The sequence below is a fragment of the Asparagus officinalis genome, chromosome 5 (genome assembly GCF_001876935.1).
Source record: "Asparagus officinalis chromosome 5, Aspof.V1, whole genome shotgun sequence".
Lineage (NCBI taxonomy): Eukaryota > Viridiplantae > Streptophyta > Magnoliopsida > Asparagales > Asparagaceae > Asparagus > Asparagus officinalis.
The window spans coordinates 45,306,393-45,378,102 of record NC_033798.1 but is presented as its reverse complement, the minus strand read 5'-3'; the positions used below and the strand labels follow the sequence as shown (position 1 = coordinate 45,378,102).

At 37.1% G+C, this 71,710-nt stretch overlaps 2 protein-coding genes and 3 long non-coding RNA genes across 8 annotated transcripts; 3 read left to right on the top strand and 2 right to left on the bottom strand.

The window, feature by feature from the left end:
* LOC109843776 (protein PLASTID MOVEMENT IMPAIRED 2) lies at positions 32,631 to 34,747 on the top strand. Of its 2 annotated transcripts, none has more exons than XM_020412735.1 (2): positions 32,631 to 32,970; positions 33,029 to 34,747. In XM_020412735.1, exons 1-2 carry the CDS (start codon positions 32,887 to 32,889, stop codon positions 34,640 to 34,642), a joined length of 1,698 nt encoding a protein of 565 aa, XP_020268324.1. In that variant the 5' UTR covers positions 32,631 to 32,886; the 3' UTR covers positions 34,643 to 34,747. The 2 variants fall into 2 exon arrangements, with proteins under 2 accessions (XP_020268324.1, XP_020268325.1); XM_020412736.1 differs by having other exon boundaries at positions 32,633 to 32,970; positions 33,056 to 34,747.
* Positions 47,642 to 56,685, top strand: LOC109843328. 2 transcript variants are annotated; one of them, XR_002247633.1, is made up of 4 exons: positions 47,642 to 47,822; positions 55,827 to 55,956; positions 56,363 to 56,521; positions 56,605 to 56,685. It is a non-coding gene; the product is annotated as an uncharacterized LOC109843328 (long non-coding RNA). The 2 variants fall into 2 exon arrangements; XR_002247632.1 differs by having other exon boundaries at positions 47,647 to 47,822; positions 56,404 to 56,521.
* LOC109843330 lies at positions 56,756 to 57,675 on the bottom strand. The gene is made up of 2 exons (XR_002247636.1): positions 57,598 to 57,675; positions 56,756 to 57,174 (listed from the first exon to the last, which is right to left on the bottom strand). It is a non-coding gene; the product is annotated as an uncharacterized LOC109843330 (long non-coding RNA).
* LOC109843329 lies at positions 58,421 to 59,283 on the top strand. Of its 2 annotated transcripts, none has more exons than XR_002247634.1 (3): positions 58,421 to 58,554; positions 59,002 to 59,119; positions 59,203 to 59,283. It is a non-coding gene; the product is annotated as an uncharacterized LOC109843329 (long non-coding RNA). The 2 variants fall into 2 exon arrangements; XR_002247635.1 differs by having other exon boundaries at positions 58,961 to 59,119.
* LOC109843327 (reticulon-like protein B9) lies at positions 59,354 to 61,892 on the bottom strand. Its single transcript, XM_020412261.1, has 5 exons — positions 61,560 to 61,892; positions 60,928 to 61,108; positions 60,354 to 60,495; positions 60,196 to 60,265; positions 59,354 to 59,772 (listed from the first exon to the last, which is right to left on the bottom strand). The coding sequence occupies exons 1-5, from the start codon at positions 61,657 to 61,659 to the stop codon at positions 59,600 to 59,602; spliced, it is 666 nt and encodes a 221-aa protein (XP_020267850.1). The 5' UTR covers positions 61,660 to 61,892; the 3' UTR covers positions 59,354 to 59,599.

The window sequence follows — 71,710 nt, the reverse complement described above, 5'->3', positions numbered from 1 at the left end:
ACCCTCGCGTTCGTAGGGGTCCAACCAATACCGACCCCCGCGTTTCCAAGCAGGCAACAAGCCAAAACGCGAGCGACCCTCGCGTTTAATGATGTTCAGCTAACATCCAACCTCGCGTCTCAATTCTAAGAGGCGAAGTTGGGTGTTAAACGCCAGATTGGGCGTTTGACTCGTTCAAACATGAGTCGAACAGTTTCAGAACCGTTTATCCCACGTTCTGAGGGATTTTCGCCCACGTAGGAGCGGATATAGGGGTCAGTTACAACCTCCTATCCCCCTATAAAAGCTCAACAAACCCAACAGAGCAAGAGGTTGGATTTTTGGCATCTGAACCACACAGGTTGGATTAAAAAGATCTAAACCGTACAGGTTGGAGATTTTTCAGTTCTAAAACAGATAAGGGCTGGCGGCTGGCTCTTTGAAAAGAGAAGAGTTAGCAAAGATCGGATTTGGAAGATCTCAACCACTCAGGTTTGGCGATTCAACAGCAGCAGCGAAATCCTTAGAGATAGGATTTTTGAATCAAGCTCAGAAGATCAAATCTGAGAGGATTCTTCAACAACAGAATAACGGCTTGATCATTAACCGAATTTTCGGTTCTAACAACTCTATTCACAGAGTTCTAACTCGTTCAGAGTTCTTAAACTCATTCAGTGTTAAACATCAAACTTTCCACAGAAGTTCATCGTTCCCACGAGATAAGAGACGGTCGGATCGTCAACGGAGAGCAAATTCGACACGAGCAATCGAAGGAGGCATTCCATCGCTACCGAGAAGAACCCAGTTTTAAATAAAGGAGAGAATCAAATTCGTTCTCTTCTCTTTTGTAATCAAGTTGTAATCGGAATCAAAGAAATACAAGTCAATTTTCTTTATTCTTTTCATTGCAATTTTTTCCACAAACAGTAAACTTTAGCGTTGGCATAATTTGCTCTCAGTTTGCACTAAACCTTAAAGTTGGCTATGTGCAGAAGAACTGTTTCGTTGGCCTGTGGCATAAATGTTTGTTTCTTGTGCCATTTTCCAGATTCTTAACTTGGCCCTTTAAATCCTTATTGACTTAGTTAAAGCTTCATATCCTTATTGACTAGCAAATCATAAATTGGTCACACATGAAGCTTTGAATGAACAAGAGTTCGTAAGCTGTAGAGCAGAAGTGTAGGAATCTTTCTTCATTGTGATAGAGAGATGTTGGTTTATAGGCAGAAGTGTAGGAATCTTTCTTCATTGTGATAGATAGTTATGTTGGTTTACTTTTAAGTTATGACTATATTAGAGCTCACATCTTCGTTTATGTTTTACTTTTTACAATGTTAGATTAATTTATAGCAAATTCTGTCTGCGGACCTTTATATCATGTTGTAGTGTATTCTCAAATAATGATATGTTGCCTTTCTTGCTGGGTAGATTTTTTAGCAGATATTGTATATACAAACTTACCAAAAGAATGTTAAGACTTCATTTTATAGGTTTTTGATGTTTATATTCTACTTATTTGAATTTTTTTTGAATTAATTTCGGGGGATGAAGGATGCGAGATTGATGTTTTGATAGGCTCACTAAAGTCAAAAACCAAGGACTTCGGCATATTTTTCTCTCTCTCTTTGGTTAAGATTCTCTATATATGAAATTGATTGTAATATATTTTGTTGGTTAAGGTTTTTTATATGAAATTGGTTGTAATAGACTTTGGGATTGGGATCCTCTACTAATGGATCCTCTACTAATATCTACTAATAAAGAGATCTTAGCCTTTGATTTATCAATCAAAGGCCAAGATCTCATCTTTATCCTCCCCCTAGTTTTGCTCATGAGGAGATCTTGACCTTTGATTGATAAATCAAAGGCCAAAATTCCATTAGAAGATATTAGAAAGCTCATCATTAGTAGAGGATCCCAATCCTAGACTTTGTGACTAGAAATGGATTATACTTTATATTAGGAATATCATGACATTTACTTTAGATTTATTTTGGTTCTTTCATTAACCTTTCTTTCTGCAAATATTATGTGTGAGAAATGTTGTTCTTTAATTAGCGGAATTATGGTTGTGCTTCTGCTTGTTAATATTTACAAACTTGATGTTGATGGCCACTCAAGTTTTTATGTTAGGAAATTGTTAATTTTTTTAAATACATGTTTATTAACCTGTTACTTCCTAAGATATGAATGATACTAATTTTGAATAATTATGCTTGAATTGCATCATTGTCTAGAGCTTATTCGGAATCATCTTTCTTCACCCGAGGTTATGAATAACTTGCAAGTCTAAGACCATGTAAGATTATATGCAAATTTAGAGTCATCGTAAATTTGACTAAATTTTCTTGAGTTAAGATTGTGCAAACATGTTCGGTAACTTGTAAATTGTTTGAAAATATGATAGAATCATAATTTAATTTAATTATTTTTTGTAAATTATTTAAAATCTGAATCTAATTCCAAAAAGTATGAATTAATATTAGTTGTGATAATTTTCTTCCTCTTTTCTCAGAAAGGTAACCAAACAAGAGAAAATAACTTTCTTATGAATTTTCTTATAACTTTCCTTACAATATTCTTTCTAACCAAACAATAAAAAGAATATCATTTTCTTTTCTTTTTCTTTTCCTTTCTTTTTTACTTTCTCTTTCTTTTTCTTTTCTCTCCCTTTCTCTCAAACCAAACATAGCCTAACGGTTTTGCATAAAGAGATTTTGTAGTTCCATGAGCTTTCTATAAAATTGGTATTTCGTTGCTCCATGCTTGTAATAGAAGAGTGCACATGTCTGCTTAGTGCCTCCTCAAAAACTTAGAAGATATTATTATATAAAATTAATTTGAGGTTTGCTTCGGTGCTCCAAAAATAGGTTTTTTTTTTATTTTTAAATTGACAAAAATAACAAATTAGCTAAAATAAGAAAGGGTATTTGTGACGCCCCAGGGTTCACACAAGGCTGCAGTCCAAGGTGAAACCCGGATTATCAAACCTGCCAAGCACCAAACACCATGCTATGACATGTTTCACCATCACAATCACTATCTCTCTAGTGGAAACAATAAATAAATGAAGGTACAGACAGGCAAAATAGAAATAGAATGACACTGAAAGTACACAGAAGAAGCATATGTGATAATCACATTTTATTACAATTTTATACCCTCATTATCTATTTTACATGAATAAATATACCATTAATAATTGTTGTTAGATTAGTTTGCACATAATTGAATGAAAATATAAATAAATATTATTAAATGTAAAAACCCCTTAAAAATCTCTCTTCTCTATTTTGTAGCATTTTTGAAGCCACAAAATCAAAGCCAATAGAACCGGACTGCTGGACTTGGTTGTAGAGGCTTGGAATTTCAAAATCAAACGTGGACTTGGATGCAAATAGTTGGAATGAAGTGGGCTTTTATGCAAAGTTTACAAAACCAGACTGCTGCAACTCTTCATTCCGAAATACAAATGCATGGGCCAGGAGAAATAAAGAAATGGGCCGGACTTCATGAAGACTTGGGCTTTTAATTTTCTTTTCTGGAAATTTGAATCAAATGCATTGAAGTGGGCTTTTGGACTCAAAGATGTGTGCAGCAACATTAGACTTTGATTTGTTTTATTTATGAAAATCACAAGTTGCTCCAAAAACCGGACATGGGCTTGTTCCTGCAGAATGCAAACGAAAATCAAATGGACATGATATTCACTTGAAAATCAAATGAAGAGGGGTGGATATGTGGACCGGACTGCATGATGGAGGCCACTGCAGATTTTCTTCAATCAAATGGGAAAGTGGGCCGGCTGCACTTTTAAATGGATTTTTACGTGAATTGGGCCGGTTAACTTAAACTTTGGTTTTTAATTTGATTTGCTCCATGGGCCGACTTTGTTTGATTTTCACAATCCAACTGGACCGAAAATTGATTGGATTTTCTTTTGAAAATCAAAGAAATCATATGGGCTAAAGAAGAACCAAAAAGCAAATTCAAAGGTGGAGATTGTTGCTTGGGGCTCAAGACAAATCCAATGGCTCATATTCATTGAAGATTACTATAAATAGGGGTAGAGAGTGAGGGGTTAGAGGTGTGAAAATTTTGTAAACTCCTTTTGGAGAGGAGGGCTACTCTTAATTGAGAAGGCCTTCCAAAAATTGTAACTTTAGTTGCAATTAATAAAAATAATTTTTTCCTCTTTAAATTTGTTCTTTCTCCTCTTTGTTGAATGATGAGGATGGAGATGAAGAGCAATTTGAAGGTTTGCATTTCTTTTCTCTTTTATTTCTTTTTAGTAATTTCTTTATTATTGCTTATTAGTTAGATTTAAATTCATGCTTGTAGTGTAGATTTATTTTCTTGTCTTTTTATTTCTTTTTGCACTTTAATTTGTAGAATAGATTTATTTTCTCGCATTTAATTTTTGTAATATATTTTGTAGTGTAGATTTTTATTTTCTTTGTAGTTAGATTTATTTCTTGTTCATAGTTTAGATTTTTCTTTTCTTTTTATTTTTGTAATTAGTTCTTTTTCTTGTTTTTATTTCTTAAAGATGTGAATTTAATTCTTGTAGGAAGTTTAGAATTATATGAAACTAGTCTAATTTCCTTTATATTGTATGAATTATTCTCTTGTACTTAAAATGTTCATGTTTAGGATAATCAACTAGAGAACTAATCGGTAGAAGAAGAATTTGATAATCTATGCTTTTCTTAAATGGTTTGATAGGTTATGCTTATGAATTCTAGGATTATTATCATGTTGTTGTTCTTATCATGAATAGTAATTTTAACTTAGATGATAATTTGATAGGTTACACTTTCCTTAAATGGTTTGATAATCTATGCTTAATAAATCTAAGTTGAAATATGATAAAAAGATAATAGTTTATATTTTGTAATTGAAATTGGTTAGTGGATTATATTCTAGATTTCTTACCTCTTTTGAATCCTCCATCTTGACTTTCTTAAATTTTCTTTTCATTCTTAGTTTTATTTCTTGATTTTGTTAATTCATATTTGATTCTTTCTTCTCTAAAATTCAATTTATTATCTCTTGCACACAAATCAAAACAACCACTCATCAAAATCACACTTATTCTTTATTCCTAATTGTCATGCACAAAACATAAGAATCATTTTTAATAATCTCTTAAAATCACCTTCCTCGTGGGATCGATATTTTTTATACTATAACTTGATAAATTGTGCACTTGTAATTTTGGTACATAATTATGCCACATCAATATGAAATATCAATAATGAGCCCAACTGGGATGAAATAGATATATCTCTGAATCTGAACTGAATTTCAAATACAATGAGTCAAAAAAACAAAGTCTCGCAATAGCTCTCAACTCTATGAAACAAAATACCAATCTAGAGTCTGAAAATAATCAACTACATGTGGAGTTCTGTAATAACTACAAAATATGATAAGTAGCTAAACAAACAACTAAGATGTCCCATCAACCTACAACTCTCTGTGCGTCGGACTCGCTGCCTGAAAGAGGGAAAACAACGAGCGTCAAAGCGCTAGCGAGATCATCACTATCTCTCTCCAGGGGAAGGGATAGGAGTATATAAGAAAATAGAGTCAGTACATACATATATCAAATCATTCATATAGCTCTCTATGAATGAAAAACAAATAGTCAAGGAAACATACTCCAATCTCCAACATAAAGAATAAATATCACATCTCAAGGTACAATCGAGTAGCCTGCTCTTGTATAAGAGGATGCCAACCAAATCAAAACAAAATATAACTGTCGTCCATAACGGGTGTGCTAAAATTTCAAAATAAATACCTTACTCATGAGTAATCTATCATGGAAGTAAAACTTATAACTGATCAAATATCTATGTGTGCATCATCTTGTGTTATAGCGATACTCTTGTAATGCTCTTACTCAATCGCTCTGCGGCAATAGGTTTTATTATCTCCCTATTCCGGATACGTGTAATAACGATACTTTTGTAATACTCTTACTCAATCGTTCTGCGGCAATAGGATTATTATTCTCCTATTCTGGATACGTGTAATGACGATACTTTTGTAATACTCTTACTCAATCGTTTTGCGGCAAATAAGTTTCATCTCCCTATTTCCGGATACGTCTAAAACAACACTATTCATATGTGTTTATCAGTTTAACTCATGTCGAAAGTGTGTCAATCTAACACAATCTAGTAGACATGCACAAATCTCGATGTGCGTGTCCTCATCTGAAGTTCACCATCATCCCAGGTGTTAAACAATCACTAACATAATAGTCTATCATCATAAGGTCGAGAAATCCATTCGACATCCAATTCCAACCCTTATAAACATGCACAGCCAAAAAAATAAACTGGCGATCGACCATGGCGGTCGACCGCGACGGGCTCCAGAGACTACCCAGGTCTCTGTCCTGCACGCGGTCGACCGTGGTGGTCGATCGTGAACCCTGATTCCAGATTCTTAATTTTTTTGTGTATGTCGTGTTCACGTCGTGTTTTTATGATTCAAACATGATTAAATCTTCATGAAACTTATATGCAAACATGTCATAGCAGATATGAACATCTGAAAACAACTCAACAATTATAAACATGATTTTATGCATTAGATTTGTATTCAAAACCCTAAAAACATGCATAAAAGCTCAAAATAACGAATCAAACCTCTTTCTTTAGATTAACCACATTTTAAAATCATCATTAGATCTAAATCACATCTATAAAAACGTTCTTAACCTTTTTAGCATGAAAAGCTTTATACATATAATACAAAAGAGTTGTCTTTTATACAGAATCTATTCGTTTAGGCTCTACAAAACATGTTTAAATCTCTTTAAAAATATTTTAAAAACTAGGAGAGGGATTAGTAGAGATGATACTCACCTGGGGTTGTAGGAAAACATTTTAGAAGCAACGTCGAAAGAGATCTCCACTCTAAAAGCTAAAAATCAACAAAAATCCACTTGAAAACCTCCAATTCTTCTCCAAGAAATCAAACTAGGGTTTTTGTTGGCCTTCTTCTTTTTATGATGATTTACAAACAATTTACATCTAATATTGTTTGTCTAGTGTTTGTGTTTTATATTTATTCTAGGCAAACAACATGTTGGAAGATGGATGGAATCGAGCATTCATGATCATATCAAATAGAGGTTGGCGGAATTGTGGTTGAAGCCTATACAATTCAAGTTAAATATCCAATTACAAGCTTCATCCAAGTTTACTAAGTTGAGCTACAATGAAGATCAAGATCAAGCTTGGGTAACATTAGTTTAGGTTTTATATTATGTGTGTTAGTACTTTAAGCTCAATCATATACACACACACATATTTGGTTTTTATTTATATAGTTATATATATACACAAGTTTTGGTTTATGGACTTAATAATTATTGTATACATATTTTATTAGGTCTATAAAATTATTTCATAGGGTTTCAAAACATTGTTTATGTCAAAACATTAAATTTCATGTATATCACATTTTTATGTTTTGGACACACTTGCAAAATACATAAGTTTTCACAAATAAAAAAACTTAATTTGAGAAATTCTTTTTCTAACATGTTTAATTTCATGTTTATAAATGTTTTCCAAAGTTTTATCAATTTTGGAATTAATTTGTTATGTTTAATTGAATTTACAAAATCTGGTGTTTCAGGAGTTTTTAGAATCTAGAATATCTGTGTTCAAATATTTATTTCTCACAAATAAAAAGTGGTATTTTAGAAATTATTTCTCTAAAATGTTTAACTACACTTCTAAAAACTTCTCTCAAAATTTCATAATTTTTGGAGTTGATTTACTATTTTTAATGTATTTTACAAAGCCAGCTACGCAAAAATTCTAGATCTGCGGATACTGTTCAAACCTGACGAGTCGACCCATAAATGCATGAGTCGACCCATGAATAGTGTATGAGTCGACCCATGAACATATGATTCGACCCATCAGAGGTTTTTTTGCCTGAAACGGCTAGTTTATGAGTCGACTCATGAACAGTACGAGTCGACTTATAACACTGTAACGGCTAGTTTTTGGCTGAGCTGTTTTTTGGTTTTTTGGACTTTTCACTTGGGTTTTCTTGGTTCTTTGGGGCTTCTATATATACCTCATACCCTCTAACTTATGATTCATCCAAGAGAATGTTTTAAAATAAGTTTAAAGAGTTTTAAACAAGGGTTTAAGTTTGGTTTAAGTTTGTTTAAGAAGCTTTTAAGCAAATTGAGAGTTTGTTTTGTGAAATCAATTTCACAAGAGCTTGAGGAGATCAACCATTATCATCTATTGAGAAGTTTTCTAAACTTTTTTCTAGCTTTATATTTATTTGTTTGATTATCATCTTATTAAAGCTAGTTTTATATTTGAGTTTAGATTTGATTAATCTCATTGTTACATACACCCACTTGAGCTTATTGTATTTGCATTCATAATATATTTGGGGTTGTGAGAGATAGTAATATTGAGTTGTGCCTTATATAAAGTTCTCACATTGTTTAGAGAACAATCATTTTGTAAAACCCCAAAAATTTCAAAAATATTATTATAAATGATAATAAATGAGTTTTATTATGATTGGTGATCATTCTGGGATGAATGGATCAGATTGGAATCGATTTGAGATCGATTCGTAGTTTCAGCCTCGGTATCACGACTCTACTGAAACCTGATACTAATTGATCAGATAGGCATGAAATTTATGCCATTGATCTTATAATGCCGAGACTGTGCTGTGGTTAAAGTCTCGTTATGTTTTGATAACGGAGACTGAAATACTATTTTGAGACGGTATCAAGTCCGTTAGCATTTGTCATATTTATATTTTTAATAATTTTTCTGTTGATTAGATGAATATAAGGATTACACCATTGATCGTAGAATGTTGAGACGGTCCTGTGGATAAATTTTCATTGCTTTCTGGAAATGAACTCTGAAATCATATTTTTAAATAATATAATATTATTATATAAATTATTTTCCCTAACCCTGTGCCACCAACCATTTATATATATTTTTTATATATAAAAAGGGGAGGGGAGGAAGCTCTCTGCACACTCACGAAAGAGAAAGAAAGAAGAGAGAGAGAAAGAGAAAGAAAGAAGAGAGAGAGAGAGAGAGAGAGAAAGAGAAAGAGAGGGAGAGAGAGAGAGAGAGAAACAGAGAGGAAGAAAAGAGAGGAAAAGAGGGAAGGGATTTTGTCAATTCGAAAAACAGGAATGGATAGGGATTCCAATTTCAGAGATCAATAAAGGCAAGTTCATCTCTTTCCAAACTCATCCCTAGTAAATTTTGATCTTGATGAATATACATGATATTGATGAAAAGACATGATTATTGATGAAAAGACATGATATTGATAAAAATTGATAAATATACATGAGATTGAAGAAAAGACTTGATATTGATGAAAATTAATGAATAGAATATAAGACCAAATTCCTAAAGACATGATATTGCTAGCTAGAACTATACGTACATGTCTATCGCTGGAAATACTATTACTATTTTTTTATACGTATGGTACTATTCATACATATGGTACTATTCATACGTACGCCACTATTCATAAATACTGTTTACTATTCATATGTACGGTACTATTCATAAATACCGTATTGTTCATACATACGACACTATTCACTAGTGCTATTACTATTCATGCATACTGCGGTACTATTCATACGTACTGTTATTATTTATACATACGACACTATTCATAAGTACTGACACTATTCATAGGTACTATTCATACGTACTGTTATTATTTATACATACGACACTATTCATAAGTACTGACACTATTCATATGTATGAGTACTATTTATACATACTGTTACTATTCATGCATACGGTACTATTCATACGTACTGTTACTATTCATGAGTACGGATACTAGTCGTAAAGTACTGTTGCTATTAGTAAGTACTGATACTATTCACAATTAGTTAATACAGCAGATAGTCGGGGTTGGTAATCCTGATCATTTACTGGACAGTTTGGCCTAGTTTTATTTTCTTGAGTTTATTTGCGCCGTTTGTGAAGCGATCGCGGAGTTTGAGCCGCTTGATGTTATACTTACAGTCATGAATATGACGAAATACGCATTTGAGTATCCCACGGGGATTATGACGAATTGAGATCTATTTACTTGTGAGTTAGTACACCGCAAATGAGACTGCGATGATACCTATTTGTCGATCCGCACGGTGATGCGATGATACATATATGTCGATCCGCACTATGATGCGATGATACATATTTGTCGATCCGCACTATGATGCGATGATACATATTTGTCGATCCGCACTATGATGCGATGATACCTATTTATCGATCCGCACTATGATGCGATGATACCTATTTATCGATCCGCACTATGATGCGATGATACCTATTTGTCGATCCGCACTATGATGCGATGATACATATTTGTCGATCCGCACTATGATGCGATGATACCTATTTGTCGATCCGTACTATGACAGCCCTTCCCCTGGGGGCGGATGGAGGTGAACTTGCTGTAGCGCTCTGACGCTCTTGTTGTTGTTCTTTTTCTTTTATTTTATTTTCTCATTTCAGGCGGCTCAGAGCATCGGAGAGTCGTAGGGTGACGGAGTTCTTGCATAGTCGCCGTCGCGTATTTTTACTAGTATGGACTCCACAGTGATCTTATGTTTCCATTTAGTCATTTGAGTTTGTACTCATATTGTTAAGGCAATATGCCTTAGTACGATTTCTAATCGATTCATGTTGAGACATATCATGTTATTTTAGACTTCAGATGTATATCAGTTGTATTCTAGTTTAGTTTATTTGGGACATGATTTCATTTATGAGATATATCTTTCCGTATCATGTCTATAGTATTTATTTCCCTTATTTGCCTGTTTTGTACCTTCATTTATATTGGTTTCCACTAGAGGATATTACTGTGATTGGTGAAACATGTTGTTGCACAGTGGAGGTGCATGACAGGTTTGCCATCTCTGGGTTCACCTTGGACTGCAGCCAAGTGTGAAAACAAGGGCGTCACAGTTGGTATCAGAGCTCTAGTTCTAGTATCCTTAGGATCATCCTGTGTTGAGTCGTGGAGGTAGAATAGAGTTTCCTAGGATTCATGTATAGAGTCCGATAAGAATTTCCTAGAATGAGTGAGGACGATATATGCGTATATCTCAAAATTTCGGAATTTTTTTTATAACAACTATTTTATGTTAATCTAAAGTATTTGCGTGAATACTATGTGTTATGGGTACTTAAGCGTGATACATTATGTTATGTATATATGTATGTTTGCAACCTTATTTATTGTGTCAATTAAGCTCTCCTCTTGATATTATAAATATCGGGACGAGGACGTGGTCGAGGTAAAACTCGTACCCGGAGAGCTAGGCAAGCAGAGCCCGGGCCGCAGCAGACTCCAGTATCTGATCGACTTCATGGCGCCGTTTACAGCAAGATTTTTGCAACACTCGAGGAGCGAGAGGCGTATCTGTTTCCATCTGGAGTACCACTTTTAGGAGTTCCACCATCGATTGTACCCGTCGTGCCAAGTGAAGAGGTAATACCAATGAGTACACCACCACCACAATCAGCTGTTGATAGAGCCGCAGAGTACGAGGCTTGGCTTAGTAAGATTGAGAAAGATATCAAACAATGAGAGCACCATAGTTTTAGGGCACACCAGATTCATGTGCAGCCTATAAATAAAAGAAATATGTGAAATTTTCTTAACGTCGACTCAGTAACAAAACGGAAGTTAGATGTAATCAGCGCAAAGGACATCATCGGAGGATAGCAACGACTTTAGATTTTCGCCGGAGCAGCAAATATCACTTATTTGAGAGAATTTTATTTACTTCATCGATAAGCAGTTAGAGCTAGTCCAATTGAAGCAGGGAGATATGTGTAGGCATCGAAAATTGCCGATAGGTCCCCACTCACAGCTCGGTGTTAACGATCGACGATCGAACGACGCTACCCAGTTCACAAGAGCTCAAATGACGCCGGTGAGCACCTGAAGCGAACCAAAGAGTACAAGAGTATAAACTGTTCCTCAATACTCCAAAGAGTACAAGAGTATAAACTGTTCCTCAATACTCCAAAGAGTACAAGAGTATAAACTGTTCCTCAATACTCCAAAGAGTACAAGAGTATAAACTGTTCCTCAATACTCCAAAGAGTACAAGAGTATAAACTGTTCCTCAATACTCCAAAGAGTACAAGAGTATAAACTGTTCCTCAATACTCCAAAGAGTACAAGAGTATAAACTGTTCCTCAATACTCCAAAGAGTACAAGAGTATAAACTGTTCCTCAATACTCCAAAGAGTACAAGAGTATAAACTGTTCCTCAATACTCCAAAGAGTACAAGAGTATAAACTGTTCCTCAATACTCCAAAGAGTACAAGAGTATAAACTGTTCCTCAATACTCCAAAGAGTACAAGAGTATAAACTGTTCCTCAATACTCCAAAGAGTACAAGAGTATAAACTGTTCCTCAATACTCCAAAGAGTACAAGAGTATAAACTGTTCCTCAATACTCCAAAGAGTACAAGAGTATAAACTGTTCCTCAATACTCCAAAGAGTACAAGAGTATAAACTGTTCCTCAATACTCCAAAGAGTACAAGAGTATAAACTGTTCCTCAATACTCCAAAGAGTACAAGAGTATAAACTGTTCCTCAATACTCCAAAGAGTACAAGAGTATAAACTGTTCCTCAATACTCCAAAGAGTACAAGAGTATAAACTGTTCCTCAATACTCCAAAGAGTACAAGAGTATAAACTGTTCCTCAATACTCCAAAGAGTACAAGAGTATAAACTGTTCCTCAATACTCCAAAGAGTACAAGAGTATAAACTGTTCCTCAATACTCCAAAGAGTACAAGAGTATAAACTGTTCCTCAATACTCCAAAGAGTACAAGAGTATAAACTGTTCCTCAATACTCCAAAGAGTACAAGAGTATAAACTGTTCCTCAATACTCCAAAGAGTACAAGAGTATAAACTGTTCCTCAATACTCCAAAGAGTACAAGAGTATAAACTGTTCCTCAATACTCCAAAGAGTACAAGAGTATAAACTGTTCCTCAATACTCCAAAGAGTACAAGAGTATAAACTGTTCCTCAATACTCCAAAGAGTACAAGAGTATAAACTGTTCCTCAATACTCCAAAGAGTACAAGAGTATAAACTGTTCCTCAATACTCCAAAGAGTACAAGAGTATAAACTGTTCCTCAATACTCCAAAGAGTACAAGAGTATAAACTGTTCCTCAATACTCCAAAGAGTACAAGAGTATAAACTGTTCCTCAATACTCCAAAGAGTACAAGAGTATAAACTGTTCCTCAATACTCCAAAGAGTACAAGAGTATAAACTGTTCCTCAATACTCCAAAGAGTACAAGAGTATAAACTGTTCCTCAATACTCCAAAGAGTACAAGAGTATAAACTGTTCCTCAATACTCCAAAGAGTACAAGAGTATAAACTGTTCCTCAATACTCCAAAGAGTACAAGAGTATAAACTGTTCCTCAATACTCCAAAGAGTACAAGAGTATAAACTGTTCCTCAATACTCCAAAGAGTACAAGAGTATAAACTGTTCCTCAATACTCCAAAGAGTACAAGAGTATAAACTGTTCCTCAATACTCCAAAGAGTACAAGAGTATAAACTGTTCCTCAATACTCCAAAGAGTACAAGAGTATAAACTGTTCCTCAATACTCCAAAGAGTACAAGAGTATAAACTGTTCCTCAATACTCCAAAGAGTACAAGAGTATAAACTGTTCCTCAATACTCCAAAGAGTACAAGAGTATAAACTGTTCCTCAATACTCCAAAGAGTACAAGAGTATAAACTGTTCCTCAATACTCCAAAGAGTACAAGAGTATAAACTGTTCCTCAATACTCCAAAGAGTACAAGAGTATAAACTGTTCCTCAATACTCCAAAGAGTACAAGAGTATAAACTGTTCCTCAATACTCCAAAGAGTACAAGAGTATAAACTGTTCCTCAATACTCCAAAGAGTACAAGAGTATAAACTGTTCCTCAATACTCCAAAGAGTACAAGAGTATAAACTGTTCCTCAATACTCCAAAGAGTACAAGAGTATAAACTGTTCCTCAATACTCCAAAGAGTACAAGAGTATAAACTGTTCCTCAATACTCCAAAGAGTACAAGAGTATAAACTGTTCCTCAATACTCCAAAGAGTACAAGAGTATAAACTGTTCCTCAATACTCCAAAGAGTACAAGAGTATAAACTGTTCCTCAATACTCCAAAGAGTACAAGAGTATAAACTGTTCCTCAATACTCCAAAGAGTACAAGAGTATAAACTGTTCCTCAATACTCCAAAGAGTACAAGAGTATAAACTGTTCCTCAATACTCCAAAGAGTACAAGAGTATAAACTGTTCCTCAATACTCCAAAGAGTACAAGAGTATAAACTGTTCCTCAATACTCCAAAGAGTACAAGAGTATAAACTGTTCCTCAATACTCCAAAGAGTACAAGAGTATAAACTGTTCCTCAATACTCCAAAGAGTACAAGAGTATAAACTGTTCCTCAATACTCCAAAGAGTACAAGAGTATAAACTGTTCCTCAATACTCCAAAGAGTACAAGAGTATAAACTGTTCCTCAATACTCCAAAGAGTACAAGAGTATAAACTGTTCCTCAATACTCCAAAGAGTACAAGAGTATAAACTGTTCCTCAATACTCCAAAGAGTACAAGAGTATAAACTGTTCCTCAATACTCCAAAGAGTACAAGAGTATAAACTGTTCCTCAATACTCCAAAGAGTACAAGAGTATAAACTGTTCCTCAATACTCCAAAGAGTACAAGAGTATAAACTGTTCCTCAATACTCCAAAGAGTACAAGAGTATAAACTGTTCCTCAATACTCCAAAGAGTACAAGAGTATAAACTGTTCCTCAATACTCCAAAGAGTACAAGAGTATAAACTGTTCCTCAATACTCCAAAGAGTACAAGAGTATAAACTGTTCCTCAATACTCCAAAGAGTACAAGAGTATAAACTGTTCCTCAATACTCCAAAGAGTACAAGAGTATAAACTGTTCCTCAATACTCCAAAGAGTACAAGAGTATAAACTGTTCCTCAATACTCCAAAGAGTACAAGAGTATAAACTGTTCCTCAATACTCCAAAGAGTACAAGAGTATAAACTGTTCCTCAATACTCCAAAGAGTACAAGAGTATAAACTGTTCCTCAATACTCCAAAGAGTACAAGAGTATAAACTGTTCCTCAATACTCCAAAGAGTACAAGAGTATAAACTGTTCCTCAATACTCCAAAGAGTACAAGAGTATAAACTGTTCCTCAATACTCCAAAGAGTACAAGAGTATAAACTGTTCCTCAATACTCCAAAGAGTACAAGAGTATAAACTGTTCCTCAATACTCCAAAGAGTACAAGAGTATAAACTGTTCCTCAATACTCCAAAGAGTACAAGAGTATAAACTGTTCCTCAATACTCCAAAGAGTACAAGAGTATAAACTGTTCCTCAATACTCCAAAGAGTACAAGAGTATAAACTGTTCCTCAATACTCCAAAGAGTACAAGAGTATAAACTGTTCCTCAATACTCCAAAGAGTACAAGAGTATAAACTGTTCCTCAATACTCCAAAGAGTACAAGAGTATAAACTGTTCCTCAATACTCCAAAGAGTACAAGAGTATAAACTGTTCCTCAATACTCCAAAGAGTACAAGAGTATAAACTGTTCCTCAATACTCCAAAGAGTACAAGAGTATAAACTGTTCCTCAATACTCCAAAGAGTACAAGAGTATAAACTGTTCCTCAATACTCCAAAGAGTACAAGAGTATAAACTGTTCCTCAATACTCCAAAGAGTACAAGAGTATAAACTGTTCCTCAATACTCCAAAGAGTACAAGAGTATAAACTGTTCCTCAATACTCCAAAGAGTACAAGAGTATAAACTGTTCCTCAATACTCCAAAGAGTACAAGAGTATAAACTGTTCCTCAATACTCCAAAGAGTACAAGAGTATAAACTGTTCCTCAATACTCCAAAGAGTACAAGAGTATAAACTGTTCCTCAATACTCCAAAGAGTACAAGAGTATAAACTGTTCCTCAATACTCCAAAGAGTACAAGAGTATAAACTGTTCCTCAATACTCCAAAGAGTACAAGAGTATAAACTGTTCCTCAATACTCCAAAGAGTACAAGAGTATAAACTGTTCCTCAATACTCCAAAGAGTACAAGAGTATAAACTGTTCCTCAATACTCCAAAGAGTACAAGAGTATAAACTGTTCCTCAATACTCCAAAGAGTACAAGAGTATAAACTGTTCCTCAATACTCCAAAGAGTACAAGAGTATAAACTGTTCCTCAATACTCCAAAGAGTACAAGAGTATAAACTGTTCCTCAATACTCCAAAGAGTACAAGAGTATAAACTGTTCCTCAATACTCCAAAGAGTACAAGAGTATAAACTGTTCCTCAATACTCCAAAGAGTACAAGAGTATAAACTGTTCCTCAATACTCCAAAGAGTACAAGAGTATAAACTGTTCCTCAATACTCCAAAGAGTACAAGAGTATAAACTGTTCCTCAATACTCCAAAGAGTACAAGAGTATAAACTGTTCCTCAATACTCCAAAGAGTACAAGAGTATAAACTGTTCCTCAATACTCCAAAGAGTACAAGAGTATAAACTGTTCCTCAATACTCCAAAGAGTACAAGAGTATAAACTGTTCCTCAATACTCCAAAGAGTACAAGAGTATAAACTGTTCCTCAATACTCCAAAGAGTACAAGAGTATAAACTGTTCCTCAATACTCCAAAGAGTACAAGAGTATAAACTGTTCCTCAATGACTCCGATGAGTATACGAGTATAAACTGCTTCTCAACACTCCGATAAGTATAAGAGTATAAACTGCTTCTCACTCCAAAGAGTATACGAGTATAAACTGTTTCTCATTCCTCCTACCGGTATAAGAGGTTAAACTGCTCCCTGATACTCCAATAGGTATATGAGTCTAAACTATTTCCTACCATTGACGGGAAGTTCCTGGAGGATATTACGCTAATATTCTTAAGGATAACCCGGTCGGACAACCAAGTCAAACCCAGTTCCAAGAGAGAAACTGGGGGTGGATTATCCAATGCATCGGGAAGTTCCCGAAAGAATACCACATGGGTATTCTTAGGGATAACCCAATCATTGTGGAATTGGTGAATAAGAAATTCACGTTCGAACTCTGAAGGTCAGAATGTCTCTTCTTATTCTCTAACTCTTATGAGTTATTTTTGTGAGAAGAGATCCAATCTTCTGGTAGGTTAATCTTTCCTCACCAAACCATCCGCTGATCAAATCAAACGACAGTGGACCCACCAACATTCCCATCTGCCAGTCATTGGCGTTTCTCAGACTCAACGTGCTAGGTCCTAAACGCCTAACATTAAAGTCTCCCTTTGAGTGGTAATATGGGTTGGCACTTTCTTTGCTACCCGTATTCCACTCTCTTTGCGTTCTGGTCAAACCTATAAAAGTTAGGGCCAAAGCCAAAATCCCCTCTCGATTCCTCCAATGAACGAGAGGTCCACCTTCAAATCGAGCGATCAAACCTTCCGACAGTTAGGTCGTCTCAAACTCCTGCTTGGTCAAACATTCATACAGTTAGGGCCACAGCCAAAATCTCCTCTCGATTCCCCCAATGAACGAGAGGTCCACTTCCAAATCGGGTAATCAAACCTTCCGACAGTTAGGGTTATCCGAATTGTTACGATTCTCGGAGTGGAGATCCCACTCTTAGTTTCATCCTTCCGGATTCTGGGGGTGGAGATCCCACCTCGAGTTTCCTTTCCAGCTGTAGATAGAATATAAAATTCTTCCTCTTCAGCACCGGGAGATAGAATATAAAATTCTTCCTCTCCTCGGACCTTTCCGATGCTCGGAGTGGAGAACCCACTCCCAGTTCATCATTCCGGATTCTGGGGGTGGGGGATCCCACCTCAAGTTCCCTTTCCAGCTGTAGATAGAATATAAAATTCTTCCTCTTCAGCACCGGGAGATAGAATATAAAATTCTTCCTCTCCCGTTTCTCAATCTGTCTTTGCTTTTAGAAAAGACACGATTGTCAAATCCGGGCACTCGATGCACGGGGAATTTTATCCCGAAGCCTGAGTAGGGATAAGTCAACGCCTAACACGCGTTGCCGGGTAGTCTATTCCCGTGAGAAAGACGAAGTCTATGTAATCAAAATCATAGCATTAAGTCTAAGGGAAGCAATTCTCTTAGCACAACGTCACATGTGAAACGGGTTTAATAATTCACATGCTAGCCCGATTCAAACGGTAATCGGTAAAGGCACATCAAACCCGTTGATGGCTGGGGGTTTGCCAAAAATCCCAAAGCCTACGTCTAACACGCGTTGCCGGTTAGTCTTTGACCGTAAAAAAGGACAAAAGACCACATATTCAACATTGTGGCAAGATGTTATTAATAACACCATAATCCGTGCCTCACACGCACGGGGAATTTTATCCTGAATCCTAAGTAAGGATAAGTCAACACCTAACCCGTGTTGCCGGGTAGCCTATTCCCGTAACAATAGCAAAGCCTATGTATTCAACATCATAGCACAAAGTCTAAGAGAATTCACTCTCTTAGCACAGCGTTACAATCCACATACTAGCCCGACTCAAACGGTAGTCGGTAAAGGCTAATCAAATCCGTTGAAGGCTGAGGATTAGCCAAAAATCCTAAAGACAACGCCTAACACGCGTCGCCGGGTAGTCTATTCCCGTGAGAAAGACGAAGTCTACGTATTCAATATCGTAGCACTAAGAGCGTTAACTCTCTTAGCACAACAAAGTCAACGCCTAATACACGTTGCCGGGTAGTCTATTCCCGTGAGAAAGACGAAGTCTACGTATTCAATATCGTAGCACTAAGAGCGTTAACTCTCTTAGCACAACGTCACGTGCGGAACGGACTTAAACAATCCGCATGCTAGCCCGACTCAAACGGTAGTCGGTAAAGGCTAATCAAATCCGTTGATGGCTGAGGATTTGCCAAAAATTCTATAACTGCGAGTCATTGACGCATCAACTCCCCTAGTTGGTCTCGTGACTCGAGCACCCAACAAATTCAGGATAAAAATCCACACATGCAGATGAATCAGCTTTTACAGATTGGTCCTGCAAACCCTCCACAAAATTTCAGCCGAATTTTCACAAAACCCCCCAAAGATTTTAACTAAAAAAACCTCCCTCTTGAAAATTCAAGTGTGAAAAGGGTTATTTCAAATGGGGGGGACCATAAACCTCCCTCTTGAAAAGTCAAGTGTGAAAAGGGTTATTTCAAATGGGGGGGGACCATAAACCTCCCTCTTGAAAATTCAAGTGTGAAAAGGGCTATTTCGAATGGAGGGGACCATAAGCAAAAGGACAAATGAAGAAAGGGGGGACCACTAGGGGAGAAACACCCCTAGGTGTTTTCGCCCGGGATTTGACCCCCTAGACAGTCTTTTGACCCCCGGTGCGATGTTGTGGATCCCCGAATGATCTTCGATCCCCCGATATCTTTGAAAATGTCCATTCTTTACCGGCAGTTGAAAATAGGGGTGAACTTCACACATCAACCCAGGCGGTTTCAAAACCCTAAGGTGGACGCCGGTCAACGCGTAGCCTTGGGTCAACACCGGACAGCGTGTTGCTTCAACACGTGGCGACGAAAGTCAACACGTGACGACGAAAGTCAACCCACGCGGTTCAAAACCCTAAGGTGGACGCCGGTCAACGCGTAACCTTAGGTCAACGCCGGACAGCGCGTTGCGTCAAAAGTCAACACGTGACGACGAAAGTCAACACGTGACGACAAAAGTCAACCCACGCGGTTCAAAACCCTAAGGTAGACGCCGGTCAACGCGTAACCTTAGGTCAACGCCGGTCAACGCGTTGCGACAAAAGTCAACACGTGGCGACGAAAGTCAACACGTAGTCAACCCACGCGGTTCAAAACCCTAAGGTGGACGCCGGTCAACGCGTAACCTTAGGTCAACGCCGGACAGCGCGTTGCGACAAAAAGTCAACCCCCAGTGATTCAGAACCCCAGGTCAACACGATGTGACAGGGATAGCAAGTTCAAAAGTCAACTCAATGACACGAGCCAAACTCAACTCACCCGCTGTAGACTCAAGACTCCGACGACGGCCAGGCGATAAACGCAGCGCCGGAACAACTTCGGTTATTCGACAAAGCACCGGATAAACCGAAGATCGAAGGAGCCGAGAGTTGAAGCAAAACACAGGTCCCTTAAGCCGACTGAAGGTTGGACCAATCATATCCAAAGTATTCCGGTCTCTTCTATAAAAGAAACGAGTCCGAAACACTTTGGAGGGGGTATCTGTAGGCATCGAAAATTGCCGATAGGTCCCCACTCACAGCTCGGTGTTAACGATCGACGATCGAACGACGCTACCCAGTTCACAAGAGCTCAAATGACGCCGGTGAGCACCTGAAGCGAACCGACGGACTACGTGAGCCGACAGAATGTCAGAATTACGGGGATACGGGTTGACCGAAAACCCCGCGATCACCGCAATTGAACCAACACCCGCCATGTCCCGATCACCCCACTGATAAGCCAACCATCGGGGCCTACAGAGCTCGCCGTCACGATTCCAACGCATCCGAAATCACTCAAATCCGAGTTCGGACGAAAAGTCAACGGCGAGTCAACGGCAGAACAACGGCACAGCCTCGGACTGCGTTGGGACACCCAAATGGGTCTCGGCAGGCACGAAACACCCGAGGGGTGTCTTGGCAAAGCCAAGACACCCCAAGGGGTGTCTCGGCCTGGCCGAGACACCCCAAGGGGTGTCTCGGCCAAGGCCGAGACACCCCCCCTAGGGGGTGTCTCAAAACAGCCCCCCCCTCTCTTGTTTCCTATAAATAGGCCCTCTAGGCCTCCTTTGTGAAGGGCTCCTGATTTTGCATCGATTCAAGGCTGAATTATCTTAGCCAAGGATCGTTCTGCAAGAGTGCGGCGAAGCCCTGCCGGAGTGAGGAGTCAGAGTCTGCAGGAGAGCGGCGAAGCCCTGCCGGATCGAGGAGTGAGAGGTCTTCATCAACAACCCTTCGTTCACCCCCTTCTGTCCTTGGTATTTCCCTTCGCAGGCGATACCGAGAAGAGCTACTATCTCGTTTAACCGAGATATACGCTTTCCGAGACATAAGCTTTACACCTCTGAGATCCCACGCGGATCGACGGGGTTCAGAGTTTCTAAAATCCCCCCGCGGATAGACGAAACTCTGCCCGATTTTTCCCGGAAGGATCTTGAAGAGTCGGCGGTCCACGGATATCAACATCCCCGTCACAGGCAAAAGGCCCACGCAAGCAAGAGATGACAAACAGATCTTGCGTTTGTTTGAAAAGAGTTGTATCTATTTTGTTTTCATTGTGTACCGGTCTTATAAAAAGGCTATCTTTTTATTTTGAAGCAGGGAAATATGCCTGTAGTTAATGAAGAAATCAAAACCAGCATGGTGACGATGGCAAGGACAAGGGGCCTATTGCGGAATCTAGAGAACCCCAACAACGGTGTAAAGATTTTTACCACTATCAACAAGGACAGTATAAGAAGGGAGCACAACATGATTTGAGAGCGCCGTAGCGACCTAGAGTTCGGGGTACATGTTACAATTGTAACAAGATCAGACAAAGAGCGAAGGACTTATCGTAGTGCACCAGTAGGAAGCCAGCTTGACAGAGGTCAGGGTCGGTAGTCTCAGAGTCGTGATTACGCCAGCAGCGGAGGATAGAGGCACTACCTGTTATTCCAAGGATTGAGGGGCCAATAGGCCAGATTTGCGTTATCCAGGAGATTCCTGAGGGACAGATAGTCCTATATATTTTCCATCACCAACAGAGTTTATGCAGCCGTATCGCGTGATCATGTTTCGACGTCATTCTCGGTATGGATTGTCTTTCATCCTACCATGTTAGTATCGATTGTTTTGCTAAAATAGTCAGCCTGTGAGCTTTTGTTGGGTTTATATAGATAGTAGCAACCTCATAGGGTAACCAGAATGCGGAGTCATTTCTGGAATACGTCGAGGAGGTGATGCTGAGGGACCGGAGTGCTGATTTTTGCGAGACTAGAGTTGTCTCAGTTTATCAGGATGTCTTTCAGGACATACCTAGGTTACCTCCTGTGAGAGAGGTTGAGTCCTGCATCGAGTTACAGTAGAGCACTTTACTGATATCCCGAGCACTCTATCGTATGGCACCTGCTGAGATGAGGGAGCTACAGACTCAGCTAGATGAGCTTTTGTCTCAGGGCTTTATTCGTCAGAGTCATTCTCCGTAGGGAGCACCGATCCTCTTCGTGAGGAAGAAGGACGGTAGCTTATGATTATGTATAGATTATTGTGAGTTGAACAAGTTCGTTATCCGGATTAGATAGGATTTATGACTTGTTCGATCAGCTGCGGGGAGCGCAACATTTCTCGAAGATTGATCTTCGTATTGGTTATTTTCTATTACGGGTTCGGGAGATGGATATTCCCAAAACTTCCTTTCTGACTCGATATGAGTCTTTCGAGTTTCTTGTCATGCCATTTGGCTGACCAATGCGCCTGCGGTATTCATCGATTTGATGAACCATGTTTTTCGTCCATATTTGGACCAATTCGTGATTGTATTTATCAATGGCATCCTTATTTATTCGAGATCGGAGGCAGAGCATGAGCAGCATCTACGATTGGCATTGCAGACTTTGCAGGAGCATTAGTTATATGCTAAGTTCAGCAAGTGCGAATTTTTGGCTATCGGAGGTTAGATTTTTGGGCCACGTCATCAGCAGAGAGGGCATTGTAGTAGATCCATCGAAGGTTGAGGCAGTACTAGAATAGGAGCTGCCAAAGATCGTCATAGAGATCCGTAGTTTCTTAGGCTTAGCCGGCTATTACAGGAAGTTCATTCAGGACTTCTCGAAGATTGTGACGCCACTTACACGCCTTACGAAGAAGGGTGTACAGTTTATTTAGGGCACAGAGTCCCAGAAATCTTTTGAGACATTAAAGACAAAGTTAACTACAACACCGGTTCTGACTATTCCGAGCAGTGATAGGACATTTGTTGTCTACACAGATGCGTCATTAGCAGGCCTAGGAGGTGTTTTGATGCAGACCCAGAGAGTAGTACCTTATACCTCTCGACAGTTAAGGATGCATGAGCAGAACTATCCCACGCACGACTTGGAGTTAGCAGCAGTGGTCTTCGCACTGAAGACATGGAGACATTACTTGTACGGGGTGCAATTCGAGTTATTCACAGACCACTAGAGTCTGAAATACCTATTTTCTCAGAAGGAACTCAACCAGAGGCAGCGGCGATGAGTCGAGTTCATCAAGGATTACGAGTTCGCGATTCAGTATCATCTGGGGAAGGCGAACGTCGTGGCTAACGCTTTGATCAGGAAGCGTCGACATCAGGTTGTGGCTTTGAGGTGTTCGTTGTACCGAGATCTTTACACTCTTAGCCAGTTTGATTTCAGGCCAGAGATCGGCGGGAGCAGCGCATTTTTGGGAGCTAAGTCAGTGTAGTCATCTTGGAGTAATAGAGTGGTAAAAAATCAGCTAGTGGACTCTTAGATTCAAACCCGAAAGGAGGAGATTTCCAAGAAGCCCAAAGCTAATTGGACCGTTGGAATAGACGGAGGCCTTCGAATGAAAGGCAGATTAGTTATGCCAGCTAGTACAGAACTGAAGAAGGAATTTCTTGATGACGCGCATCGTTCTAGGTACACAGTGCATCCAGGCACAATAAAGATGTACAAGGACCTGAAGAGACACTTTTAGTGGAGCGGTATGCGTAAGGAGATAGCAGAATATGTCATTAGATGCTTTACCTGTCAGCAGGTGAAGGCAGAACATCAAAGACCAGCAGGAACCCTACAGCCTTTACCCATTCCGGAATGAAAATGGATGGGTATCTCTATGGATTTCATTGTGGGGTTACCGAGGTCAAAGAAAGGGAACGATTCCGTTTGGGTGATAGTTGATCGGTTGACGAAGTCAGCACATTTTATACCAGTGAGGATTACCTACATCGCCGAGACTTATGCGAGGATCTTCATTCAGGAGATAGTTCGACTGGACGGAGTTCCAGAGACGATCGTGTCCGATTGAGGCTCAGTTTTCACTTCGCATTTTTGGAGGAGCTTTCAGGATTCGTTCGGCAGCAGATTATCATACAGCAGTGTATTTCACCCGCAGACAGATGGACAGACGGAGAGAGTAAACCAAGTCTTGGAGGACATGTTGCGGGCTTGCATTTTAGACTTCCAGGGCAGCTGGGAGGACCACATACCTTTGATCGAGTTCGCTTATAACAACAGTTATCAAGCGACGATTGGTATGGCTCCGTATGAGGCATTGTACGGGAGACCATATAGATCCCTAATTTGTTGGGCCGAACCGGAGGATAGCTTATTACTTGGGTCAGAACTTGTGAGGCAGACTACTGAGAAGGTAGCATTGATTAGGGAGCATATTCTTGCCGCTCAGAGTCGACAGAAGAGCTACACAGATCAAAGACGACGACCTTTGGAGTTTCAGGGTGGAGATTTTGTTATGTTGAAAGTATCACCAATGAAGGGCGTTCAACGATTCGGCAGACGAGGAAAACTTGCCCCGAGATATGTTGGACCAATCCGGATTACCGAGCGTGTTGGAGCGGTTTCATATAGACTAGATCTTCCAGCATCGATGTCAAGTGTGCACGATGTATTTCATGTGTCGATGCTTAAGAAGAACCTACGCGACGAGGAGCAGTAGAGGGTGATCGATACACCTGAGATCGAGATTCAGACAGATTTGTCCACTATTGAGGTGCCAGTTTGCATCCTTGCTAGAGAGGACAAGAGACTAAGAAATAAGGTGATTCCTTTAGTTAAATTTCAATGGAACTGGAAAGGAGCTGAGGAGGCTTCTTGGGAGCGCGAAGAGGAAATGCATCGCGACTACCCACACCTGTTTGAGCAGGTAAATTGATTGATTATGAATTGTTTGTGTTTATAATTATCTATATGGTTATATTTATATTTAATGCTAGAATGAGGGTATTAACACTTACCTCCTAATCATTCGGAACACATGGTATATATATGGGGGGTTCCTTGTTTGGATTTTTCGCCCGACGTACTAGTTCCGCTTAGTTAGGGGTTAAGTGGGAGTATTCGCTTTCTGAATTGTTAAGTGTAGATATAGTTATATTTCATATATGGAGATTAATCGTATGAGATGTGTATGTGAAGGTTTCCTTGTCTGGATTATTCCCTCAATGTGCTTTTCTCATATTATTAATCTCTAAGATGCGATTGCGGAATTTCGAGGACGAAATTCTTTTAAGGAGGGAAGAATGTAAAACCCCAAAAATTTTAAAAATATTATTATAAATGATAATAAATGAGTTTTATTATGATTGGTGATCATTCTGGGATGAATGGATCAGATTGGAATCGATTTGAGATCGATTCGTAGTTTCAGCCTCGGTATCGCTAGTCTACTGAAACCTGATACTATTTTATTTTTAGTAATTTTTCTATTGATCAGATGGGCATGAAATTTATGCCATTGATCTTATAATGCCGAGACTGTGCTGTGGTTAAAGTCTCGTTATGTTTTGATAACGGAGACTGAAATACTATTTTGAGACGGTATCAAGTCCGTTAGCATCTGTCATATTTATATTTTTAATAATTTTTCTGTTGATCAGATGAATATGAGGATTACACCATTGATCGTAGAATGTTGAGACGGTCCTGTGGATAAATTTTCATTGCTTTCTGGAAATGAACTCTGAAATCATATTTTTAAATAATATAATATTATTATATAAATTATTTTCCCTAACCCTGTGCCACCAACCCTATCCTGTGCCACCAACCATTTATATTATTATTTTTATTTTTATTTTTATATAAAAAGGGGAGGGGAGGAAGCTCTCTGCACACTCACGAAAGAGAAAGAAAGAAGAGAGAGAGAGAAAGAGAAAGAAAGAAGAGAGAGAGAGGGAGAGAGAGAGGGAGAGAAACAGAGAGGAAGAAAAGAGAGGAAAAGAGGGAAGGGATTTTGTCAATTCGAAAAACAGGAATGGATAGGGATTCCAATTTTAGAGATCAATAAAGGCAAGTTCATCTCTTTCCAAACTCATCCCTAGTAAATTTTGATCTTGATGAATATACATGATATTGATGAAAAGACATGATATTGATGAATATACATGATATTGATGAAAAGACATGATATTGATGAATATACATGATATTGATGAAAAGACATGATATTGATGAATATACATGATATTGATGAAAAGACATGATTATTGATGAAAAGACATGATATTGATAAAAATTGATGAATATACATGATATTGAAGAAAAGACTTGATATTGATAAAATTTGATGAATAGAATATAAGACCAAATTCCTAAAGACATGATATTGCTAGCTAGAACTATACATACATGTCTATCGCTGGAAATACTATTACTATTTTTTTATACGTATGGTACTATTCATACATATGGTACTATTCATACGTACGCCACTATTCATAAATACCGTTACTATTCATATGTACGGTACTATTCATAAATACCGTACTGTTTATACGTACGACACTATTCACTAGTGCTATTACTATTCATGCATACTGCGGTACTATTCATACGTACTGTTATTATTTATACATACGACACTATTCATACGTATGGGTACTATTTATACATACTGTTACTATTCATGCATACGGTACTATTCATATGTACTGTTACTATTCATGAGTACGGATACTAGTCGTAAAGTACTGTTGCTATTAGTAAGTACTGATACTATTCACAATTAGTTAATACAGCAGATAGTTGGGGTTGGTAATCCTGATCATTCACTGGACAGTTTGGCCTAGTTTTATTTTCTGGAGTTTATTTGCGCCGTTTGTGACGCGATCGCGGAGTTTGAGCCGCTTGATGTTATACTTACAGTCATGAATATGACGAAATACGCATTTGAGTATCCCACGGGGATTATGACGAATTGAGATCTATTTACTTGTGAGTTAGTACACCGCAAATGAGACTGCGATGATACCTATTTGTCGATCCGCACGGTGATGCGATGATACATATTTATCGATCCGTACTATGATGCGATGATACATATTTGTCGATCCGCACTATGATGCGATGATACCTATTTTTCGATCCGCACTATGATGCGATGATACCTATTTGTCGATCCGCGCGATGATGCGATGAGTTGGAAGAAGTTCAGAATGATAATATTATAAACTATTTACATGAGTATTTGGCGGATGCCAAAAGTGTTTCTACTCATTGTTGAGATACTTTGCTATACGAGTACACGAGATACATATGTTGATGTCTATTATGATGCTTTACTTTCCAATTATATTTTGATTGCTTAGTTCAGGGTTAATATTTAGTTATTTACTACCTGAGACATACGGTATATACATGAGGGTTTCCTTGTTTGGATTATTTCGCTCGACGTACTACGTCTCAAGTTGTAAGTTTCTAAATATTAATTCCATTAGATATAGGGAAAATGACCTAGGTAGACTATGCTTAATAGATAGAGCCTCCACTTCATCATCTAGCAGCCCTTCCCCTGGGGGCGGATGGAGGTGAACTTACTGTAGTGCTCTGATGCTCTTGTTGTTGTTCTTTTTCTTTTATTTTATTTCTCATTTCAGGCGGCTCAGAGCATCGGAGAGTCGTAGGGTGACGGAGTTCTTGCATAGTCGTCGTCGCGTATTTTTACTAGTATGGACTCCACAGTGATCTTATGTTTCCATTTAGTCATTTGAGTTTGTACTCATATTGTTAAGGCAATATGCCTTAGTACGATTTCTAATCGATTCATGTTGAGACATATCATGTTATTTTAGACTCCAGATGTATATCAGTTGTATTCCAGTTTAGTTTATTTGGGACATGATTTTATTTATGAGATATATCTTTCCGTATCATGTCTATAGTATTTATTTCCCTTATTTACCTGTTTTGTACCTTCATTTATATTGGTTTCCACTAGAGGATATTACTGTGATTGGTGAAACATGTTGTTGCACAGTGGAGGTGCATGACAGGTTTGACATCTCTGGGTTCACCTTGGACTGCAGCCAAGTGTGAAAACAGGGGCGTCACACATTTGTTGTGTGCCTAATTGTGAAGTTCACTTTGTAATGCACTTGTACACCGAGAGGAGTGTGTGGTGAGGACGGAGTCGATACCGAGAGGAGTGGCGTCGGTGGCCTAGTGAGAGGTGATAATTCCGAGCACTTGAGGGAGTCAATACGTGAGGACCAACACTTGAGGTTGTAGCATGTGTATATACTTTGTGAGGATTTGTGAGAGTTGTCGGTTGACTTGATTACCGAGTGTGTAGAGTTTTCGGTTAACTAGTAAACCGAGTGTGTAGAGAAGTTCCGGCTTCCAAATCGGGTGTGTCGTGATAGTGGAGATCTTCTCGAGGTGAGGAGCGGAGACGTATGTCATACGGACCGAACTCTGTGAACATATCATTTGTTTGTGATTGCATTGGCGCATTTATTTTTGTGTTTATATCTTGTATCGCTTTTGTATATTGCTTGTTGTTTATATTGCCCACTATCTTGTTTATGTTTATTTCATCCTTGTGTTGATTGATTATCCTTGCATATATCTTGTTGCATATCATATTTGCTAGGATATTTGTCAATAAGTTTTAAATTGGCATAAAATCGGATTAAATTAGCATAAACCCTATTCACCCCTCCCCCCCCTCTAGGGTTCTTTCCTAGTGACATTAGGTTACTTTCAGTTTTGGGGGGTTTGGTGGCTGATAGGGTTTTAAAATACTGAAATAGTACTGACATTTTGTGAATATATATTATATATAGAAGAAAAACGGGTGTGGGCCTGAAAATGCCCGAAACCAACCCGAACTAGGAAACCTGATCTAACTAGGAAAATACCTCTTTGGTATTTTGATTGTAACTTTTTCATCCGATCTTAGAATGAGGTTATCTAAGACTTGTTGGAAAGATAAAGAAGAGACCTACAACTTTGGTCTTTTACACTTTTCCAAATTCTAACTACATCAGTGAGTAAAATATAAAACCTCTCAACTAGTCATTATTCCCAGATTTTCACTCTTTTGGCTTTTGTGCATGTTTTGTGCATTTGCACTCATATTTTCATATATATATATTGAATTGATCTCAAATCAATTCTTATCATATCCAAACATAAAAATATATTATTTTTCACTATATAACATATTTATCATTATTTATTATAAAATATTCAAATTTACGGGGTTTTATAGTATTTTAGTGTTTCAAAAATCTCTTTCTCAATCTCACGTCTCAGTTCCACCCACACAAAAGAAAAAAAAGGAAAAAAAAAAAAAGAAAAGAACCAGTTGAATTTCCTTACTTGTAGCTTCTCTTATTTTTGCATACTGATAGAAAATACATGTCCTGCACGGTTTGTAATTTTTTTCCATTCAATCAAATTTACTTCTCAATCTCACGAATGAGGTTAATTAGAAACCAATTGAACCCTTCCATTCAATCAAATTTACTTCTCAATCTCACGAATGAGGTTAATTAGAAACCAATTGAACCCTCCTCATGCTAGGCAGTCTATTTCCAAAAGAAAATCTTTATATAGAAAAACAAATGATTACTGATTTGAAGAACGAGAAATTTAAGGGCTTAACAACTACATCATACTATATAATTAAATTTTTTAAAAAAGGAAAAATAAGAGGTACCTTTCATGGCGTTCTCTTTCTCTTCACGAGATTTTTTGGAGTCTAACCGGTTTCTTCTAATGGAAAGTGCGGAGAAAAGCTTCGGTTTTAATAATTAATTAAATAATTCTAATTAATGATAAATTATGTTTCTCCCATAAATTATATTTCCTAAAATAACCTTTTTACCCATAGTAAATTACAATTTTGGGTGTGGAACACCCCATAACCGTCAAATCTATCTACCTAGAATTGTGAGATTTATTTTTAAGGAATTTATTTACGGATATGTCATCATTGCTCCAACTAATCTCTATGGAGCACCGAAGCGGTAGACAATTAATTTTCTATAACACTTTTCTTTTTTTTCCTTTTTTTGAAACAAATAATAAATAATAAATAAAGAAAAGTGAGGACACGTGAGACCTACAGTTAGAGATGTAAATAGGTCAATTTGGCTCCAAAAAATGGGAAAACCTGTTTTCAACAATTTGAGACGGAAATGAACGGAGAAAAGGAAATGTGAATACCATCCAAAGTATTCTTTGGCTTTTTGCAATGGTTTCTAAGAAATAACGAATCAGGACCTTACTTAATTGTACTTTGATAGATAAAATATAAAAATTATTAGAAAAAATGAAGAAGAAATATTCTCAAAATCTTAAACGAGGCATATCTCAGAAACATGTTGAATGGTCAAAACATGTTGCATCTTAATCATTAGTTTTCCTGAAGAACTAGATTACTGATCACCCATGCATTATATGTTACAAATAGTGTGGCCTCCTAATAATAAGTATATCAAACCCAATATTGATTAACCTTATAATACTTAACAGCTTGAAATGTTTATTAATGTGCATGTAATGCTCCCTTGTGCAGATAGAATTAGGAAAGAAGGAATACATTTCACCAGAATCTCCATCAATAAAATTTGAAGAAGTTTGCACACTTTTTCGGTTCAGTGAATAAAAGAAAAAAAAAAAATTAAGACTCGTGTACTCGATTGAAATTTTCAGATTGCACGTTCACGTGCCCAATGCCAATTGTATCCAAAGGTCAAACTTTCAGGAACGTGTCCGCTCATTGGCCAGCTCCTCTGTTAGTTACGAGTCTCAATCTAATCCATTTTTCTATCTAAATGCATCCCTAACAAATTTTCCCACTTTTGGAGAGGTAAAAAGAAAATATCACTAGGGACTTTATCCTTTATCTTCATTGCTCATGAATTCGTCTCGTCCACTCGTTAGGGATCACTGTGGATGCTACTCAACCTTTCATATTTTATATTTTAATAAAGGACTAATTGAGATACACTCATCTAGGGGTGCATACCGTCTCGATATGACTCCGATGTAGTACTTATATACATATAAAAGACAAATTAATATATAAGCGAATATAAATGTAGATATAGAATGAAAATGAGATAATATTGAAAAAAATAGTAGTTCATATTATACAAGAGACTTCATTAACTTGTTCATTGTATCTTAAAAGCTAGAATTAAATATCTTGATTATGAATATATATAACATTCTAATCTACAAAGAATTATGGAAGCGAAAATATTATTAACTAAAAATAATACCTCTAGTGCGTGTAATCATTTGCTTAAAAGAAAAACAAAGTATACTCCTAATAGTATTGAAATTACTAAAAATAGGAAGTATTAAAAATTACCCTAAAAACTCCCCATAATTGAGGAAACTGATATGTCAAATTTGATATCAAGTCGGATTTATTTCCTAACAAAAACTGACTCTACTATTATCACTAAAACTTACAAAAAATTTGCACAAAGTCTAACATCTCTCAATCTGATGGAATTTCGTGAACCTAAATGTCACAAACCAAACCTAGATGAGTTTGGTTGGAGCCATCTCAAAAAAAAATTCGTTTTCCATATATTATATATCTAAGACTTCCGAATAGAAAGATACGGGTTATTCTTCATGTGCAAGTCAAGATCCTTTTTTGACCCGCACTCAAGCTTTTGACGATCCAATCGTCTCCATGAGCTCAAATGCATCAAATCAAAATCATTTTAAACAACGAATGCAATCATATTTGACCACATTTTCATTTAGTCCTCTTTAAGAACTCCAAATTGTAAGGAAATTGTCTCGCGTCTATTCAGTTGTGTGAGACTCGGTTTGGAAAAGGCATGGTGTGAGATTCAGTCCCACATTGGACAAAAAGTAAGATGGATAGATGGTTAAATATGCATGGACTCGTGACCCAATAAGGATTAGTCATTTTTAGCCAGTTAGGTCCAAGTAAATTAGCCTAATCCATCTCCCAATGAACCATTCAAACCCTAACAAATTGGTATCAGAGCCCATGGTCCGGTTGGCCTTTGTTGGATGCTCTGGTCTCTTCAGGATTCTGTTACATGGATTATAAGTCAAGGTAGAGTGCACGTGGCATTACTTTATATCTCCCTCTGGTATAACCTGGTCCAGCTTGGATCAAGTTGTAGGGTGACTCTATTTGTTTGCGAAGTGATTGAGACGCTATCCCCATTAGCCAATCCTCTGTTTTTGGCTCTAGTTGGACTCAACTTGATCCGAGCCAAGGTGGAGATTCATAAAGAAGTTGTCTCGCATTCAGTCAGTTGTATGCAATTCGGTTTGAAAAAAATGCATTGAGTGGGATTTAGTCCCACATCGGATAAAAAAATAAGACGAATAGATGGTTAAAGATGCTTGGACTCATGATCCAACAAAGATTAGTCATTTTGAGTCATTTGGGTCTAAACAAATTAACCCTAGTACATCTCCATAACCGGCGAGCATTCTAGATGAAAACAAAAAAAAAACTAAAACAAGGTATATAAATATCTGATCGATGACCTCAAGGGGAGTAGTACCGAAATGACTGCCTGCAATGCCACAAAGTTTTTGTGTGGTCGTGCAACCATGCAACAAAGCAGAAGCAGATAGCCTTTTCCCCAATTCACAACATCTCCGACTGACAAGCCAAAGGAAACCGCTTTCAGCATTTTGATGATTCCCCCCTTTTATACTCATGCTTTACTTCCCTTATAAGGAGAGTCAATGTATGAAAAATTTGCAGTTGAATGGAGAGAGAGAGAGAGCAAGGAATTGGTTCAGTGAAAGCAGCGATTAGCCTCCATGGCCAGAAGTTCAATGGAGTAGACAAGGTACGAGCACATTTTTCGTTTGCTTTTGGTTTTTGTTACATAATGTATTTTGTTACAGGTAATGAGTACGTTATCGATATCGCAGGACGATTTTCTGACTAAATCTGGAGAATTACTGAAAGGCAAATTAAACATGGACAGGCTAAAGGAAACCAAGAAATCCGCAGAAAAAGAGAAGGATCAAGCAGAGATAGAACTCTTGAAGGCAAAGGGCACAGCAAGAGAACTTTATTTCGGCGTTGAGAAGTTGACAAACGCCGAAGCAAGAAACAGAAATAAAGACGAACAGAAAAACTCTGAATTGGTACGAGAATTGAGTGCCATGAAGCAAAAGCTTAGTAAGTTGAAGTTTGATATGGACACTGCTGTGGGATCAAAACTTAAAGCTGAGAAGCTGATTGAGTCCTCAAATTCTAGAGTGAAATCCTACACAATCTCTGCAGAAGAGTTAAGGGGAGAGGTAGAGGAACTGAATGAAGAGCATGTGCTTGTTGAGCTCGCGAGGATTGAAGCAGAAAGAGAGTGCAGAGAACTAGAAGCTCAGAGAAAAGATCAGGCTGCTCGATTCTCTAAAAAAATAAAAGCAAATAAAGAGAAGATAAGCTCAAAGCAGAAAGAAATAGACGAGGCTAAAGTTCTGGAGACAAAGCTTGCAGTTACCAATTCAGATTTAAACGTGTTACAAAATGAAATGGAGCAGGTGAGAGCAATGGAGAGAAATTTTCAGAAGGAAAACCTCGTGAAAGAGTCTGAAGCAGAATCTGAGCTCAGATCAGCCAAGAACAACTTATCAAGTATTGAAGAAGAAGGGTTCCGGTATATGAGCTCAATGGATGTTATCAGAAAAGAATTGATGCTTATTGTGAAGGAAACCAAGCAGTTAAAGAAACAAGAAAGAAAAGCAGATTCGAGCATTCAGCAGCTCAATTCGAGGCTTATGAATGCTAAGTCGAAGCTAGAATCTGCATCAATGGCCGAAGAGAGATCTAGAGCTATAGTCTCAAACCTGTCAGAGGCCCTCCACAAACTACGAGCAGAAATTGAGAAAGCAAAGAGAGATAGAGAAAATATCACTGAAGAAACAACAAGAACTAAACAAAACATCGAGCTTAGTCAGGAAAAAATCTTATCAACAGAGAAAAAAGTACTAACTGCGATGACGGAGCTTGAAGGGAGTAAAGAATCAGAAGCAACTGCGCTCAAGGAATTGAGAGTTGTTGCAGAAAGAACAATGAGAAACAGAGTTTTCTCATTTGGGCAACACTCTACCATTACAATCTCTAAAAGTGAGTATGAATACTTGATCAAAAGTGCAGAAGTGGCCCAAACGGTTGCAGATAAGAAAGTAGAAGCAGCGCAGGCTTGGATTGAAGCACTGAAAGCAGAGGAAAAAGAGATGGTTTCAAGAACTGAACTGGTAGAAAAAGAACTCAAAGAGATTAAAATCTCAGAAGAAACCGAGTTGTGCGAAATTCAACCTGCAACACCAAAAAGATCGATGAGAGAGAACAGAATGTCGATTGGATCAGTGAGAAAGACAATGATGAGGAGGTCGTCAGTGTCGATGGGAGTCGCTAGACAAAGTTCTCGATCTCCATCCTTTTCAATCAAGAGGAGGGCAGTGATGCCTAATTTAGTTAAGTTTCTTAGAAAAGGCAGAAATCAGAAGTGAAATTGTAGAAGAAAGAATTTTCCGCATCCGATGCAGCATCAAGTGTGTAGATATTAGATGTATCACTGTTGATATATAAGAACGACATTCGTGTTTTTGGAGCAATGGCACTGATAAGTCTTGTTATTTCTAACCAAATTAGGAGCGCAAATAGATATCTCAAATAAGGGAACCATTTATTATCAGCATTCTTTTAAATGTATATGAATAGTATATTCGTGATGAACATAGTATATATGTTTAACGTCAAAGTGTTTATTATTTTTAAGATTTGGTATCATGAATACCGGTTTGAGGAGTTTATATGCAAATTGCAGTTAATTTTTAAAATTCTTTTATTGTGACTTGAAAATTCCAGCAGATTTCAATGTTAATTCATATTCCTATTACTAGTCTATACTGGCACGTGCAAATACACTCGTAAGTAATATTAAATTTTTATCTAAACAATTCTTGGTTCTCACTGGTACTTATGTATTATCATTTAATGTGTAATAATAGTATTTCTATTAAAAAATGCACGTGCATGCACGTACTCAAAAATAATAAAAATTTATTTAAAAAGTATCCATTGTTTGAAACCCATCCATAGGCCAAAGGCCTATGATATATATTTATACTAGTCAATGTGAATAGGTTGAGTACCCAAGAGTCACCCCCACTTAGTGGGGTGTTACACCACCATAATGGGGTGTGAATGGAGGGATAATGAGGGGGAGGCCAAAGGCCTCCCTCATCTCATAATACTCCCCTTTATCCATCCATTACATTGGGTTTAGCTTATGAACACTTCAGGGTTCGTAAAGCTAATGGGGTGGATACTTCTGGATCCAGAGTAAACTTGTTTGCCTCGTTAAAACCTTAGCTGTGGAAAACCCAGTGGGAAAAAACCATCAGCCTAAGGAAAAAGAGTACAACCCATAGGTTACTCCTCCTGAACCATACAAGCTTCAGGCTTGTAGGTCTTTCAGATGTCTCATCCCTATTCCTTTTACAAGTTTTACAAAAGTACATCTAGGCAGAGCCTTAGTGAACAAGTCAGCTAAATTATTACATGATTGGATCTGCTGTACTTTAACTTGCTCCTCCTCTTGAAGATCGTGCGTCCAGAAAAACTTGGGAGATATGTGCTTCGTCTTGTCACCATTGATGAAGCCAGACTAAAGTTGAGCAACGCAGGCTGCATTGTCTTCAAATATAGTAGTTGGCTCAAGGTCACCAGTCTTCAGGCCGGTAGACACTAAGATGTGTTGAATGACAGAACGAAGCCAAACACATTCTTTGCTGGTTTCATGGATCGCGAGGAGTTCGGAATGGTTGGATGAGATTGCTACAGTGGTTTGCTTGACAGACCTCCAGGAGATGGCCGTACCACCGAATAAAACACAAATCCGGTTTGTGATTTCTCGGTGTGGGGATCAGACCTTTAACCTGCATCTGAATAACCAATTAAGGTGGGAGACCCACCCTTCGGGAAATATAATCCCAGGTCTATAGACCCTTGGAGGTAGCGCAGAAGATGCTTAACTCCATTCCAGTGGCGCTTTGTGGGCGCTGCACTGTATCTGGCTAGTAGGTTAACTGAAAACGCTATATCGGGACGCGTACAGTTAGCCAGATATAATAGTGCTCCAATGGCACTGAGGTAAGGTACTTCAGGACCTAGCATTTCCTCCCCCTCTTCCAGCGGACGGAAGGGGTCGTTCTTTACATCCAATGATCGAACAACCATTGGTGTACTAAGAGGATGACATTTATCCATTCGGAAATTTTTAAGTAATTTCCGTGTATATATGGATTGGTGTAACAGGATACCACCCTTAAGGTGTTCGATCTGTAAGCCAAGACAATACTTTGTTTTGCCTAGGTCTTTCATTTCAAAAGTATTCTTAAGGCTTTCAGATATCCCAGCTATCTCTGCAGGAGATCCAATGAGATTTAAGTCGTCGACATAGACAGCGACTATAATGAATCATGTTCCCGATCTTTTTATAAAGATACACGGGTAGACTTTATCATTTGTGAATCCTTGCGTAGTGTTTGCGTCGAAAATTGTTGTATTCATTGTGGTATTCATTACAACTTTAGTCGTTACAATGAAAACAAAAAAAGATAATCTTTTTTATAAGATCTTTACACAATGAAAACAAAAGTTACAACTCTCGTCAAAACAAACGCAGAGATCATTTATCGGTCTTCTGCTTGCGTGGGATCTTTGCCTGTGCCGGGGTTTATCCGTGGACCGCCTTAGATCTGGATCCGGTTGATGGAAAATTCGGCAGAGTTTCGTGCTGAAATTTCGTGCTCCTTCACTCTCCAATCCAGCAGCACCTCGTCCTCTTGATAAAATTCCAGATCCAGAAAATGGAGGCCTTTGGCTCATATTTATAGGCCTCGAATGCGGTTATTTGGATGAGAATAAGTGATTTGGCTCTATCTTCAGTCAACAGCAGCCTAACCACGTTTGGGGATGATCTCAAGTCAGTTAAGAACCCCTGGAACCGATAAACCCTGCAAAAACCAATTTAAAACCGTCAAAACGTGTTTTGAAACATTAGACTGCGCGGCGGAACGATCTGACCCGCGCTCGCGCGGGTCGGAATAATCCGACCCGCACTTGCGCGTGTCGGAATAATCCGACCCGCACTTGCGCGGGTCGGAATCATCCGACCCGCGCTTGTGCGGGTCGGATTGGATTAATCCGACCCGCACTTGCGCGGGTCGGAATAATCCGACCCGCCCTTGTGCGGGTCGGAATCATCCGACCCGCGCTTGTGCGGGTCGGATTAATCCGACCCGCACATGCGTGGGTCGGATTGATCCGACCTGCGCTTGCGCGGGTCGGATCATTCCGTCCTGCGCTTAGCGCGGGTTCGCCGACTTTCTCCCTTTTTTGGTTTCTTTCTTTCGGGACTTGTTCTTGTCGCGTATTCGATAGATTTGTTGATTTGTATGCTCCGTCGCGAGACCAATCGTTGAACGCGCGTTGGTTAATGTACGCGTGCTGATCATGCATGTTGACTGATCGCGTGCGCGGTGTTGACAGACGCGCACGAGCTGACCGACGCGACGAGATGATTTAACGTGCGCTGACTGATTAGCGAATTTTCTTGACTCGCCTATTCATTGCTTCGAGCTGTGTACGGACACCTATAGGCATTTTTAGACGCCTACAGATACCCCCTCCAAAGTATTCCAGACTCATTCTTTTATTGAGGAGTCTGGAATGCTTTGGATAAGATAGGCCATCTCCTCAATTTCGTAGAGTGACCTTGAACTATCTCAATTCTTAACTTCTTCAGTCTTCAATCTATTCATTGTTTTGTCGAATAGGTGAAGTTCTTCCGGCGCTGCGTTTATCGTCTGACCGTTGTCGAAATCTTGAACTGAGATTGGTGTGTAAGTTTCTGAACTTAGCTCGTGCCATTGAGTTGACTTTGAACTAATCCTCTCCGTCGGGAATTCATATCTGATTGTAACTGAAATCCTTGGAGTCATCTTTTGCCTTATTTTGGCGAAATTGCTGATGCGTTGACCGGCATCGATCTTTACTGTAACGCGTTGACCGGCGTTAACACAGTTTATACTCGTACGTTTGCTGGAGTCTACACAGTTTAAGCTCTTAAGGCATTGGAGCGTGACGGTCCCGAATGTTGGGCTGCAGGACCAACTATTAAAGCTGATTCATCTGCACGTGTGGATCTTATCCTGAAGTTTGTTGGATGTTCAAGTCATGAGACCAACTAATGAAGCTGATACGTCAATGACTCGCATTTATAGAATTTTTGGCAAATTCTCAGCCATCAACGGGTTTGATAAGCCTTTACCGACTACCGTTTGAGTCGGGCTAGCATGCGGATTGTTTAAGTCCGTTCCGCATGTAACGTTATGCTAAAAGAGTTAACTCTTTTAGTGCTACGATATTGAATACGTAGACTTCGTCTTTCTCCTGTGAAAAGACTAAACAGCGACGTGTATCAGACGTAGACTTTAAGGTTTTTGGCAAACCCTCAGCCTTCAACGGATTTGGCGTGCCTTTACCGATTTACCGTTTGAATCGGGCTTGCATGCGGATTGTTTAAGTCCGTTCCGCACGTGACGTTGTGCTAAAAGGAATGAACTCCCTTAGACTTGATGCTACGATATTGAATACGTAGACTTCGCCATTGTTACGGGAATAGGCTACCCGGCAACGTGTGTTAGAGGATTCGGGATAAAATTCCTCGCGCGTGTGAAGCACGGATTTTGGCGTTATGAATAACGACCTGCCACAACGTCGAATATGTGGACTTTTGTCCTTTTCACGGCAAAAGACTAACCGGCAACGCGTGTTAGGCGTTGACTTATCCCTACTTAGGGTTCGGGATAAAATTCCCCGCGCGTGTGAAGCACGGATTTTGGCGTTATGAATAACGACCTGCCACAACGTCGAATATGTGGACTTTTGTCCTTTTCAAGACTTCGCCATTTCTTACGGGAATATGGCATCCGGCAACGCGTATTAGGCGTTGACTCATCCCTACTTAGGATTCGGGATGAAAGTCCCCCAGACTGGATTCTGGTGTCTTTTTCAATCGGTGAAAGACTAAACCGGCAACGCGTGTTAGGCGTAGGCTTATCTCTATTTAGGAGTTGAGATAAAATTCCCCGTGCACAAAGTGCACGGATTGGAAGTTGGGAATTGTGTTTTTTTTAGGGTAAAGACAGACTGGAAAATGGAAGAGGAAGAATTTTATATTCTATCTTCCGACACTGAAGAGGAAGAATTTTATATTCTATCTCCGGTTGGAAAGGAAACTCAAGGTGGGATCTCCACCCTCAGAATCCGAAATGATGAAACTAAGAGTGGGATCTCCACTCTGAGAATCGGAAAGATTCAAACGACCCTAACTTTTATAGGATTGGTCATTCGATCCAAAAAGAGTCCCTCATTTATTGAGGAGAAAGCCCAATTTCGACCCTAACTTTTATAGGTTTGGTGGAAAAAGGAAAAGATGGAAGTCTTTCGTTTATCGAAAAGGATAACTCAATCTTAGTCCTAACTATCTGCAGGTTTGACTAAGTAAAGTTGGAGACAATCCTAACTTTTATAGGTTTGATTGCTCAATTGAAAGTGGACCTCTCGTTCATGAAAGGAATCGAGAGGAGAATCTGGTTGTGGCCCTAACTTTTATAGGTTTGACCAAGGAAGCAGTGAAAGTGGGAGGTTTGAAATGATCTTACCTTTTACAGGCTTGATCGTTCAATTTGAAAGTGGACCTCTCGTTCATGGAAGGAATCGAGAGGGGACTTTGGTTGTGGTCCTAACTATAGGAAGGTTTGACCAGGTAGACAGTGAGAGTGGGAGTACAAATCATAGTGGGGGTTTAGTGTTTATCACCTTGTTCGTAATTATCGGGTTATCCCTAAGAAAATTACATATAGCGTTCTTCTGGGAACTTCCCATTACATGAATCATCTACCCCCAGCTTCTTTCTTGGAACTGGGTCTGACTTTGTACTCCGTTACATGTCTGGGTTATCCTTAAGAATATTAGCGTAACATTCTCCAGGAACTTCCCATCAACGGTAGGAAACAGTTTAGACTCATATACCTATTGGAGTATCAGGGAGCAGTTTAACCTCATATACCGATTGGAGGAGTAAGAAGCAGTTTATACTCTTATACTTGTCGGAGTGTTGAGAAGCAGTTTATACTCGTATACTCTTCGGAGTGTTGAGAAGCAGTTTATACTCGTATACTCTTCGGAGTATTGAGAAGCAGTTTATACTCGTATACTCTTCGGAGTATTGCCGTTCTTATTTGGCTTATCCTAGCGTTATGACGCCGGCTTCAACCAAGGTTTGGATGCTATTCTTAAGAGCGAAGCAAGCCTTGGTAGGATGAAGGATCCTCCTATGATACGCACAGTACCTCGGATCCGCAGTATTATCAGCTTCCTCCTGATCTGGGATAGGTGGTAGCTTGATCTTGTTATTTTCAAAGAGGGACTCGAAAATGGCTGGAACATCTTCGTCCTTGAAGGAGTACCCTTTTTGGAGTCTTGGATCCGAAGTCTTTTGCTGTTTTCAGGGTTGTTATTATTACGTCTGGTTAATGTCAACAACTGCTGCAGGTACCTTCCCCTTACCACGGGAGGTGAAGTTCGAGTTTGGCGGGTTAGCCGTCGGTTGGCTCCTCTCGGCCTTCTTCCTTCGGAGGAAGCGTTCGGCTTGCTCTCCGCGCGTCTTCAACTCTTTCCAAGTGTTGGACGGTGCGACTCCCATAACTTCTAATATCTCAATAGATAGGTTGTTATGACAAGTCTGGAGGATGAAGTCCTCCGTGATCGGATCTCGGCAATTCATTGCTTTATTCCGAAAGCGCTTGACGAAGTCGTCGACTGTCTCGTCATCTTCTTGTTTCTCATCGAAAAGTGTCCTGATGGATACCCCGTCGTCGTCATCAAAAAAGTTACCAATGAATGAGTTCTCCATATCGTCCCAGCTGTTAATACTTCCGGGCTTGAGACGGCGGTACCAATCGAAGGCCGGCCCGCGAAGGGTGCCAACGAATGACCGAACCATCAAGGCTTCATTACCGGAGATCATACCCAAGTGGGATTTGAAGTAGATCAGATGTTGTGTGGGCGAACCATTCCCGTCAAACGGCGTGAAGTTAATCAGGTTGAACTTCGCCGGATACGGGATCGAATCCCATTCTCTTGGATAGGGACATGGAATGCCGGTCCTTTTCACCTCTCGAACAGACATTAGAGCGTTGATTTTGCTCTCGAGATCTTTCATTTTCTCATCCTCACTCGTGTCGGGCCTCGGACGATTCGAAAGAGGAATAACACGGCCACCCTCGGCATTGTCATCTTCGGTGGAACCACCCCCAGCGTTGTTATCTTTAGTGGAGTCACCCCCAGTGTTTTGGTCAACGGGAGGGTTATCAGGATTGAGACGTTCATCTACATCTGAATCGCTATTTGCTTGGTTAGCAGTGTTGCGACGGCTGGATTCACCAATTTGATTCGACAAAGCTCGGATTTGTTGGTCATGTTCTTCCCTCATCCGCCGCATAGCCGTTTCCATTTCGAACTTGAATGCCTCTTTCTGCTTGGTTAGAGCATCCTCGAGAATTTTGGCGATCTGCTCGGTGTTGATCATGAACACTTCGCGAGATTGTCCCGGACTGGATACCGTATTATCAGAAGCGATTGCCGAGTTAGCATCTGATGCTTCATCATCCGATGATAAACCTCTCCGCATTCTCTGGTAGTCCCTACGTCTGGTGGTCCCTACGCGTAGCCGAGTCAGACGATGCGATACGAGAGGGTCAGAACTAGAAGGTCGAATCGACTTTCCCTTATCAGCCATGTTAATTGTGACTTCTGGAAGTTCGTCATCATGAACAGCCGATCGCTTCTTACGGATACGCTTTGGCAATAGTACTTTTCAGGTGCTTAACATTGCCTTGATTCATTCCCCCACTCAAAAAATAACAAAAAAAAAAAAAAAAAAAATTGCTGTTTTAATGAGATTTTGAAAGTTATCGAATGCTTTGTGCGGTGGGAGACACAAAAGACGTAGTCAACCGACCATATCGATCAGTTTGCTCCTAAATTCATCTCTATCGGACAGTATGATTTTGTCTCATTCGACCCTAGTCAAAGCAAAAACGTCATCATCTAATGAAGCTCTGTAGATTTGTGTAAGTTTTGGAGAGAACTGAATGGGAGGAAAAAAAAAAAAAAAAAGATCGAAGGAATTAAAGAGGATATGGGTGTTTTCGTCAACAAAATCTTATTCCCCCTAAATATATGGCTAATACCCGGATTGTAAAGGTGAGGGTGGAGTGGGTTTATATTAGATTATTAGTCCCCGTTTTTTTAAATTAATGAACCCCTTGTTAAAAATAGTATGGATAAGAAAACAAACATGAGCTAAAAAGGTGGGTCTGAACTATTTTAAAATAGTACTTCACTATTAAAAAAATATGAATTGTAGATAGACATCTTTTATTATCGCCTAATTACAGATAGACCTTTTGCAGTTCCATTATTGTTATAGGCATCCCGTACTAGCATCCAAATTGTTGAAAGACCCCTGAGTGAAAGTATTTTGATTCTTTTACTCTCAGAATATCCATTTATCAACAAATATTTTTCTCTTTATCTAAGGATAAAAGAAGTTTAAAAAATTTCAGGGCCCGCCATCAGTGGTGTGGTCAATAACTGGAGCTTTGGGTCACTCTTGTTTCTTCTCTTAAAAAAAATTCAAAAAATAATTTTATCAATAATTTCTTTGGTGTTTGAAACTCTTACATAGGCCAAAGGCCTATGATGTATATTTATAGATAGTCAATGTGAATAGGTTGAGTACCCAAGAGTCACCCTCACTTAATGGGGTGTTACATCACCATAATGGGGTGTGAATGGAGGGATAATGAGGGGGAGGCCAAAGGCCTCCCTCATCTCATAATACTCCCCCTTATCCATCCATTACCTTGGGTTTAGCTTATGAACACTTCAGGGTTCGTAAAGCTAATGGGGTGGATACTTCTGGATCCAGAGTAAACTTGTTTGCCTCGTTAAAACCTTAGCTGTGGAAAACCCAGTGGGAAAAAACCATCAGCCTAAGGAAAAAGAGTACAACCCATAGGTTACTCCCCCTGAACCATACAAGCTTCAGGCTTGTAGGTCTTTCAGATGTCTCATCCCTATTCCTTTTACAAGTTTTACAAAAGTACATCTAGGCAGAGCCTTAGTGAACAAGTCAGCTAAATTATTACATGATTGGATCTGCTGTACTTTAACTTGCTCCTCCTCTTGAAGATCGTGCGTCCAGAAAAACTTGGGAGATATGTGCTTCGTCTTGTCACCCTTGATGAAGCCAGACTGAAGTTGAGCAACGCAGGCTGCATTGTCTTCAAATATAGTAGTTGGCTCAAGGTCACCAGTCTTCAGGCCGGTAGACACTAAGATGTGCTGAATGACAGAACGAAGCCAAACACATTCTTTGCTGGTTTCATGGATCGCGAGGAGTTCGGAATGGTTGGATGAGATTGCTACAGTGGTTTGCTTGACAGACCTCCAGGAGATGGCCGTACCACCGAATGTAAACACAAATCCGGTTTGTGATTTCTCGGTGTGGGGATCAGACCTGTAACCTGCATCTGAATAACCAATTAAGGTGGGAGACCCACCCTTCGGGAAATATAATCCCAGGTCTATAGACCCTTGGAGGTAGCGCAGAAGATGCTTAACTCCATTCCAGTGGCGTTTTGTGGGCGCTGCACTGTATCTGGCTAGTAGGTTAACTGAAAACGCTATATCGGGACGCGTACAGTTAGCCAGATATAGTAGTGGGTCGGATTGATCCGACCCGCGCTTGCGCGGGTCGGATTGATCCGTCCCGCGCTTGCGCGGGTCGGATCATTCCGTCCTGCGCTTAGCGCGGGTTCGCCGACTTTCTCCCTTTTTTGGTTTCTTTCTTTCGGGACTTGTTCTTGTCGCGTATTCGATAGATTTGTTGATTTGTATGCTTCGTCGCGAGACCGATCGTCGAACGCGCGTTGGTTAATATACGCGTGCTGATCGATGCGTGTTGACTGATCGGCGTGCGCGTGTTGACAGACGCGCACGAGCTGACCGACGCGCACGAGATGATTTAACGTGCGCTGACTGATTAGCGAATTTTCTTGACTCGCCTATTCATTGCTTCGAGTTTCATGCGGGATCTCATAGGCAATTTTAGACGCACACGGGCAGACTTTATCATTTGTGAATCCTTGCGTAGCAAGGAACTCACTTAGTCTGTTATACCACATTTTCCCCGATTGCTTAAGACCATATAATGATCTTTGAAGCCTAACAGAATAGACGTCCCGAGGTCTATCTGCTATCTCTGGTGGAATTTTATATCCTTCAGGGAGTTTCATATAGATATCTTTATCTATATTGCCATATAGATATGCAGTCACACCGTCCATGAGCTGCATTTCTAGGCCTTCCAGAGATGAGAGGCTTATTAGGAATCGGAATGTATTCCCATCCATAACCGGAGAATATGTTTTTTCATAGTCTATTCCCGGTCTTTGGGAAAAACCTTGTGCTACAAGCCGTGCTTTGTAGCGCACAACCTCGTTGTGTTCATTTCTTTTTCTGATGAAGACCCACTTATATCCCACAGGTTTTACACCTTCAGGTGTTTGGACTAATGGTCCAAAGACTTCGCGTTTCAAGAGTGAGTCCAGCTCTACTCCTATTGCCTCGTTCCACTTTGGCCAATCGTCTCTGCGTTTACATTCCGCTAGAGATCGTGGTTCGATGTCATCGTCGTATTCAGTGACGTGAACGACAATATCGAACGCAAAGTCATCGTCGACGACTGTGTTTTTTCTGTCCAGTACCTCCTCAGTACGTACAAAATTTAATGATGTTTCTCCTATTTGTTCCTCTTCAGGGGAATCTAGGAGGGGAGAGGAAGCTGGTCTGAGCTCAGTATCCTGTGTTGGGTTCATCTTTATTTCTCTAGGATTTTTTCTTTTACGAGGGACTTTGTCCTTCAAACCTGGTGGGCGTCCTCTTTTCAATTGAGGTACAACCGTTTCTGCTGCCGGCGGATTGCATCCATCTTTGGGGATGTCAATCCTAGCTGGCGTGTTGACAGCAAGGACGTGTGATCTGATAATTTTCTGGTTATCAGTGAATTTATCCGGAAGTAAATGTACTGTATTATGAAGATGAAGAATCTTCAGGATCTCATCTTCACATTGACTAGTACGCGGATCATAATGAGACAAAGTCTTGGTGTTCCAAGAAATGGTCTTAGAAGCGTCAGGCTTCCTGGACTGTGTGCCAAGTTTAGGAAATGAATCCTCAACAAATTCACAATCATCAAGACGTGCCTTAAATGCTGATAAGTGATGCTGCATGCAATATTGCATGACCCCAAGCCTCAACAGGCAACTGTGATTGCATCAACAATGGACGAGCAATCCATTGCAATCTCTTAATTAGAGATTCTGCTAACCCGTTCTGGGTGTGAACATGTGCTACAGGATGTTCAACTTCGATGCCAGTTGCTAGGCAATAGTCTTGAAAGACTTGTGAAGTGAATTCTCCCGCATTATCAAGACGTAATTTCTTGATTTGATTATCGGGGAAATGAGCCCGCAACTTAATAATTTGTGCCAATAGCTTTGAAAAAGCTAAGTTGCGGGTGGACAAAAGGCACACGTAAGACCACTTGGTTGATGCATCTATAAGTACCATAAAGTACCTAAATGGTCCACTTGCGGGGTGAATAGGCCCACAAATATCGCCATGTATTCTCTCCAAGAAGCTAGGAGACTCTAATCCCACTTTCAGAAGGGAAGGTCTCGTGATCAGTTTACCTTGGAAACAAGATAGACATGAGTAATCACCCTTCTGAAGAATCTTCAGGTTCTTCAGGTTGTGTCCACTTGATTGGCTCATGATGCGGTGCATCATTGCTGATCCTGGGTGACCCAGTCTGTTATGCCAAAGTTTAAATTTCGTCGAAGAATGGCACTTCTGGTGCACAATCATGTTAGCTTCTACTGGTTGAATATATGTATTATAGAGACCCGACGGGAGTCCCTTGAATCGTTCTAAGATAGTTTTTGAACCATCTTTTTGACGAGTTACATACAAATACTCATCCTCATTTATATCATTGGTTTCTAAGTGATATCCGTTTAAACGAATATCCTTGAAACTTATGAGGTTTCTATTAGATTTCGGAGAGAATAATGCATCTTTTATTATTAGTCTCGTTTTATTTGGGAGCAATATCATTGCTTCACCAAATCCTTCTATTATGTTAGATAGTCCCGAAATCGTAATTACTAATCGTTTATATTATTAGTCTCGTGCTGATAACGTGTTTGAAACCCATCCATAGGCCAAAGGCCTATGATATATATTTATACTAGTCAATGTGAATAGGTTGAGTACCCAAGAGTCACCCCCACTTAGTGGGGTGTTACACCACCATAATGGGGTGTGAATGGAGGGATAATGAGGGAGAGGCCAAAGGCCTCCCTCATCTCATAATATCCATACCTTTTATACATCTAAATTATGTCCTTCATTTTAATAATAGGAAATGAAATTGAGCTTAAGATTCATGTAATAGTTTATTTAGTGGATCTAAATAAAATCGAGTTTATTTTATTTAACTTTGGATCAAAGCAACAAAAGCTATGATACATAAGAAGATTAATCCAATTTTTAAAAAAAATTGATTATACTATAATTATGAGAAGCAGTATTTTAGTTATTAAAGGATAGATTACTAGTGGATCTAGATACGGATGCTATTTAGAAATCAATCAATAGTTTATAAGATGTTGACAAATGATTAAACAACCCTCATCTTTTATTAAAATGACCTTCAATTCTTTATGAAATTGAGTAAAAGCTCATTCCTTCACTTTTGTATACCCTCACAATTTCTTTTATATAGTAGGATAGGTTACTACTGGATCTAGATACCGATGCTATTCTGAAATCAACAAATAATTTATAAATATAAAAAATAGTTTAATAAAAACATATAATGCTGATGAAATATTTCCGCTTCATTCTTTTATGGAGGAGTAAAATTGAGAATTGATTATAATTCAAATTTAAAGTTACACATAAATTTTGAAGACAGTTTCTAGAAAACTTATGATTCAAAAAGGGTATTATATTAAAGAAAAAGCCCAATATATCAGAAAAACCCCTTAACTTTAACTGATTATCGATTAACACCCATAACTTTGAAAATACCAAAAAACTTTAGGGCTTTTAAATAACCCCATTTAATTTTGAGATTCTATTAGAAACCCCTCTAAAAGCAAAAACGATTTAGGTGAGTTTTCTAATGAAATTGTAAAGTTAAAGGGGGTTTTCTGATAAAATCTCGAAGTTAAAAAGTTAAATAGGGTTTTCTCATAATCCCTATTCATATTTTTGGGGGTGGTTTATGGTATTTTCAGACGGGGGTTACGTGGTAATCATCAAAAGGTAAGAGTTGGGGATTTAAAAGAAAAAGTCTTCTAGCAACGGGGTCTTAAAGATCTATGTAACTCTGGACCGAGCTTTATCAAAAGAACGAGCGACGAACGTCGAGAGATCCTCGCTCCCTTTTTCCGATCAGATCTCCGGGTTCATTTCCCGTTTAAGGTATCAATATCTCGATTTCCCTCTCTTCTCTGCTTTTTATAATTGTTGGATTTTGATTGAATAACGTGAAGAAAAAAACTATGCCAAAAATTTGGAAGTTTTACTGAAAAACTAGGTTCTTCCCTTCACCGATGTTACAACTGGGCGCATTGAGTTCATGGAAATTTTGCTGAATTAACCTTATACGAGCAGGTTTTAGACCTTGGGTTTGTTGATTATGATAGCCGATTTAGGGCATTCTTCGCTCTGCTCGGATCTCCGGTCCCAATTCCCTTTGAGTTATCAATCTGATAGCCGATTTAGGGCATTCTTCGCTCTGCTCGGATCTCCGGTCCCAATTCCCTTTGAGTTATCAATCTATTATATTAACGTAATTTTTCTTTTATGATTAGATCATAATAGAATATATTCAATATATAATATCTATAATAATATACAGAAAATAAATTTGGCATATAATTTAATTACCATATAAATTTAAACTTCAGCAAAACGTGGGAAGAAAATTTAAAGACATGCAAAATATCTTGAATATAATAATAAAAATATCCAAAATATCTTGAATATAATAGTCATTATTTATTTTTAATTTAAATACTTATATAATTATTATATGATATAAGTTCAAAAAAATAATGACAAAATCTAAGATAATATAAATTTTAGTTTTATCATCATTCATTAGTTAAGATTATCTAATATTTTATTTATTATATATGGTATAAAATCATATTTTGGTCGAAGAATAATATATATTATAAGAGGTATAAAATCAAACTAACGAGTGAATAAAATCTGGAAAAAATTCTCTAATATCCATTAATTTAAATTTTGTAATAATATATATAATATATAAATATGTTAACACACAATACAATTATCTAGGTCATATATTATTCAAGGAGATAAATAAATTCTTCAACAGAGGGTCTTTAGTTACTGTTTCTACTCTGTTTCAAAGGTCTTTTTATTAATTTATTTTTTTGCTAAATAATTATCACTATAGGTGAAATTTATTCTTATTTTATAGGTTATTGCATATAGTTAATAAAATTAATTAACTCAGTAAATTGTGTGTTATTTTTATTTTTTAAACATAAATTTTCTATCAATTTTCCTTTTACAATGGATGCCATTTGTTTTTAAATCAAAACTTTTTAAAATCATTGAATTATAACCTATAACAATGTCTACATGGTTTTTAGAAATTCAGATTAAAATGCTCAATTAACTATTTAATACATCTAACCTTAGATGTTTAATTTTATTAAAATAAATGAATAATTATGATTTTTTATGGATTTCATAATACTTATTTACTGATATTTATATTTATATTAACTTACTTATTTAATATATAATTATGAAACTAAAATTATTTTATTATTTATTTACTAATTTATTTAAATTTTCTATCATATTAATTTTTTTTAAGAATTTTGTAGGATTTATATATATGATTAGTTTTTATTCGACAACGTTATCTATATACTTAAAAATTAAAATTCTTAATGTTTTTATTATTTATGTTTGAAGCATAATATTTTTTATAATGAAAAAATATGAAAAAAATTATCTATTATTCAGTAAACAATATAATTAATATTTTTTGCATAATTAACTAATTAACACATTAATATTTAAAATTAATGATGTATTTAATGTTTATTGCCTTCATAATAGTTTTACTATCTAATATATTATTATGAAAATAAAATTATATTATTTATTATTTATTTACTGATTTATTTAATTTTTCATGAAAATGTGATTTACACTATTTAAAATTAAATATTTTTTAAGAATTTATTATATTTATATTTATTTATTTATTTAAATTATTATTATGAAACTGAACTAATTTAGTTACATATTTATGAAATTATTATTTATTAACTTTTTTAATATGTTATTATATAACTGAAGGTAAGAAGTTTAAATTTAAGCCTTTATTTTCAGTTTTGTTATAATAATATTTATTTAATGATTTTAACTAATTAAATAAAATATATTTTGCCTAGATTTTTTAAAGAATAATTACATATAATTATATGGATAATTAAGGTAAAATTAAGTCAGGATTTAATTTATACTTTCTAACTATTAAAATTAGTATTTGACCATATTTCAATAAATTATTATTATATTAAAAATTTATATTAAATGAATCTTATATTGGTTGAAAACTATATTAACTGAAAATATGAACATTGTATATAAACAATTTTGAATGTAATTAGGATTTCCTTAGATAACATTTTTTCAACATGTGATAAATTGATTACACATTTTCAATTATCATAATTTTAAATAATATCTTCGTATAAATTAAGCTAATTTTAGGCAATATTATAAATTATTTATTATTTTTTTATTATCATTTATCAATTGTTAATCTTGGGAAAAATCTAAATCAATTATTGATATAGAATTTTTATAATTTGAGTGATTGACATACTATCTTTGCTAATTATTGATAATTAATAAGATTATATAAAATTATATTATGATATTTTATTAAGTATGGTCACTAGTTTTATTAATGTTTATTATACAGATGATTTAAAATTATATGCATATTAAATTAATTTATAGATATTTTATAAGGATGTTAGGATGAAATAATAAAATTGCAGCACACACGTTATTAAATAAGCTTCGAGTAGATGAAAATGATGTCATTTTGAAAGGAAGAATCACTCGAACATGAGAAAGATAACACACAAACACTAAAATCTCATCTGGAATTAACTTTATTCTCCTTAATAATGAAGCCTATTTATAATTTATATATACTGATAGTTGTAATTTCAAATAATATAAATTTACTTTAATTATGATGTGCTTTATTTAACATTCAATAAAACTCTCATGTACATGGTTTTGTCATAAGAATGATGTATTACGACAAAGAAATTAATACAAGAAGAAAAAGTTTATATTTTCTCAAACGTAAAGATTGTTACTGTAAATAAGATATACAAACCAGTAAGCACTCTAGTATCTATTCATCAAGGTTGTTGATCGCGGATCGCGGCGTGTCGCGGCGAGGTACCGCTAAGGCTATTGCGCGCTATTGCGGCGAAATAGCGGCAAATAGCGCACAGTCAAATAGCGGTCAATATAAATATATGTAAATATTCTAAATAACAAGAAAAATTATATAAAAAATACCATGAAAAATAAATACCATGAAAATGAAAAATTATGTAAATGACCGAGACAAGCTAATTTACTCCATCATATTTGAGAGTTGGCTCTTCATCTTTGTCTTATGCATATGGATCTTCATCAATAGCTCCCCAGCAAGACAGGAGCACAAAATCACCAAGACAAGCTAATTTAATTAAATATAGTACGAACTCCACAATCACCAGAACAATCTAAACCCCTAAGTTTAATATCAAATAACAAAAGTATAATTCCAACAAGACAATTGTATTGTTTAATTAACCAACAATAATTGCAACCTAAAACAAGATTGTTAAGGAAAAAATAAGCATAAACCTAATTTTATCTCAAAAGGGACTTTTTTTGACCGGAAGCACAAATCAACAAGAAAACACAACATTAAAACTTATTAATCTGATTAACCTAACCTTAGCCATGAAAAAACTAGCTAACTGTCTCAAACGCTGATTTAAAAAAAAAATCAAATAACCGATGATAGTTTCAAAACCCTAACCCTAATTAGAGAAAGGATCAGATAAGTCATAACCTGAGTGGAGTGGTCCTAGAGAGATAGCCGCAAGAGGAGGCAGAGATGAAGGCGGAGGCGGCTTCGAAGACCGGAGGTGGAGACTGGAGGATGCGATGAGAGGAGGCGGTTAGGGCTTGGATCGGGACTTGGGATACAGAGGCGAGAGCGAGAGAGGGGGGGTTAATATACATTCGGGTCGGTTTCGGGTTCGGGTAGGATTTTTAACCGAACTAAATAGCGCTGTTTAGCGCTTTTAAGCGCTAAACAGCGCTTTTAAGCGCTAAACAGCGCTATTTACGCGCATTCAGACGCTTTTCGAGGGAAAAGCGGTTTTCCCCGCGTAGATGTGCCGCGAGAACCTTAAGCGGAGCGGTTCTCCTCCGCTTCCGCGAATAGCGGCGCTATAGCGTCGCTATTCCCCGCTTTTTACAACAGTGCTATTCATTTTAGTTATTATACAAACATCAGCATTTTAGAGGAGGATGATGATGATATAGAAAAATATAAATTCAAATTTCTTCCTGACAGAGAGATTGAATCCAGAATAGATTCAAAAGAATTTCTTATAGATATGAATTAAATTTTTATTCCTCATAGATTATCATATATGTCAAATTATACTAAATTTTATTTATTTTCTTATATAGATGTGATTGGAATAGTTTATGAAATTTTTGTGATTGATAGCATGGACAAGAATGGAAAAACAGAGTTTTGTTTAGAAACTTTACAATGTATGATAATGAGTAAGTTACAATTTTATAATTGTTTATATGAAAAAAATAAAGATAAATTTTATAACATAAATATTAAATATATATATTTTATTCTTTTATCGGGTTCAACACAATAGCCATCACTTTGTGGGAAGATATATATATGTGTGTGTGTGTGTGTGTGTGTGTGTGTGTGTTTTCGTCAAAAGTTAAAATTTTCATTGTCATCAAACTTATTACACCATTTATCGATTACAAGTTCGAGTTGATCTTTTTATAAGATCTTCTTACAATGAGAAAAGTAAAGATTATAACTTTATGAAATAAAACGCAGTAATAGTTTATCTCCTGTTGCTTTGTGTGGGATCTTTACCTGTGCCGGGGACACGTTAGTCCGTGGACCGTCGCGGATCATATCCGGTTGACAAGTGTGATTATGCTCTTGTTTCACGAAGGAAACAATTGCAGCAGCGATAATCACGACCAAGCGAGATTGTGACTCTTCTCGAGATCAAAACAAGGTTTGATCCGGAGGAAAGAGGGGGAGAGAATCTCAAATCTTTCGAAGGCTTTCTCTTTATGAAAAAGTTCATGGAAATTTTGCTGAATTAACCTTATACGAGCAGGTTTTAGACCTTGGGTTTGTTGATTATGATAGCCGATTTAGGGCATTCTTCGCTCTGCTCGGATCTCCGGTCCCAATTCCCTTTGAGTTATCAATCTCTCTTTTGATGATCTCAGCTAGTATATTAGTTGATTCTGCTCGAATAACAAGAAAAATCATGTAATGTATGACACCAAATTTGGCCTGAAGTTAGAAATTTGGCTGAAAATGAGGTCATCTTTCCCCCCCAGTGTTATCTATATCAGAGAAATTTATTGTTCACAATGAAGTAGTGGAATTTGTGCTGGACTACGGCTAGCAATGTTTTTAAGAAGCTTATTTCGTAGAAACTACCCTAAAAATAGGGTCATTATACAGAAACCACTTTTTATTTTCAATTTATACGTAACCACCTTTAAAGTAGGTTTTTTTCCAATCAACCACTTTCTAGTCAAAAAATTCGCTGAAAACCAAAAAATACCCTTAAAAAAGTCACATCCAAGACACGTGACTCACTTTGTTAATGTTTAGCTCTAGTTAGGATACAAGCCACGTGCCTTAAACATGTATTTCTTAACCTTTTTTTTTATTTTTTTAGTGACAATTTGACTTAGAGGTGGTTGATTGGAACAAAAACCAAATTTAAAGGTGATACGTATAAATTGAAAATGAAGGATGGTTTTTGTGTGATGCTTCTATTTTTAGGTGATTTTCAGGGGAAAAAACCTTTATAAAGATTTCCTTGTGGATTATGATCTTTGCCAAAATAATCAGTGGATTATGATTGCATAACCAAATAAATGAATAAATAAATAAAATGAACTATGTAATAACATCAAATTTGCACAAAAAATTAAGACTTTTGCTGAAAATTGGGTTCTTTTCATCCAAATTTATAATTTTGCAATTTTTTCTCATTGAAATTGTGAAATATCTGAATTAACCTCAATCTAACTTTTTTTTAATAAAGTGTATTAGTGGATTGTAATGGCAAATATGAATTGTACAAAAAAACTAGGGGCTTTAGCTGAAAGATGGGGCTGACTTAGATACTTCAACTCAAGACTAGATAAATATGTGGAGCGAAATGTGAACTTTTGAATTTAAACCTTATATTTCAAAAAGAAAAGGGAAAATAATCGATACATAATGTTTATTTGTTTGATTCTGAAGCTCTAGAGGGACCTGTGGTGCTAAGACAGAACTGACTTCAGCATTAAAAGAGCATCATAATAAAGCTAAACTTGACCTAAAACTCTAAAATCTAACTCAAAGCTAGGTATATCTAGGTGCAAAATTAGTTTATCTTTTAAATAGAACTTTCTCTCTCAGGCATGGTTAATCCTATTACTGAAATCTTTTCAGTCTAGTTTAGTTCACTAGCATGGAAATTGCCCTACTCATTTGAAAGGAATAGTAAGAACATGTATCCTCTATTGGCAGTGTCTTACAAAACTATACAATATATGAGTTGAAGTACTTAACTTTTTCCAAGTTAGATAGAAAATGTTTCCATTTAGGGGCTGTTTGGTTCATTTCCTAAAATTACAGGAAATGGAATTTCCATCAAGACCATTGCTTTTGATTGGTATCTCGGAATTATTTTTTTATTTGGTTTCAACATGATAATAGGAAAGCAAATCTTAAAATTTGTAATCTCATATATGGTGCAAACCCCAAAAACTCGAAAAGAAAAACTAGAAAAAGGGAGAGAGAGAGAGAGAGAGAGAGAGAGAGAGAGAGAGAGAGAGGAGGGAATGTTGAGGTGGCATTGATGTGTAAGCTTGCCACCCAATTCCTCTGCAAAACTTTGGATTTGGCAAATCCTAAAATTGGGTTACTTTTTGCATGAGAGAGAGAGAGAGAGAGAGAGAGAGAGAGAGAGAGAGAGAGGAGGGAATGTTGAGGTGGCATTGATGTGTAAGCTTGCCACCCAATTCCTCTGCAAAACTTTGGATTTGGCAAATCCTAAAATTGGGTTACTTTTTGCATTTTATAGAAATCCTTTCAATTTTTTTTTAAAACAAACAAGATATAGATATGAAATCCTATAATGCAAAAAAGACACACTTTTTGTTCCTTTTCTTGCTTTTCCACCCAAAATCCTATAATTTTAAGTGAACCAAGCATCCCCTTAGTCTGCCACATGTTATACGATTTAATAGTCTATTTATGGTGGCTTCTGAGCTTTTGAATGAATCAATACTGATATTGGTGATTTCACAGTTTAACACCAATTTCTTCGAATTTCGAACCTTCTTTCTATTGGCACTAAAGTTTTTCTCCATTCTCAAGCCATGCGGCATAAGGGCCTGTTTGGTTATTTCCTAAAAAACCAAAAAATAGAAATGCAAACCAAGAAAACTAAAGAAGTACAATTTCACACATTTCCATCCCTAAAATTCACCCACAACATCTAATAAAATATTATTTTTATCCAACAACTCATCCATCACATCTAATAAAATATTATTTTCATCCAACAACTCATCCATCACATCCACCACATCTAATAAAATATTATTTTCATCCACAACATCACTCAACTCATCTCATTTCATATTTAAAAATTACTCACATCATCTAATAAGATTGTGACAACTCATCTCATCTCATTAACATTTCATTTCTTTGTTTTCCTCCCAAAAAGCTAGGAAAACAATTTTCTTAAGTGTGAGTCACATCATCCAATAATATAATAACTCATCTCATCTCATATATTTTCTTATTTTTAAGAAATAACCAAGCAAAAGAAAACAACCTATTACAAGAAATATGTTTCTTATAATTTATTTCATTATTTTTTTCGCCAACCAAACAACATCAAAACAAGTTTTCTTAAAAAATCACTCACATCATCCTATAATAAGGTGACAACTCATCTTCATTTCTTTGATTTCCTTCTTTTTTTAGCAAACCAAACATTCCCAAAACAATTCTTTGATTTAATAATTTTCCATTTCTTTGATTTTCAATTTTTTTAGGCAAACAAACAGGCCCTAAGTTGAAAGAAAGTTTTATTACAAAGGCAATATGCTGGATATACTGATCAGAAGCAGGAGATTTGATTGCATTTATCTTATTAGTGGTAGAAAGATCGATTGAGTATTCCAGGTATATTAATTCTTATTGCACATTATTAAGTATTTTTCTTTCATTTCTACTCAAGGTAAAAATCCCATTTTAATGTTTTTTTATAAGTTCTTGAAAATCTTGATATACCATTAGAGCCCACGATGGATGCACCTTGGTCCTTATGGGGCCACATAGCCTCACACATTGTGAAACTAGTGATATATGGTCACAATTAGAATAGTTGCCCCTAAATAATATTTATTTGGTGCCCCCTGTAGAGAATTATTATGAATAACTATTGTTGGAATTTAGTAGCATTTTCTTAATTTTTATTATGAGAATGAAAATGATCATTTAGTGATATAAAAATGATAATGAATATGTTGAGATCTTTATGATTATTGTACAAATAACTTTTTTTACCGGTAAAATTTGTATTATGTAGGTAACTGATTCATATGTATACTTGTGTATGCGCCCCATTAGGAAGAAATCTCTGGGCCCATCCCTGATTAGTGCTGATGGACGTGTTTATCTTGATGCCAGAGGTCAAGTTTCACATGTATATTGTCTATGACGATGATGTGAAGCACGGCTATATGAGGTGACCTTTTACTATATTTATTTTCCGGCAATGTTGAATATATTAATTAATGATCTTTATATTCTGTTTGATGTCTGAAACAGGTTGCCAACAAGCAAAATAATTATCAATAATTAATTATATTATAACGTATCATTTGTCCAATAAAGGAGTTTGTGGATTAATAACTTGTCGTTTCCTTTGAGCTTTTTTTAGCTGCGTGCTCAACCATTACAGTTCTTTCATTGTCATTAATGCAAGAAATAAGAATCATGTATATTATACTTAAGAATTACAGTAGTATGATAACTTGAAAGTTTATCCCTCTATTAGTTCCTTCATGGAGAGGTAACAATACGCACACATCTTTCTTTTTCTGTACTGGATACTTACATGTAAGGTGCATTGAGTATAAATAAGATTACATTACATTTTCAGATGAGCTCTCCTCCTAATTCGAACAAGTACTGTTTTCTTCAGAGGAGGTTCTTCTACATGAGCTCATTTAACCTTTTTGCTTTTGTCTTTCGAGGCTCTTGGGATCTTGTCAAGAACTTTAGTATCAAATTTGTTATAAATTTTCTTCAGATCTTGGCTTCCCTTGCTGGCAATATGATCAACTTCACCCTCATATTGTTCATATAGTGCTGGCAGTGTGTGAAGGCATAAGAAACCTGTACAAATTAAAACACTTGATAGAATGATATATGATAAATGTTAATTGCAGATACACCTCTAAACTTATAGTCTGGTCACTTATTACTTCTAAACTGTTTTATTAGCACTTATACCCTTGATGCTTAAACACAGTTATCACCATCTATATGTACCTTAATATAGGAGGTCTGCAGTTCACACCTATAAGTAAATAGAAAAGCGGCTCCTTGTAACACAATGAACTAGGAATACATTGATGTCACTTGTGATCCACATGATATTTATATATGATAGAGAGATAAGTCCTTTTGGACATTAAGGAGTCTTATGTGGCAATAAAAATTTTTAGAGGCAATACGTGCCTAACTCCCTATAACACAGCGTTAACCTTATGTGATAATATCGTGCATACAATGTTCAATAAATGTCCTAGTGCTTACCGAAGTATAGAAGGTTTAGTGCACTGCAACAACTTCCTATCACCGATATTATCCACAGAGAAAGAATTGCCTACAGAATACAGGTTCCTTGTATTTCTTAAAAAAATTATAGGAAAAGTTTTGAGAAGTTAAAAAGTACAAATTTTCTTATTTTTTATATTTTGCTTGTTTGGTTCAAAATAAGAAAATGACTCATAATTTTAGGGGCTGTTTGGTTATTTCCTAAAAAACAAAAAATAGAAATGCAAACCAAGAAAACTCAAAAAGTATAATTTCACACATTTCCATCCTTAAAACTCACCCACAACGTCTAATAAAATATTATTTTTATCCAACAACTCATCCACCACATCTAATAAAATATTATTTTCATCCACAACATCACTCAACTCATCTCATCTCATATTTAAAAATTACTCACATCATCTAATAAGATTGTGACAACTCATCTCATCTCATTAACATTTCATTTCTTTGTTTTCCTCCCAAAAAGCTAGGAAAACAATTTTCTTAAGTGTGAGTCACATCATCCAATAATATAATAACTCATCTCATCTCATATATTTTCTTATTTTTAAGAAATAACCAAGCAAAAGAAAACAACCTATTACAAGAAATATGTTTCTTATAATTTATTTCATTATTTTTTTCGCCAACCAAACAACATCAAAACAAGTTTTCTTAAAAAATCACTCACATCATCCTATAATAAGGTGACAACTCATCTTCATTTCTTTGATTTCCTTCTTTTTTTAGCAAACCAAACATTCCCAAAACAATTCTTTGATTTAATAATTTTCCATTTCTTTGATTTTCAATTTTTTTAGGCAAACAAACAGGCCCTAAGTTGAAAGAAAGTTTTATTACAAAGGCAATATGCTGGATATACTGATCAGAAGCAGGAGATTTGATTGCATTTATCTTATTAGTGGTAGAAAGATCGATTGAGTATTCCAGGTATATTAATTCTTATTGCACATTATTAAGTATTTTTCTTTCATTTCTACTCAAGGTAAAAATCCCATTTTAATGTTTTTTTATAAGTTCTTGAAAATCTTGATATACCATTAGAGCCCACGATGGATGCACCTTGGTCCTTATGGGGCCACATAGCCTCACACATTGTGAAACTAGTGATATATGGTCACAATTAGAATAGTTGCCCCTAAATAATATTTATTTGGTGCCCCCTGTAGAGAATTATTATGAATAACTATTGTTGGAATTTAGTAGCATTTTCTTAATTTTTATTATGAGAATGAAAATGATCATTTAGTGATATAAAAATGATAATGAATATGTTGAGATCTTTATGATTATTGTACAAATAACTTTTTTTACCGGTAAAATTTGTATTATGTAGGTAACTGATTCATATGTATACTTGTGTATGCGCCCCATTAGGAAGAAATCTCTGGGCCCATCCCTGATTAGTGCTGATGGACGTGTTTATCTTGATGCCAGAGGTCAAGTTTCACATGTATATTGTCTATGACGATGATGTGAAGCACGGCTATATGAGGTGACCTTTTACTATATTTATTTTCCGGCAATGTTGAATATATTAATTAATGATCTTTATATTCTGTTTGATGTCTGAAACAGGTTGCCAACAAGCAAAATAATTATCAATAATTAATTATATTATAACGTATCATTTGTCCAATAAAGGAGTTTGTGGATTAATAACTTGTCGTTTCCTTTGAGCTTTTTTTAGCTGCGTGCTCAACCATTACAGTTCTTTCATTGTCATTAATGCAAGAAATAAGAATCATGTATATTATACTTAAGAATTACAGTAGTATGATAACTTGAAAGTTTATCCCTCTATTAGTTCCTTCATGGAGAGGTAACAATACGCACACATCTTTCTTTTTCTGTACTGGATACTTACATGTAAGGTGCATTGAGTATAAATAAGATTACATTACATTTTCAGATGAGCTCTCCTCCTAATTCGAACAAGTACTGTTTTCTTCAGAGGAGGTTCTTCTACATGAGCTCATTTAACCTTTTTGCTTTTGTCTTTCGAGGCTCTTGGGATCTTGTCAAGAACTTTAGTATCAAATTTGTTATAAATTTTCTTCAGATCTTGGCTTCCCTTGCTGGCAATATGATCAACTTCACCCTCATATTGTTCATATAGTGCTGGCAGTGTGTGAAGGCATAAGAAACCTGTACAAATTAAAACACTTGATAGAATGATATATGATAAATGTTAATTGCAGATACACCTCTAAACTTATAGTCTGGTCACTTATTACTTCTAAACTGTTTTATTAGCACTTATACCCTTGATGCTTAAACACAGTTATCACCATCTATATGTACCTTAATATAGGAGGTCTGCAGTTCACACCTATAAGTAAATAGAAAAGCGGCTCCTTGTAACACAATGAACTAGGAATACATTGATGTCACTTGTGATCCACATGATATTTATATATGATAGAGAGATAAGTCCTTTTGGACATTAAGGAGTCTTATGTGGCAATAAAAATTTTTAGAGGCAATACGTGCCTAACTCCCTATAACACAGCGTTAACCTTATGTGATAATATCGTGCATACAATGTTCAATAAATGTCCTAGTGCTTACCGAAGTATAGAAGGTTTAGTGCACTGCAACAACTTCCTATCACCGATATTATCCACAGAGAAAGAATTGCCTACAGAATACAGGATGTTTCATTAGGATATTGTCTGAACTAATAGACTAAAATGTAAAAAAAAAGGTAAAGATTGCAATTGTTGTACCAAGAGAAACATCTTGAGATCCTTTCCACATGCAATATCATGTAGGATGGACATGAACTGATTGAATCTGGCATGGAATGATAATGCCATGTCTCTGAAAGTACTCTCAGATAAGATGATATCTGGAATCCTTGGAGGCTCCCTATAATGAAAAGTAGATTAGCCGGTCTTAAAGTGAAGTAAATAATCATTCAAATATAGAATTTGATTGTGATTAAACGTGGGATGTCCAAGCTAACTTCTATCATGTGCAAAAATATGATATTTTTGGACGATATATGAAAGATACGTCTTTCGATAACTAACTGATAGCTTGAATCTACTGCAGTTTTTGAATTTTCTAGTTGTTACAAGTTTATCTATTGAATTGTTGAACTTTGCATCCATAATCCGCGTCGAAATGTGTAGAAGTTTGGTGAGACATGTAATATTAACTAAGTTTGAGATATGAATAAAGCTGGTCACGATAAGTTCACTATTTGGTATCTTTAAACAATTGCACAAGGTAAGGGTTTAAACTTTACAATAACAAATAAAAACACAAAATTATTGAGGCGAGAAATAAATATTTTACCTGTCAAATAGAGGAGCGGCGTTAGACCAGATGAAGATGATTAGCATTGTTATGATGAAGAGGTGGCACAAAAGAGTAAGAAAATGGTACTCCACCACCTCAAAAAGAACCCATATCAGTGTTACCCCAGCTAGAATTCCAGCTGATAATTGCTTGTTTCTCCATAACAATATGCGAGCCACTGCATAATTGGAGACCTCTAATTTTAATTTTGTACTGGGAAAAGGATAAACTTTAGAAAGTACGGTAAACTTCATGATGTACAGAGAAATATTATTAAGAATTTCTATAAAATTTAAGAAGCTGTTATGAACTTCCATTAGTAACTTCTGCTTCACGATAAAAATATAAGAACATCCATTCGATATTTCCTTCTGCATGGTAAAAATTTACGTAAATTGCTCTCGTGAAAACTTATTGCACTTTTCTTATAGTTCTCCAGATTTTCAAGAAATTGCAATGAAAGCTACTCCGAACATTAAGTTTGATGTGAGCAAATAAACTTTATGGCATTTTTCTTACAAATGGCTAAAGTTCATGACAGGTTTCTAATTGAAGTTTATCATATAATGAATGATACACACCACAAACTCATATTTGAGCTAAAAACTTAGTTAAAAAGATCGCAGAACCTCTTCCTCCACCCAAGAGGCTCTCAAGAGACCTCTGACGGCCATGGAATCTCGAGGAGGATGACGGTGGTTCATTTGTGTCATATATTAACTTAGGCATTTTTGTATTATTTGTAATAGTTAGAAAGCTACATTGAGGTCCTTATAAGGGACAAACAGTTCTAAGCTTTGAGCTCAAGAAAGCTAAAAGAACAGGGAAGAAAAGAATAACTTGAGATATGATTTGATCAGGCCTAAGAGATTCTTGTTTGCTTCCTTTAGAGGAGAATGTTCTATGAAGCCAAAGAATGTTTTGGATGCACATTTGTTTTTCATCTTTGAATTGAGTCAACAACTGGATTTGGATCCTCTCCACTACAAAAAAGTAGTGGAGAGACCATTATTTTTAATCTCAAGCATTGATTATTTAGTAGGCGGTTATGATACAATCTAAATCTAACACTTACCATACCCCCGTGTATTGCACTCATTCCTAATTTGCACTAAAAGAAAAAATCATAACCATCAACTAGATAATCAATGGCTGTGATTATGTAGTGGTCTCTCCACTATTTTTTTTTATAGTGGAGAGGATCCGAATCCTCAACAACTATAGAAAAGTGAATGTACTTCAAATAGGTCTTGTATAATATTAATCCAAGCAATGTTAAATACTTGAAGAGTGAACTCCACAACAAAATTATAAGCAACAAACATCTATTTGAGGTAAGTATTAATTGTTGAATTTGACCCTACGGGAAAACGAGGGGAAAAGAAATTGACATGCTCCTAATCATCTTTTTTGAATTCGACTCACGAGATATATTTTTTTCAATATAACTTTTTTTGAAGTAATATTGGGCGAGGTGCACTATCAAAAGAAATGTTATATACCTCCCTAAATAGTGTGTATTAGTTATGAGAAAATGATAACCTGGAAGTCTAGTATGGTTCCGAAAGAGGAGTAAACTAATGTTGTCACTCTTTCTTACTACAACCTTACAAAACCTCTAAAGTTAACATAGTGAATTGTTGGATAGCAGGTTCCTAATATGTTTCTTAATTTATTTTGGTAACATGTTATTGGGATTTCTAATATGTTTTGGTAACATGATTCCTAATTTGTTTTGGTAACATGTTATTAGGATTCCTAATCTGTTTTGTTTCTTGTATTAGAATTCCTAATATGTTTATGATTTTAGGATTTTTATATATATAGAACAATTGGAAGAGAGAATTGAGAAGAAAATTGGGGATATTTGGAGCACAGAAAAGAGGTATTTTCTAGGCTATTGGTTAGGGTTTTGTTTGGAGAGAATTAGAGATTTGTTGGTGAGATTAATTGGTGAGTTTGAGTGATTTGTAATCTCAGTTTGTACTCTTCTTTTCTATTAGTGAAAAACCTTATCCCCTTCTTTCCCCGTGGACGTAGGCAACTTGCCGAACCACGTTAAAATTGGTTGTTTGTGTTTGTGGCATTGATTTGGTTCGTTTGGCCTTCTCTCGATGTTCGTTTGATTTGATTTCTCGTAGCACGTTGGTTTGGTTGTTTGGCTTCCGCAGCACTCAACAAGTAGTATCAGAGCTTGGGCTATGCTTGGGCTATTTGGAGGAGTAGATCATTTTGGAGACTCGCTTAGGGTTTCGTTTGGTGATAAAGGTAAGATCTTTTTGGTAAAGACTCTATCTTTTTCAGTTTTGGATCTATTCTTTATTTGTTCCGCAATTATTTTGGTGCTTTGAGAAAGATGGTCGGGAAAGGAGTTGTGGAGGGTACTTCTGGTGTGAAGACCGTTCAAAGTTTGAATATTCACTCTATAAAGATAGATGTGGAGAAGTTTAATGGCACAAACAATTTTAGTCTTTAGAGATGTGAAGTCTTGGATACGCTCAATGCGTAAAATTTGGAAGATACTTTGGAGTTGGACGGGAAACCGGATGACATTAAGGAGAAGGTTTGGAAAAAGATGAATAGAACGGCGTGTGGTGTGATTAGATCTTGTTTGACTCAAGATTTAAAATATGATGTGATCAATGAGACTTCGGCTAAGAAGATTTAGGAGATCCTAGAGGGAAAGTATTTGACCAAGAGTGTAGAGAACCGCTTGCATTTGAAGAGGAGGCTTTATCGCTTCCAATTGAAGAAGGAGACCTCCATTGGTGATCATATGAATCACTACATGAAGCTTCTTGCGGATTTGGCGAATGTAGATGTGATGATTGAAGATAAGGACAAGACGTTGTTGTTGTTGAGTTCCTTGCCTGACAAGGAATATGAGACATTCGTTCTTACTCTTATTAATGGGAAGACATCTCTTTTTTATAGTGAGGTCACCTCTACACTTGTGAATTATCAGCTTCGAAAGAAGGATAAGGAGACTTCAGTTAAGCCGGTAGCGGAGGCATTGGTCGCAAGAGCAAAGAGTCCCAAACCGTGGTAGGAGGTCGCAGTCTAGAGGGGTACATCTTGGAGTTTGTAGGAATCAGTGTGCCTTTTGTAAAGAGGATGAACATTGGAAAGTCGAATGCCCAAAGTTGATTGATCGAGCCAGGAAGAATAAGGGGAAAGCTACTCAAGCTTCAGAGGTGAATATTGTCAAGGCTAGTGGTTATAATTCAGTTTTGGATTCTTCGGGCTACTCGTTATCTGTACTACCGTCAGTTTGTGTTGCCGACTCTTCAGAGTGGATATTGGATTCAGGTGCTTCTTACCATATTTTCCCTAGGAGGGATTGATTCTCTAGCTTTCAGGAGTTGGAAAGAGGGGAGGTCGTGCTCATGGGTAATGATCATGAATGTCCTATTGATGATATTAGTACTGTTCGAATTAGGATGAGTGACTGAGTGATTCGGGAGTTGGTTGGAGTGAGGTTCGTTCCTCAGTTGAAGAAGAACATCATTTCATTTGAAGTTTTGGAGGCAACAGGCTATAGGGTGACCTTGGTCGATTCACGTTTGAAGGTCACGTTGGGGTCCATGATTGTGATGAAGGGCGTTAGGAGGAATAATTTATATTATTTGATTGGGAGCACGGTATTTGATAGAGAGCCGACGACTTCTTTGGATTTGGCTAGATTGTGGCATTTGTTGAGGCTGTGTTATTTGATTGGTTATGTCGTGCATGGTTTGTTGAGGAGTACTTTGACCTGCAGATTGAAGTCATTTGAGCACATTGGTATGAGCAAGAAGATCGAGGTGGAGTTTGGCACTTCTATCCATCGATCGAGGGGTCTTTTAGGTGGTCTTCAGTCAGGCATTTGGGGGCCTTCCAAGAAGGCATCATTGGGAGGTAATCGGTATTTGGTTTCCGTAGTTGGGGATTGTTCTAGGCATTGGTGGATTGCAACTAGGTCCCATTGGTGTGAAGCCCTAGAAGTCAACAACAATTGGAAGAAGTGTATTGACAGAAAGGTAACTTGTCATTCTAGCTTTGGTAAGGGTTCTTTCTTGCATTTGTGCCGAGTTCATGGCAGTTTGAGACACTTCATTGATGTAGAGACATTAGAGCGACGAGATGAGATGACAGTTTTGATGGGTCGTTCCTTACTGGAGGGGGATCGGTGTTGGTTGTCGAGCATTGGTTTTGGTTTTGGAGCTTTGACATATTTGGATCATCTTGGTCATAGGTTATCGACTGCTGCGTGTGGAGATTTTGGATCTGATGGAGCTACTTTAGATTTTGGGTTACGTCAAATATTTGATTGCCCAACATTTGGTCACATCGAGGATGTGAGATTTGATCTGATTGCACGTTTGGGATTCAGAGATTCGTTTGATTATCAGTTAGGAGCTTCTGATTTTGTTCTGAGCAGGTATGTCACATTTGACTCTCGACAGGTGGAGAGTGTTGATCAGATCATTGGGATATCACAGCGGGTGGAGGGTGATGCTACTTCACATTGGATGGAGATTACTTCATATACTCCAGATCATATTGCATCGTTTGGGATTCTAGATGAGGTGACACAGTTTGGAGATCGTTTGGATTTGGATGCAGATGATGAGTTGGTTTTGGATTCGAGTGTAGTTGGTGGACATGTTTTGGATACGGCCATTAGTTCACCTCAGGTGGAGGTGTTTGATTTGATTCAGTTTGGGGCCATTAGGAGCGCTATCAGTTACAGATCTGTTGGTGATATTGGTGAATAGTTGCAAACGTTTCTATTTGATTGAGGGCTTTTGGAGGCCGTTTGGGTGAACTACGTGAATGCTTGATTCCTTGGGTAAGAGGATACGTAGGCAGTCATTTATGATGCAACCGGTTTGGTGAGTTGATACCGATATTTGGAGTTTGTTCGCATTCTCGTTTGGGTTCTCAATTTGTTGTGGATTGAGTTCGTTATCGTGGATTTGCTCCACTTCATACTGGACGCAACAAGTGAGACATTTTGTAGGTATTGGTGTAGGCTCAGTTTTGGGAAAACTTCGCCGAGGTGGAGAATTGTTGGATAGCAGGTTCCTAATATGTTTCCTAATTTGTTTTGGTAACAGGTTATTGGGATTCCTAATCTGTTTTGGTAACATGATTCCTAATTTGTTTTGGTAACATGTTATTAGGATTCCTAATCTGTTTTGTTTTTTGTTTTAGAATTCCTAGTATGTTTATGATTTTAGGATTTCTATATATATGGAACAATTGGAAGAGAGAATTGAGAAAAAAATTGGGGATATTTGGAGCACAGAAAAAGGTATTTTCTGAGCTATTGGTTAGAGTTTTGTTTGGAAAGAATTATAGATTTGTTGGTGAGATTAATTGGTGAGTTTGAGTGATTTGTAATCTCAGTTTGTACTCTTCTTCTCTATTAGTGAAAAACCATATCCCCTTCTTGCCCCGTGGAAGTAGGCAACTTGCCGAACCACATTGAAATTGGTTGTTTGTGTTTATGGTATTGATTTGGTTTGTTTGGCCTTCTCTCGACGTTCGTTTGATTTGATTTCTCGTAGCACGTTGGTTTGGTTGTTTGGCTTCCACAGCGCTCAACACAAATAACCATTACACACCATTAGGGGAAAGGAAATAAAAGTACAAGATTATGATCTGACATGCCCTGCTCAATAGCTAACAAAAATCTAAGTTATCTGAAACAAAATATCCAACACAAGAGGAAACACATTATTTATAACATTCACCAACACCTAGTGAAAATTACCCATCCCATCTGCACTATCATTGCTAGAGGATAAAATCTATGTGGTTCCCTTCTCTTGAATAATTTTCTTTAGCTTTTCAGCCTACTTCTTGTTCAAGTTTCCTGTCCAGAAAGTGATAAAGTGTATCACATTAGATTCCAACTTCCCAATCTCAGGTATCTCCCCATTAAAAATCGAATTACTGCATGCTCTCTAGATACACCAACATATAGTAGGAAAATAATATCTTATAGTTTTTGAGAGTTCATGTCCGTAAGAAGATCACTATATGAAGAAAAAAGATGTCCGATATCTTGAGTCAAATTGAGCAGACCAAGTTTTGGTAGGAAATAATCCCACCCCTTTTTAGCGAAAATACAATGAATGAAAAGATGACTAACTGATTCCTCCTGATCACAAAAGGAACATTTAGGGTTCACCGACCACCCTTCTTTAATGAGGTTATCTTTTGTTTGAAGCTTGCCTTTTGACAAAATCCATAAAAAAGGTCTTCACTTTGTTGGGAATTATGTTTTCCATATAAGGCCATAGAAATTGCTAATAAAACCACCATTGTTTAGAAAACTATATAGGGAAACAGAGAAATCACCAGAATTGTCCAAAACCATAGGACTTGGTCATCTATTCTTTTATACAAATGGGAGAAACAAAGAGTCACTGTTCATGCTACAGTAAATGCTACAGTAGATTTACTGTAGCAGTATTACTGTAGCAGCTGAGAAATTTAAAAGCTACTGTAGCAGATCGGTTACTGCAGCAGCTCGGGAATGGCACTGTAGCAGGCGAGTTACTGTAGCACCCCAGAAAATTCAAACCGGGAGAGTTTAAAAACGGCGGGAACACTGTAGCAAAAAAAAAAAAAAAAAAAAAAAAAAAAAAAAAAAAAAAAAAAAAAAAAAAAAAAAAAAACACCGTGCTGCGCACGGGCTGCACACTAGTTTGATGTGTTGGAAAAAGATTTAGAGGAAGAGAGGAGAGATTTAAGAGCTGAAGCTTGTTGATTTTATGTAGGACCAATGGCTCTACATAGGAGATGCTTCCAAAAACCACATTCCATTTTGAGTTGAGATGAAACATGAACATGTCTGGACAGAGTAAGATTAAAAAGACTAGCCAGGGACTTGGCACACATTCATTTATCCACCCGGAAACGAATTTTCAAACCATTATCTAACAGCCATTGTGCCATACCTAATAAAGGTTGGCTTATAGAATTAAAATATAGCCAAAATTTAAAACCAGATCTACTAGGTGGCGTACCGGTGAAGACAAGCAGGACTCGATCCCTTGTCGTCAAACTTCATAAATCTCGTCTCCCTCTCGGTGTTCGCCTCACGAAACTCTCGCAAAATCTCAAATTAGGGTTAGAGTTTTGAGAGTGAAGAAGAGAGACTGCTAGGGTTAGAAAGACTGATGAAAAAGATGAAATTTTCATGACCAAAACATATATATATAGGTACAAACCCAAACTCAAACAACCCAAACCCAAAACCTGAAACCCAAACAATTCTGGAAAATAGCCCGTCAGTCGACTAATGCCTGTCATTAGTTGACTGATAACCTCGTCAGTCTACTGATGACAACATCAGTCAACTGATCAGAGGCTATTTTCAGCCTTTGATCTTTTGTGCATGTTTTCGCGTTTCACTCATTTCTTGTGCATGTTTAACACTTCTATACTCTCATATATACACTTAATTGATCTCAAATCAATTGTTAACATAATCTTTCATCTATAAATGATATTTTATCATAATTAGAACTGATTTATCTATATAAATCACACTATTTGCAAAATTTACGGTGTTTTACATTTACCCCCTAAAAGAATTTCATCTTCGAAATTCTGTAATTGTATCTTAGAGATTAATAATATGAGAAAAGCACGATGATGGGACAATCCAGATAAGGAAACCCTTCCGTACACATCTCCTATCATTAATCCTCTGATATGAATGACAAGCAATCATTTACACTTAACTATCAAGAATGCAAATACTCCCACTTAACCCCTAATTAACAGGAACTAGCACGTCGAGCGAAAAATCCAAACAAGGCACCTCCTATATATATACCATGTGTTCCAAGTGATTAGGAGCTAAGTGTTAATACCCTCATTCTAGCGTTAAATGTAAATGTGGCTATATAAATAACATGAATCACAAACAAATCATAACTAATCATTTTACCTGCTCGAACATGTGAGGGTAGTCGCGACACATATCCTTCTCGCGCTCCCAAGAAGCCTCCTCAGCTCCTTTCCAGTTCCACTGGATCTTCACTAAAGGAATCACCTTATTTCTATGCTTCTTGTCCTCTCTCGCAAGAATGCAAACATGGACCTCAATGGTGGTCAAATTTGACTGAAGCTCAATCTCTGGCTCGTCTAACACTCTCGGCTGCTCCTCATCGCGCAAATGCTTCTTGAGCATCGAAACATGAAAAACATTGTGTACACCAGACATTGATGCTGGAAGATCTAGCCTATATGATACGACTTTAACGCGCTCAACAATCCTGAATGGACCAATATATCTCAGGGCAAGCTTTTCTCGTTTGTCAAATCACTGAACAGCCTTCATTGGTGACACCTTCAACATAACAAAATCTCCAACCTGAAACTCGAAAGGTCGTCACTATGACACCCCAGGTTTCAAGCGAGGCTGCAGTCCAAGGCGAAACCCAAAATATCAAACCTGCCAAGAACCAAACAACGTGTTACGACATGTTTCACCATCACAATTACTATCTCTCTAGTGGAAACAACAAATAGGTGAAGTTACAGACAGGCAAATAAAAGAAATAGAGTAAAACCAGATATACACAGAGGAAGCATGAGAATAATCATCAGTGAGCCCAAATAAAATAGAGTAGAAATATCTAAGTCTGAAATAAACCTCAAATATAAAGAGTCAAATAAAGTATCACTATGGCTCTCAGTCTCTACAAAATGAATTACAGGTCTAGAGTCTGAACATAATCAACTAACTATGGAGTTCTGACTAACTACTACATAATAAATAGCTAGGTGAGATCTATGTAGAAATCTCATCAACCTGCGATTCTCCGTGCGCTGGACTCGCTGCCTAAAAGGGGGGAAAACAACGAGCATCAAAGCGCTATAGCAAGATCATCTCCACCTCTCCCCAAGGGAAGGGGTAGGAGTATATAGAAAATAGAGTTAGTACATATACATATGAAATCATTTATAAAATTCTAACTGGAAGTTAATATTTAGGAAATCACAACACGACAGTTAGTACGTCGAGCGAAATAATCCAAACAAGGAAACCCTCATGTATATGCCATGTCTCAAATTGTGAATCCCTAAATACTAACTCTAAACCCTATGAATGAAAGCAATAAACCAAAAGGAAAACACTCCAAATCTCAAACATGTAGAACACATATCTCATCCTGATCTACATTCAGGTAGATGGATCTAACATAAAAGGAACTCATCCAAACAAAAGCCAACCAAAAACCATGTTGTGTAAGTCAAGGTCTCAGAGAAAGCACCCTACTCGCGGGTATTCAAAAAAATGGAAACCAATTTATAATTTATATTACTTACAAATGTGCATCTCTTATACATTAGCGATACTCTTATAATATTCTTACTCAATCGCTCTGCGGCAATAGGTTTTATCTCCCTATCCCGGAAACATAATATGATGATACTTTTGTAATACTCTTACTCAATCGCCCTGCGGAAATATGTTTCATCTCCCTATTCCGAAAACATAATATGACGATATTTTTGTAATACTCTTACTCAATCGCCCTGCGGAAATAGGTTTCATCTCCCTATTCCGGAAACATAATATTTGTGTATTTTTCTTATTTATCATGTTAACACATTATATTTTAAACATGCGTGTACATATCTTGGTGTACGTGTCCATATCTAGTGTTTATTGACATTTCAGATGTTAAATAGCTCATAAACATTTTATCATAACAGTACAAGGTCGAGAGACTAGCTCGAAAACTCAACAGTCGAACAAAACATGCACAGGACCACAAACTGTGTGGCGGTCGACCACCGCTATGGCGCTGTCGACCACCGCTATGGCGCGGTCGACTGTGGGCTGATATTCCAGATTCTCAATCTGGTTGTGTGTGTCGTATTCACGTCGTGTTTAGGTGATTCAAACATGATTAAAACAACATAAAACTTGCATGAGAGCATGTCTACAGTAGATAAAAACTTCTGGAAACAAACTCAACATATATAGCATGATTATTTGCATAAAATTTATATTCAAAACCCTAAGTCATGCATAAAAACTCGAAACGAAGAACAAATCATCTTTCTTCAGATTAAACCACATTTTAAATCATTTTTAGATCTTACATACTTCTGTAAATTCGTTCTCAAACTTTTTAACATGAAAAGACCTAGTCTTTATACATATAATACAAAAGAATAAACTTTTATTCATAAACTAGTCAATTTGGCTCTAATAAACATGTTAAAAACTCTTTAAAATCTCAAATTTTTTAACATGGAAAGACCTAGTCTTTATACATATAATACAAAAGAATTGACTTTTATTCATAAACTAGTCAATTTGGCTCTATGAAATATGTTAAAAATTCTTCAAAAAATATTTTTAAAACTAGGAGGGAGATTAGCAGAGATGAACTCACCTGAAACTTGTAGAAAAACGTTTTAGGATGTCAAGCCAAAGCAGATCTCCAATCCAAAAGCCAAAATCACCAGAAAAATCCACTTGAAATCCTCTAATATTCTCCAAGAATCAAATTAGGGTTTGTAGGGGTTTGGTGGCTGTTAGGGTTCTTAGAAAACTGAGAAAATTCGTGAAAGTTTGATATATAAACCAGGGAAAACGAATATGGGCTTTAGAAAACCAAAACCAACTCAAAACAGGAATCTGACTTCTGCAGGTTTCACGGTCGACCGTGACGGTCGACCGGACAGTGGTCGACCGCGACGGTCGATCGGACTGAAATTTTTCAGTTACACATATTTGGCCATTGTGCATGTTTCGACTCTT

Bases quoted from the DNA above. Each gene is read 5' to 3' on its own strand.
- LOC109843327 (XM_020412261.1), bottom strand. From the start codon at position 61,659: ATGCCTAAGTTAATATATGACACAAATGAACCACCGTCATCCTCCTCG. The intron at 60,496-60,927 runs GTAAAATATTTA...TTTTCATTATAG, and splicing joins GCCGCTCCTCTATTTGACAG to GGAGCCTCCAAGGATTCCAG. The intron at 59,773-60,195 runs GTAAGCACTAGG...TAATTTGTACAG, and splicing joins ACTAAACCTTCTATACTTCG to GTTTCTTATGCCTTCACACA.
- LOC109843776 (XM_020412735.1), top strand. From the start codon at position 32,887: ATGGAGAGAGAGAGAGAGCAAGGAATTGGTTCAGTGAAAGCAGCGATT. The intron at 32,971-33,028 runs GTACGAGCACAT...ATTTTGTTACAG, and splicing joins AGTTCAATGGAGTAGACAAG to GTAATGAGTACGTTATCGAT.